General features: G+C 35.6%; 2 protein-coding genes across 2 annotated transcripts in view; both read right to left on the bottom strand.

Moving 5' to 3' along the window:
* Nucleotides 1-4002: 4002 nt before the first annotated feature.
* Nucleotides 4003-32837, bottom strand: LOC140764952 (probable tocopherol cyclase, chloroplastic). Its single transcript, XM_073103828.1, has 10 exons — nucleotides 32495-32837; nucleotides 26701-26945; nucleotides 24101-24180; nucleotides 21523-21599; nucleotides 18974-19143; nucleotides 11552-11649; nucleotides 10671-10778; nucleotides 9812-9928; nucleotides 4444-4593; nucleotides 4003-4345 (listed from the first exon to the last, which is right to left on the bottom strand). The coding sequence occupies exons 1-10, from the start codon at nucleotides 32713-32715 to the stop codon at nucleotides 4172-4174; spliced, it is 1440 nt and encodes a 479-aa protein (XP_072959929.1). The 5' UTR covers nucleotides 32716-32837; the 3' UTR covers nucleotides 4003-4171.
* Nucleotides 32838-51270: 18433 nt separating this feature from the next.
* The window catches only part of LOC140766240 (transcription factor bHLH68), a 4056-nt gene continuing 699 nt past the window's right edge, over nucleotides 51271-54627 (bottom strand). The window contains exons 2-9 of the mRNA XM_073105722.1: nucleotides 54328-54627; nucleotides 53900-53974; nucleotides 53544-53609; nucleotides 53274-53339; nucleotides 52938-52988; nucleotides 52117-52161; nucleotides 51873-51917; nucleotides 51271-51761 (exon numbers count right to left, since the gene is read on the bottom strand). The exon at nucleotides 54328-54627 is cut by the window's right edge and continues 25 nt beyond it. Coding sequence (XP_072961823.1) covers nucleotides 51630-51761; nucleotides 51873-51917; nucleotides 52117-52161; nucleotides 52938-52988; nucleotides 53274-53339; nucleotides 53544-53609; nucleotides 53900-53974; nucleotides 54328-54627 — 780 coding nt within the window. The 3' untranslated portion in view covers nucleotides 51271-51629. The remainder of the gene's footprint in view (nucleotides 51762-51872; nucleotides 51918-52116; nucleotides 52162-52937; nucleotides 52989-53273; nucleotides 53340-53543; nucleotides 53610-53899; nucleotides 53975-54327) is intronic.

Here is a 54627-nt window from a genome sequence, read left to right as displayed (position 1 = left end):
TGCAAGGTCAAATGGATAGGGTTGGAGAATGAGCATCTTTAGGAACCAATTAATACATTATTCTCCTCTCTCTCTCTCTCTCTCTCTCTCTCTCTCTCTCTCTCTCTCTCTCTCTCTCTCTCTCTCTCTCTCTCTCTCTCTCTCTCTACCATCAACCAAAAGTTTTTGCTCAATTTTTTTCTCCTCTTAATCATCTCTTTCCTACCATCTATCTCTCAATTTTTTAAATTTGATAATCATCTTTTAAGAACAATGTTACAACATGTGGAGACCAAGTTTAATGAATGACTAATTTTTTCGATAGACTAGTCTTAAGATTTCCATGCATCTTTCATCTCGTTGAACGATCTGATCCGGTTCACATCAAAAGATAACATAAATTGTTGGTGTGTCCAATTTAATATAAATTTTTTTAATTTCAAGAGAGATGTAAGAACTTAATGATATCTGAAATTAAACCAATACTGAATTTAAACTCGTGTACATTCATATAACATGATCTCCTTGAACCATCTTAGCATTATTCCATTAGCACAAATAAGTGGAAGTGTCTAAGCATGAATAATATTGTTGGTCTGTAATTTATTATCTTTCAATTGTGAAAGGAGATAAATACTAATATAACTATTATGTTTGTTTATACTAGCTTAAGAGAATTTATACTAGTATGAATTATTTTAATATTTAGTTATATACTAATATAATGTGTAATAACCATATTTAGTCTGATACAAAGTTAAAATAATAATTTGGCAAATAATGAGAGTACCATTTATAATGGATGGATAAGGAAAAGAGAGGAGAAGAAGAAAAGAGAGAGAGAATGTGATTGAAATAATAGTTGATTAAAATATTTTTCATGAGTAATATATTAATTAATAAATATAAAATATTAGATAAAAAGACAAGATGTGAGAGAAGTAGATATTATTATATCATAATAAACTTAGGAGGCAACTTTCTAGCTATATCAATATAAGAAGGCTTATATAAGAATAAGCCTATTTGTATTTAACAAGCTAGTGGGGGCTTGAAACTTTTAGATAAAATAAATCTATTAATCAATTATGTTCGCTTATTGAATTATATAAGAATTATTTTAATTTTTATACCAGAAGAAGAGAGATAATATCGATACAAGCAATTATAATGTTTAGTTGTATATTAGCATAATAAGTAATAATGATCTTTGATGTGATATAAAATTAATATTAAAGTAACAAGAAATAGAGAAATTGTATTAGAAAGTGATAATATTTTATATTAAACGACCAATATACTTCTTAGTGGAAAGAAAGAAGTACTAAAATATATATAAAATTTTAAATAATCTTTACTTTGTGCACTTTTTATGAGAAATATAGACCTTTTATCATGCAATATGAACATATTTCTTTAGGTTGTTGACAAGATTCTACATATTTAAATGTAATGCTAACTTATATAGGTAGGTAGTACATGCTTTTTATTATGTAGTGCAGACATATTTTCTTGCACTATAGACAACTATTTTTATATATTTAAATGAAATGTAGACTCATATAATTTGGTCTGGCTTTTTACCATCTAGTGCATTTGCAGACAACTACTTTTGTATATTTTAAATGTAATTTAGACTTATATAGGTAGTGTGGGCTTTTTATATTGGAGAAAAATAAAAGTGGAGATGAATGAAATTAAATGGCTAAACTCTTATAATGGTTAGGCGAAGATAAATCTATCTCTTGAACGAATTTGCTATCAACTTATTATGATTGAAAATTACAAACAATATGTTTTTAGAATACAAGATCGTCACAAATTAAAGTCCAACTCACAAAATTGAATATTAATCTGAACAAGAGTTAATTGTAATAGCAAGTATTAAGGTCTTTAGAATAATCCAAAATAATAGCACCTTCTATTTATAGAAAAAGAAAAGATACCAACTAACATGTTCTTATAGTTAGGTAACTATTTTTGGTAGTTATAAGATCAAAAGATGCTAGTTAAATAATTAGTTATAATCATAATAATGTGTCTTATCAAAACATCCACTCACAAAATTATTATCTTAAAAAATATCATAAAAAAATTAAAATTTCTAACAATCCCCCACTTATTTTAAAATAAATAATAATAACTTTGATTTAAAATATGCTTCCTGTTACACAAAAATATTGATATATAAGTGAAAATACCATATAGTTTGATTTTTCACGTAGTGTAAAATTCTCAAAGTTGTATCAAGATGTTAATAGACATAAAGTTCTTAAATTAATAAAGTTTACGACACAACGAAGAATTCACACATATTTTTATCAAAATCTCAATGTTCTTCCCAATCGCACATTAATGGCCATACGTTGATCTCAATTTCATTAGTATGCTAGACGTTGACCAAACTCTGACAGACGCAATCTAACTTCGTACTCACATAGGTAGAATTTTTTTAGGTGCTCCTATAAATTAAATACATATATTATACAAACTCGTTAAAAGTTTAACTCAACCCCACTTGTTCATTACAAGAACATGGTACTTAATGAATAATTTCCGAGTCTGTCAAAATAGCATGCTACATCATCACCTTTCATATTTGTTTTTCCCATTGAATCTAGAGCATGTAAATCTATGGTTTAGGTAGGGTTGTCATCCTTTGGTGATATTATTCAATTAGTGATTACTTCATTTTCTAGTAGCTATCTCACAGAATTATGTCTAAAATGTATATGTCTTAACTTCTAATTATATGATTTGCTATATGCCCGTGACAAAATGCTTAACTATCACAATGAATCAATCAAGCAATTTGATACCCAGCGGATCCCTTTGAGCCAGTGGCTTAGCTAGAAGTTTTTCCTTTGTTTGTCAGTTGTAGATTAGGAGACAGGATTTGGTCACATTAGCAAATCAATCAAAAAATCTCATAACTACTCAGCCTCTTTACCTATTTTTCTTAAAGATACTAACTTAAACTCTATGGTAAAATAAATTATGCAAGTCTGTTTCTTGAATCTCCAAGAAATAGCAGTACCACTAAGGGTGAAAATCTATCCACTTGTAGACTTAGAATCATCATCTAGACAAAGTGTAATGCATTGCATACATCAAACTTCCAACTCTTGAGTACTCAAGCTGTGATATGCATCATTTTTTATCAATATCATGCAGCAGTGCCTCTTTATTCCTTCTAGTGCATGATTATTTTAGATAAAATATGAATTTATAATCCTGCATTATTTCATAGTACTTATTTATATCCTCTAATTGATGATTATTCTACATACAGTGCGACTTTATAACCCCGTATTATCCTACAATCTCTTTATATCTTCAACCATACTATTATTTGAAGTCAATAGTGGGTGCGAGTGGCTCATGCATCGGGGCAAGTCTATAGTTTGTGGTCTTGATGTCTATCAGCAATTGTATTGCTCATCATCCTTTGAAATCGGAGAGGCGACCAACCAAATGTTCAAGATAGCTGCCTAAATGAATTGGACCACTTTCCTTTGTCCAGGCAGCCTACATGGTTATTCTGCAGCACAGACTTATAACCTTACATTACCTTATAATACATAATTATTTCTTTATAGTACAAATACATAGAGTATTTTAAGTCCACAATTTTAATAAATAATAATATTATTTTAGAAAAATTCTATTTACTACTACTACTCTTCAATAATTACTCAAAGGTATTTTTGTTATTTAATTTAAAACATCACTATTTCCTAATACAATTTTATTATTTTTATATACTTTAATATCAACTTTATGTCACATTAAATATAATTATTACTCATACTAATATTAAATAAAAATATTAGAATAACTTATATTAGTATTAGTTCTCATCCTCTAGTATTAAATATTAAAATAGTTATACCTATTCTACCTTTATTTTTAAGTGAATGGAGATAAGTGATTATTTAGTTACTATAAGAAGGCTTATTCCTAGCCAATTCTTACTCAATAAGAAGTGTACGGAGAAAAGCAAATTTTGGATCGTTGCAGTCCTGAAAATAATTTGCTCATGTCGAGAACTAAAGAAGAAAAGAAGTTATACCTTGCAGAGAGAGTAAAACAACGACCAATTTAAGCCTAAGATCCAATAAAATTGGATATGCATTAATATTACTCATCCTCATGTCAACTTGTTATCTCACTGGATACACCTGTATATCTCCTAAAGACCTGGAGGCCGGAAGAAGGTAACGGGGAAGAAGTTCTCAACGTCAACTGGAACTTGAAGGATACCGCTCAGGACCTCATTTGATGAGGTTTCGCCCTTCCATTCTGAGAACCAGGGCCCGCCGCCGACTTCCAATGCTGCCATGTTGCTTGTTACATCCAGTATCATCTACAAGACAATTGGTTGAGCATCAATACAAGAAAACTAGTGACACTGTTTTAGCTCAAAACAATCCATGCAACTCAAAATATGCATCAGTAATTCACCTTCCCCTTGCTGCCGTCGTATCTCTTCTCCCAAAGTTGCAGCCTGAGATCTCCGAAGCAAGTGTCTTTGCATGCTGTTACAAGGCCGGCTTCTGCGGTGGGAGCTCGTAAGGGAGTGCCAAGTTCATCTGTGGTGGCTTCTAATTCCACCTGATCATAAGCATTGATAGGCAGTATTATCACACAAGAAAAATAAAAAATATAGAGGAATAACCAAATAACTGCCTGTAGTTATCAACTTAGGGTGTGTAACGAAAGAAATGGTCAAGAGTTCCAAGAACCTCTGATGGAACATTCAAAAACCTCAGTTTCCTGGGTTGCAAGTAATCAAGAGGGAGAAGATTCTTTCAATGGAAATCCCTTATGAGAGAAAAGTGGTCCTTCTACATGCAATAAATGCGCTAAATACTAATAATAAGTAGAGAGATGGAAGTACCATCTTACTACCACACATCTTCTACTTGCATAATCATTAACTGATCTAAGATGTGTCACTGTTTTGGCTCCCTCAAACACGGATGCTTGCCTATAGATCACCCATGATAAGCTCCCATCTGAGAATGCTCTATTCAAAGAACCACAGATTGCCTGTAGAGGCCCCATTACAAACTCTTGACCATGCTTGATGCAAAGACTACCTCGCACAGACTTTAGATTGACTCAATCTGAGCAGGCCCTACTGGAAGAACCACAGCTTGCCAGCAGGTTCCCATGACAAACTCTTGGCCATGCTTGATGCGAAGACTGCCTCTCACAGACTTAAGATTGACTCAATCCATGAACAGTGCTTCAACTCATGAGCTACTGGTCTCTAGGATTTCTGTAGAACACATATTCTCTTAAGTTCGTAGGAAAACCTGTCAGCGATGTGATGAGGTTCTAATAGTTTCAAAATTCTAACCCAAGCAGAGAACTGATGTTCAGCTGCTTGACCATAGGTTGAATCATTCAAATCATCAAACTAAAGATAAAACAGGAAACTGCAATTGCTTTTCCCTAATCAATAGATAAACACATCCATTACTGCTAGTAGTAGGAAACACAGAAACTTTAATCGGTTGAATCCTCAAAAAAGAAAAGGAGCTCACAGAAGATGCCTTAAAATGGAAGGGAAGACCAAAATTACATAGGAATTGATTACGAAAGATACCATACAATTTAATTGACAAAAACCTTAGATCAAATAGAGCTGAATAGAGAAATGCTAAGAAATCCGCAAGCGAAGTTAAAATAGAACAGTTCGACTTTCTCTAACAATACAAGTATAAGTATGATTTTTTGAAGACAGGATTGCCATGCCGATCACCGATCAAAATGGTACGTGCCACAGCACATGCCATACTGACACACGGCATGGCAGCATGGCAAAGAACTGAGAGAGAGAGAGAGAGAGAGAGAGAGAGAGAGAGAGAGAGAGAGAGAGAGAGAGAGAGAGAGACTTGTTTTGGAATCCTTCACACTACCATCCATGGCCGCCGGTTTAAAGCTAGGGTTAAAAAAACATAAGGGTGGACCGATGAGAAGGGAGGAAGATGATGGGTTAACTTATTGGATTATGTTTTTAGTAATTGCGGATGTGGATCCTATTATAAGAAATAAAGGATTGTAAGTCATTTCTAAATTATCATAAAGAATCATATTTTAAGTGATAATGGATTCTAACTTATCTTTAAGGATCCTATTTTATGTGATATGGATCCTTTAAATGATAATGAATTCTAACTTATCTTAGATGATCCTCTAGGATCCGAATCAATTTTTTAAGTGATTCAAATCATCTTCTCAACTTTTCTTCTTTATCTGATGAACGAAACAAGAAGAAAAACCCTAGCCATGGCCCTTTCATCTTCATCGGCTTCTCCATGCGGCTGCGGTAGTTCTTGTCGGCTCTACATCTCCTCCAGCTCTCCATGCAACTATGGACTCCCTATGTGAGCTCTTTTGGGGGTGTTGTAGGTAGTCGCTGTGCCACGTGCCGACTTAGCACTGGCACGATAAGTGTTGGCACGACAATCCTTACTCTAAAGGACAAATAAAATACTCTAGAATCAAGATAATCTAAAAATGAAGAACAAAGCTCCAAAAATCTAATAAATCTTGCTCAAATGATTATCATTGACTTGTTTGTGTAATCCACACCTTGACATTTCGTTCCACAGGAGGTGAATCCTTAACAACATTAATCCCAAATAATAACTGATCAAACAATAGAGCTGCTATGGTATTGAGTATTTTGATGAGCCAACAATTGACATAATTAGACGATATAAGCATTTTCAAAGATTGTCAAGGCTCCTAACATAAGGTTAATTAATCCATAAGCCAAGAAACAGATGCTTCCATACTCCCATCGTATCCTTATCAAGTAAGACACTCATCAAATACTTCCAAATATGTATTGGATACTTTCTTAAAATTTTTGAACTTTTAAAAATAAAATAATGTTGTGGATATTTCTTATATACTTTTTGAATATTTTTGAGATTCCTATCAATGAGTTATACCTTTTATTTCTTATTGAATATAGAATGTTTCTCTTTGTAAAAAGCAATGTTTTAAAAGGCGTCCGAAGCATTCGGACAGCCACCCCACTGCATAGCACCTAGGCAGTATGCAGTCATACATGTATGTGACTTAGTAATCTAACATTTTTAATATATAAAAAATTAAATAAAAATTATATATGGTATATAATATATAATAATATAGCAACGATGATCATACCATAGGCACAAATCTTGGCAACCACCGACCGTGCTATAAGAGAGAAAAAGGTTAGGGACTACTTACCTTCACCTTCACCTTCACCTTCACCTTCACCTTCACTGTCGCCGTTGCCGCTCGCCCGAGCTTGCACTCTCGTCGAGTGCCCTAACCTGAGGGAGAGAGGAAGAAAGGGGGGAGAGAGAGATCCAGGATCCGGATTTGCAACTTAAGTTTTTAATCAATAACTGACACTTTCTTTCTTGACATTTCTTCCTCCTATCCTAGGGTTAGGGCTAGGACACCGGACGGAGGTGCGAGCTTAGGCAAGCTCGACGAGGTCGATGGCGAGCGACAAAGCTATTAAGAAAGGTGCCATGCGGCACCCCTCATTCAATGTGTCGACACGCCATTGATACAGCAAATGCTGATTGGCAAAGCCATCCATACAATATAGTATATGATACACTAATAGAGTATAATATATACTATACTAATATATTATAATATAGTATAATATATACAAATTGTCTTCTAAATTGATGAGATAAATTAGAAAATAATATTTGTGAATAGGCAATGTCAAGTTATTATTCATTAATTTTTCTAACAAGAAAATTGTCACACATAACTTAATAGTGACTTGACACCTTTCTCTCCCATCGAGTAAAAATATATTGGTTCCGCCATTGTATGTGTATATATATATATATATGAGTTATGTATCTTTTGCATATGGTAACCTTATTTTTTAAGATTTGTTGTATCGATGTATCTGTATCATACCCATTTTTGTATCCTTGCTTCATAGTCCATAAGAACATGACCTTATTTTTCTAAAAATTGGAAGTGGTCATCTTTCCTTTTTTAGCTTCCCTCTAAATGGTTTAACAAACTATGTGGAGAATGGTAGATATTTCCTCTTTTTTTTGCTTGCCTTTTACACTGAATGTACAAACAGAAGGCTCTTACTGTATCTTTCTATTTCTTCCCATCTTCTCTCTCATCTTCTATCCGTTTTGTTTCTACATGAAGTAAACCCCACCACGACTCTCATAAGATTAGGGTGTACAATTACCTAAGAATAAAAGCTCAATGCTTATAATACTTGGCATACCACTGCCAGGTGGTTATCACTGGTCCATAAATTCAACGAATGATTTGCAAATTAATTCCAACTTCTAATTACATTAGCAAACATAGATCAAAACTCATGTTGTTTGCAAATGAGATCTAGTTATTGTAATTGTATCTTGTGTAGGTACCACCATGTATAAGACAAAGTGCTTATTGCTTACAAAAACATACATTTTAATTACATAAATGAAAGCATTACACACAAAATGTATTGGCTTATATATATGTATCCATTGCTTACATAGATGTATGCATTACACATAAAATATGTGCACTACAAAGGCAAAGTAGCCCTTCTTTGCAAGTAACATGTATTTTGGTCCATTATGTGATATGATTTATTGAAGATGAATTAAGTTCCTATGCATCCCAAAAGATCCATGATATATGGTCAGCATTAACAATATCATCATCATCATCATCATTTCAATTGATATTATATCAAATTAACATAAATTAAGTTAAAAAGTATATCACAATTACAAAGACCTAAAATAAAAGCAAGACAAAAAATAAATAAAAATAATTATGGGATGGTGTGCTAAGAGAATATTCCTTGTCTTAAGTTTGCTTCCATCAACCAAATTTCTTTCTTATTGATAAACTAGCAATCATGCAGACTGAGTATAAAAGATTTTTTGCGCATAATGCTCTTTCTGAATAACAGATCACTAAATGAATGTGAAGAGACACAAACATCATACTTGATAGGATCAAGTGATGTCAAGAAATTTCACGTGCAAAACCCCCAGACGTTTTATCTAAAATCCTCAACCAGTTCAACAGATCAACTGGCCTTTTATGCACAAAATGTGATTCAGCTTTAGAGACTTGCAAGCTGAAACCACAAAAGACAACGCCTCTTGATGTGACTATTTACCCTACACTTGTGGCATGTGTGTGCCTATGATTGTCAGTCATCTAAATGAATTGAGACTTTTCTATATTATGAGGGAGTTAGACAAAGACAAATCATCTGGAAAATAACATTAGTATTTGCGCCTGTTTTACATGGCATAGCAGTTTGTTCAATCAATCAAACTCTGCAAACTAACCTCAGAAATGGAGCCTTAAAACCTCAATTTGATTAACCTCTTCTGACACATCAAATTTTAATTCATTATCAAAAGCAAAGACCATTTATAATCTCTACCAATTTAACTAAGGTCAAGTCGGACAAAAATCTAAGAATTAATTTTAATAAAAAAAATGCAAAAAGTTACCTAATCCAAACTGGATCAACATTCAGACAACCTTGCTATTATCACTAGGACAGTCTATGAAAGATTATTCCAACTATAAGAAATTTGAAAGTTGGATATTAGTGCCATATTAGAGGTCATTTAAGATGAATATCAAACTTATAGTACCTAAATTTGTAAGTTGATAAATAGAAACAATAATGGCAGTAAGGATACCATGATGACTAGATAAACAAGTGCATATATTCACAAAACTAAACAAACACTGGCAATCAGATCTTAGTGAGTTTGCATTCCAAGTCCAAGTAAAGTAATTAGTTAATTACCATATGTCTGTCATTCTCTCCAGAAATCTTCCAGTAACCCCATGGTGCAATTTCCCAGCTTACTTTACCAGTCCAAGGTACAAATTCATAGAAAGTTCCCTCATGATGAACTCCAATCTGCATCACAGTAACCAAAGATTTACTTTCTCACAGAAGCAATCAAAGGTTTGTAAAGCAGAGAAAGTTCAAACACCTTATTAACTGATTTTATCTAGGAAGAAGTTGTTAGCCTCTTTGTTGATTTGATCTACCTCATCTACAAGTACATTGTGCTGTTTTGTCAATGCCATGCTTTGTTGTGTTGAAATGCAATATCTGATATTTTCCCCTCCTATGATTTCTTGAAACATTTACAAGGAGGCCAATTTGATAGTTGTGATAAACTAGAAAAGAACAGTAGTCCACAAAATTTTATTATTTTACTGTTAAAGGAATAAAAAAAGCAACTACATGCCATTAGTTCCAATGATCTTAAACCATTTTGTTCTTTCCTGCTTCCCTCACTCACTTATAATTCATGTAAGCAAGAAAGTCCAACTCTATTCAAAGACTTAAAAAAAGAATTTCGTTCCATCCTCCTTCCATATTGCCAAGTTCCATTTACTCTAACAAACTTGGATTCAGAGCTTATCCGTTGCATCAAGAGCAGTCATACCAAGCAAGATAACCCTGTTAATTGAACCATCTTGGACAGAACTACTATCCTAGTATTCAAAGCTTTTGAACAAGCAAAAAAAATATCTTAATTTGCTGGATTATAACTATTTCATAATTCACGCTCCTATCATTAACCAAGTGCTTAAAGGCCTTACTGAATGCTACCAAATTAAATATAAGGATTGAATGTGCAGTACCATACCAAGGCAGGACTCTCATAGTTCTCAGTCAATCCAGATAGCTTCCTCATGCCACCAGCTGCTGTTAAAGCAACCTCCCCTGGTGTACCTTCAAAAACATTACACTGAACCTGAAACAAGCAGGACAATTTAATCCCGTGAATAAGATTAGGATAGCCAACAGAAGAACTACAATATATTGCAATTTAGAGCAACAATGGTTGTGCCACTGACACGCATTTAACATAATTTTAATAAAAAATTTAAGATATTTAAAAATATTTTTATGTTTTTGGTATGTCAATCTTTAATATTTAATTTAAATATATATATTAAAACCTATATAGTAGTGTTTTATTTTTAGATTATTTTTGTAAATAACATATTTTATTAAAGATAAAACAATAGTCAAATACAAATATTATTAAACATATAATATAATTGAATATATTTATTAAAACTAATATTAATAATTGAACAACCATAATATGATTAAATGCTTCATAATATAATTGAACACATAATAACATTCAACACATTGATTGATAATAATTGATGGAATTAAAAAATAAAAAAAAGGTTTCGCATATCATATCATGTTTATTAAGAAAATAACGAGCGTTGATTTGATAATGATTGACAAAAATAAAACTAAAAATAAAAAAATAGCTCCACATCGACACAGAGACTAACAAGGCACAATAGGCGACAGTGCCGAGCAGCATGCACCCATGCCGCTCGGCATGACGTAACACGCGAGTGTGTATAGAGACTAGAAAGAATAAAGATTGAGCCTACTTAACATGAAACATGTTATATGAGAAGCTTTTTTTTTGTTGCATTAAACATACCTAAGATATTAGAATAAATGCATGATTAGAAAATGAGAAAAGTATTAACATACCCAAAACCATTTTCTTGGAAAGCCTCCGCCCCAATTCTTTTCTGAATAAGAAGGAGCATTTTCGAATTCAAAACGTTCTCCATCCCATTCTATCCATCCTGATAGAACATATGAAGAAAACAAATCAAATTAACATAATATAGATATTTAAAAAATTGAATTTTTTTTTTGGTGTGGGCATGCCAAAAGATTAAGCTATGTAGTACATGATATCCCATATTCTTTCATGACCTAAGAAAAGTGATCCTGTGCCAAGATCCAACTAAACTTGTTTGTTAAAGAAATATTTTATGGCAGCCAAATTTGATATCCAAAATAACATTTATAAAGGAAGCATTGCAAGAGATTAATACCCAAAAAATAGCAGAATGATCATTAACCTTAACAAAATAACCGGTAAGGCAGTAAAACAAAAATTATCACTGCAGATTTAACACCCAAGCATTATTGTAAGCCTGCAACGCACTGAGACCTCATTTACAATACACCAATAAATATCTGAAACTCTGAACAAGCAATGCACATTGGGAATTTGAGACCTTCAATGAGGGATCAGTCAAATGGAAGACGGCAAGAAGGATTTGCAGCAATAGCAAGGACCCATATTAAGTGTGCAATCACACAGTTTAACAGAGAGTCATGTACTGCTCTCAGTTTTCCCAGCTTGAAGGCATTGAAGTGGCATCAATATTTTCCTCCAGGGTGTGGTCTGCAAATGCTTTGAATGCTCTGTTTACCACCATCTTTATTCAGCCTACATCAGGTTTAGGCTTCCCTGAATTTTTGTGTCTTCAATAACTAGATGTGGAGCTTAAAATTCCTAAAGATATATCCTTATTCATACTCATAGAAAACAATAGTTCCGCATACTTTCAAGTATATCAGTGTGTGCTACTAGTGCATACATCAAGTAATTGTTCCTCATGCAGAATTATTTATATACAGAACACCTAAAAGGCTAAAAGTATGCACAAGAAATTGCCTTAAGTAAACTAGTAAAGAGAAACCAAAAGAGACTAGCTAGGATGGCACCATGCAATTCTTGTCAAAGCTGCAACAAGGAATACTCTAGGTCAGAAGAAATATCTACCAAGGATACATCGCCGCACATACACATAGGATCCAATTGTTCCATGTTCTTCAGGAATATCTGTTCTACTAGTGCATACACAAATAATGGTTTCTCATGCAGATTTATTGAAAAAACAAAACAACTAAAAAAATCTACAAAAGTTGTCTCACTAAAGAAAAGACAAAAGAAATATAAGATTCACGTAAGCATGTTTTCTTAGGTTGCAGCAATGATTGTGCAGAAGGCACATGCCATGCCGATCCTCGATTGGCATGGCCCGCTGGTGTGTGTGCTGCCATGCATTGGCACACATTTTTAATAAAATTTATAGTGTGGGTCTTCGGCAAGTTAATCTTTAATTTTTTTATTTAATATATATATATATATATATATATATATATATATATATATTAAAGCCAACATTCGAGTCTTTTATCTTTAAATTATTTTTCTAAACTCACTTATTTTATTAAAGATATAGCAATAACAAATAAAAACATTATTCAATACATAATATTATTGAAAATATTTATTAAACTAATACTAATGATTGAATACTCCATAATATTATTGAAATAGAAAAAAGTAAAAATAAATGGGCTCTGACATATCATGTTTGTCACATGATAAAAAAAAGCTCTTGGAATATTTTAGATTTACCACTAATAGATCTGTATTAGATCAATAAAATACGTTTCAAATCTCATACAACTCGTTATAGTCGGCAGCGGTCAGCACGACATGACTCGGCACGAGGTGTGCTACTAACACACATCGTGCCAAGGGTTGTGCCACTATCAGCACGACCATCATTAGTGGGTTAGGCCTTGTGTAATTTTGGTTTGAGCTGCAAGCTTATGGTTGGGTCCTCGAGCCTAACTCACCTTAGCAACTTGGTAGGTTATAGGTTAGCCCAGTCCACACAGCCCAATCTTTTAGGCTTTATTTTGGTCCAAATTTAATTAGTTTTTATTTTAGAAAAAAGTTATTATTAGAATATAAAATGAATTTATTATTTAATGGATAAAGGTGAAAATTTTTACTAGTACCTATATTATTAAATTGAGCTATTCCACGTGGACCACAAGTGAGTGGATGCACTCAGATTTTTATTCATCTTGTATTTCGTGTCATTATGTTATCATGTTATTATGCTATCTTGTTATTTTTGTGCATTGTTATTCTTTGTACAAATTGCAAATATATTGATCATGAATAGCTAGCAGAACTTAAATTGAGATACATAGGACTAGAGAACAAACCCAGTATAGATCACTCCACGATTTTCTGTAGAGACTCGAGTTTACTTGGAAGCCTAGGAAATAAATCTACTTTAAATTATTACAGTGACTTTTTTAAGTGACTTCAGTGAAAATCTAAGAAATAGAACTATTTTAGATCACTGCAATAACTTTCTTACGCAATTCTGGAGAAATTACGGAACAGTCTCAAATCATATCGAAAAGCTTCCTACAGTGACTAATCTCTCTTAATATTTAGATATGATATATATAATACTAAGTGATACCTCTTGATGACCCTAACTAAATCAACTATAAAAAATAAACTTGAGCATTATATTAAGGGTCACTTTTAGTTGATATGGACTCACAGGCACAGACTCAAAATTAAAAATACAGCATTTATCGAGATTGAAAAGTTCTACATAATGAAATTTGAGCATGTTATTAGCTTGTCACTCGCATTATTATTATTTATGCTTTATTATTCACATAATGAGCATGCTAATTGTTATTATTAATTCTTGATCTTTGATTTTCAAATCATGTTTTACAAATTCTAGTTTTACTGGCTTTTGGGTGGATTTAACCACCGAGCTAAAATTATTAGCTCATAAATTCTCTCAACATTTCAGATGCTAATCATTGTGGCAAATGAATGTGGTGTACCAAAACTCATTTACCTCCACTTAGGATTGGTTTTTTTTCTATACTTGCATTAATTGTTTTAAAAGTAATGGTTGTCTAACTTGAACATCTTAATGTCCTTAAAGAGTTTTTAGTTATTGACTTAAGAATTACTAATTATATTGAGCCTTCATGTGATCAGTCATGATTTTGGTTGTGATAGGCTTTCTCATCCGCCTCCCTCAGAGTTGCTTTCCTTAGTCTACATCTCCACCTATCTCCTTTCAAGCTGAAATTCTAAAATGGAGAAGGGAAAGGATCTCACACTTTTAACTAAAGTGGATCTGAGAAATAAGTTGAGATCTTAACTTATTTTTCACATGGATCGTGAGATAAACCTACTGGTTTGCTAAGAAACTTCTTTCTGCGTAATATGGACTAGGGTTGCAAAATCACCCTAAAATATTGATTTTGAGGGTGCCAGCCCACATGACAATCCCTAATAAAAACACCATGGCATGGGAATTCATGGGAAAGATAGATAAGCAAGGAAGTAAAGGATTGTTAAGATTCTAAAAATTGGGTGATTGCACCAAAAACCAATTGGGTTTCCTTTTTTTGCATCTACACCCAATTCACTTTAATCATTATAGGTTTACCCAACTAATCTTTGGAATAGCAATCCTACCACTAGAAATATCCTTTCGCTACGAGGTAGAGAGAGAATGACATGTCTCACAAAGAATGACATCTTATCAAAGAAAGTAAAAAAAAAGGAAACATTGCTCCAGAGAAAAATAATTAAAGATTTCAAGAAAGAAGGATTTCTTTCAAAAGACGGCGGCAGCTGGACAAGGAGCACAGCTAAGCCACCAGGGTGCTGGTACGTTTAGTCCAACCTTAGACAAAGAGCAGAAAGACCCAAATCGAAATGAATGGAAGATGCCTCTATACTTAGATCAATTTGTTCTAATCTACTTAGAAGAGATCGTTGTCAAGTAAATAGTAAGACCCTTTAAGAATATCTTGGTCTAGGTTCAGAGATACCAGCTCCCATACAATAGAGTCAAAGGACAGCTGTATAGCTAAGCATAGGTCAAAGGGAAGGAGGAGGCAAGCAAATATGTATGAACATAAGACTTCAAGTCGTAGGAAAGAAGATAAGAGTTCTCGAGGAAGTATCATACTTATATTTTTGTAAACAATCTGTCATCTATTTGACAAGAGGGCATGCCCCCGTTGTTTGAAGCCCTAAACCATTTGAAACACTCAAAAGTTGATCGCACTTTCCCTTCCAATGCCACTTAGAGAAAGGTAATTTATGTGATCGCATTTCCCTCAATCCCTTTTATCTATATGTGATTCTTCAAGATTTTTTTCATCAAATCCCACCAGAAGATAATTTTTTCTGTTTTTCATTCTCTTTTAGTATTTCCTTTGTTTTACACTTTCAAAACCAATTTGGGGTGTAAAAATGATGGATCAAACCTAATCTTGCTAGATCTATCATTTGTAAGAGTAATTCAACAAAGATCTAGTATTTTGGTGCTAGATCAATAACAAATAATTTTTAAAATGTAAGAATCAAAGGAGAAATTTGATATCCCCCAAATTCAGAAAATTTGACCGACATATGTCAATTTTATTCAAATTGATGAAAAAATTGGTGTAGGAACATATCCGAAATTAATTATTGAAATATTATCAATTAATAGATGTGTTGAATCATATTTTTACTTAAATATTATTATATCTTTACCAAAATAGATAATTTACAACATCATCTAAGGATAAAATACTCTAATTTGCAAATCGGCACGGCCATGTGCCGTCCGGCACGGCAGTGTGCCGGTCATTGTGCTATGTGAAACCTTTTTTTCATAAATTAATTATTTAGAAGGCTTAGATAAAATTAATAATAATAAAACTAGAGATGATAATGATGATGGTGATGGTGATGGTGATAGTGATAGTGATGGTAATAATGAGACTCAGTTTGGTGATGGTGATAATGGAGATAAGACGTGTGTTCTTCTTACCCAACCTTCTTAGAGAGGTATTCTTTTTACAGAAGACTTAAATCTGTAGGTAGCATGACATCAGTAGAGGTGCACCTATAGGATGATATGAGTTTATCATATTTACCACCATATCAATCACACCCACCAAAGCCAAAATACCATTATTATACTCTAGATTTCCAATCTGCATATGCTTATGGTGTGTATACATGTGCCTGTGCACGTGCTATTCATTCTCGTTCATGATCAATATACATATCATATTATAGAAGAAAATAAAATTTCTATTTGTATAAAGACTATATAAGATGTTTCAACGAGTAATACTATCAGTGAATGAGTTTTGAAAAATATTGACAATACAATATTATCGTGTTATTCTTGTCCCGGCAAATGAAGTATTTGATCCTCCTCGTTATTTTATATTTAACTAGAAATTAATTTTAATTATTAAACTACTATCAATTAACATTATGTGTTCAATTATATTATGAAGTATACAATTATGTTACGGAGTGTTAAATATTTAATATTAGTTTTAATGAATGTCTTCAATCATAGTATGTGTTGAATAATATTTATATTTAATTATTATTTTATTTTTAATAAAATGTTGTTTACAAAAATAATCTAAAGATAGAATATTATAACGTAGGTTTTAAACTTTTAATACATATATTTAAACCAAAAACCAAAAATTGATATATTGAAAATTGAAAAACATTTTTAAATATCTTAAAAAAGTTTTTTAAAAATATTATAAATACATATCAGTGGCATGTAGAGGCGTGTCACTCGCACAACGAGGCATGCCCATGCCGTGCCAATGGTGGATTAGTATGGTACGTGCTACTAGCATGATCATCGTTGACCCAAAATATATACAAATCGTAAAAACCATATCAAAGTGTGCCATTGGCACACTAGGGCATGCCGAGCAAACAACAGGCACAATAATTCCTTGATCCAATTATTTTTTCTTTCTTTCCTAATTTATAACAATTCATTTATTATTTTTTCTCTATCAGATTTTGTTAGTTTATCTGTGGATACCTTAATTGAGATATATGGAATTTGGTAATTATATTGCTGGAATCCAATAATTATATTTCTGACAATCGTAGTAAAATATGATGTAGGGTTTCTTAATTTATGAAATTTGACATTGGTATTTATGGATTACGACGAATCTATTTAATTTGTGGATAACATTTAGTTGTATTCACCATATTCCAAATCTTTTATCTCTTGTGATGGGCTCTATTTGCAAGAGAAGTTGATTAGAGGATTCAGAGAAAGAAGATTAATCTTAACGGCCAAGAGAAAAGGAAAATACTGAAATTTCTCAAAAGCCCCCAACTAGGGTCTCTCATTACTTCCCCATCAAGATTAGTGTTAGTTTTAAACAAGGTTCCGGATACTGGTAGCAGGTCAAGATCGACCACTGGAAAGTTGCTATGTATCAGCTAATATCCGTTGGCCGTTTTGGACGAAACTTTTTTATGAAATTTAAAATTATTATGAAATGTAGAAAATTTCTGAAATTCAGAAAAATATAAAAAGGAAAAAATGGCATCCACATGTTTAAACATTAAGAGGAACAAAAAATGATTATTTCCTACTCTCTCTCTTGGGAACTTGCATCGCTTCACTAACACCTCTCTCTCCAGCAAAGACTTTTTTTTCTTTTGAACTCCCTCCCTCCCCTCTCCATCTCTCCTCTCTCACTGCAGCAAAAAAAATTGATGCAGAATAAAGAGAGAGAAAGGGAGAAAAAGAGGGAGGAGATAGAGGGAGTGCTGCAGAGAGAGGTGAGGGTGAGAGGGGTTGAGAGAGAGAGAGGATGGGGAGCTCATCAGAGAAAGAAGAAAAAATTGCATACCAGAGGCCGCCAAAATTCGAGCTCCACCTCATACTGAAAATAAAATTATGAGGTATCTCCTTACATTTTAATGCAGGGAGGTATTCTTTGTAGTGGTGCAAAATATTCCTAAAACGGGTAGTATGAAATGGTAGTACTTTTATGTTAAAATGAATCTACTACATTTCTTTCATAATTTCATTTTCAACAATGGATCAGAGACCAATAAAGGCATGTCCACGCTGGGGGATACACTGGAGGATGTAGTGTCTCAGTAGGTGCTACAGTTGCAGTTTGTCCAGATGAGTGAACCCAATTAGGGACAAAGACTTGAGTATTCAGTCTGATACTAGGAATTAAATAGGGAAAAAATCGTTCTTGTAAAGGAAAACTAATCAAGTGTTAGAACTATAGTATTTCTGATGCTCCATAATAACAATAAATGAATGTTCATGTGCATTATGCATATTAATTAGTCTATATTTACAGAATAGAGAAGCAACTGTACATATACATAGCTGGATATATCTAGATTTGGATGCTTGAATTGTATCGAACAAGGAGTGTAATAAGGTACTAAAGTAGGAATTTACCAAGTACCTGTTGACAAGCCACCTGCCATACATATCTGCCAATGAGGTTCAAATACAGGAAAAGCTGCAAGCCAGCCTGCTGTCGATTTTTGTTTGGAAGTAACATCCCCCCAGCCATATACAGGCTTTGTACTATACTCCCAGCGTGCTGTTTTCACAGTCTGCACGTATTTTGACCTATCACAGACAGATATTGATCAAATCAAATCTTAAACACTGTCTTTTGGAACACTCAAAACAATGGAAAGCCAAAGAGATGAGTCAATGTCACAGCGCAGAGGCTAATCATAATGTCACTTGTCTGTGATCTTTCTAGCAAAATTATAGGTATCCACTCTTTCTTTCTCTGCACTAAAAAATGTAGTACTAAACAAGTGAGGTTGTATTCATCAAAAGATAAATAAAACTGCTGCTGTTTTTTGTTCACTGTCAATAACCCATTTCCAGTAATATGAAAAAATTGAGTCAAGTAGTCAACTACGTGTTTCAGTCTTTTTTGATATTTGCATTGAGAATGGGAAATTCCAAAGTGCAGGCATTGGATAATCACACAAAACAATGGTGCATGAGTCATCCAGTAATAGAAATACTATCGTGATACATTTAGTTAGAGTCTTTTTTTATTGTATTAGTTATTTGTTTTCATTAAAATAAATTTTCTATAGGTCGCGTTCGAACGCGGCTGGGAACGCGTTCAAACGCATTTGTGAACACCTGCATTAGGTTCGCAAAAATAGAGAACACGATATGCGTGTTCGAATGTGGTCCGGTGCGTTCGAACACTTGCATCGCGTTCGCATCGACAAAGAATGTCTTTTGTGCGTTCGAATGCGATCGGGCACGTACGAACGCGATCGGTAGGAATATTCTAGAATTAGAGTTAATCATTATTATTTTGGCTTGTTGGCTAGCCTCTATAAAAATATGGATGGCAGCCAAAATTATTATGTTATTGAATTATTAATTTTTTGCCTCCTATCTTCTTTCTATCTTATCTACCCTAATCTCCTTTCTCTATCTTCACCAACCTACCACTTCTACCGTTGGCAAGGTCTCTCTTAACTTCTAATCTCCCTCGTCTGTCAAGTTCTCCCTCTTTCTTGGGATCTCGACCACTTCTTCCCCTTCGTCTTTATCACTTAAACAACATTTACTATCCACCCTCATCTCCATTATCGTTCATAACCATAACATCCACTCCATCCGTCACCACCACCATCATCCGCACTAAATCGTAATTTCGTCCCAGTTGCAGTTCGAATCTGCGAAGGGCGTAAATACGAAAAACGTAAATCAAGGAGTTACTGATCAATTCCACTTGGTTTCGTCATTTTTTGATTGCAAGAGGATAATTGGGAATATTTTCCCTCAGTTGCGTGGACTGCTTCCTACAATAAGTCCATATCTCGAAGGAATTGTTCCATAGCTAATCATTGGTATCAGAGCTTATCAATTTGGTACCATATACCCAATCATATCGTAGTAAATCCTATTGGAACACTCTCCCAGAGAAACCAAATCGAAACAAAAGATACTACTGGTAGGTCCAGAAAAACCTAGAATCTCCATTCTTGCCATAATTAGAACTGAAGGGCATGATAGTTAATGCATAGTCTGTAGTTAAAAGTCCACCTTTGTAACTATCTTCCTTGAGAAAATAATTTCTACTATCATCAATGTTACTGATTAGGGTTAAATGCATTTTACCTTCCTGTACTTATGCCCAAAATCACTTTGCCTCCCTGTACTTCAAAAAATCTCAAACTAGTCCCTATATTTATGACTAAAGTGAAACTGTTAGTTTTTCTTTAAACTTAACTGAATGACGTCAAAATAACCAAAATGCCTCTATCGTGTTTGTTAGAGAACATATACAGATTTTGATATAATAAAGTAAATTACCAAAATAATCATGATATTTTATTAAATTTAATAGAAAAGCTAACAGTTTTACTTTAGCCATAAGTACAAAGATTGATTTGAGACTTTGTAAAGTACATGGAGGTAAAGTGATTTTGGGTATAAATACAGAGGGGTAAAATATATTTAACCCTTTAAAATATAAAAACTGTAGTACGATCATCAACATTGCTAGTAGCTTGGGTTGGATCTTGATAAAGTTGCACCGACTAGTAACATTTTATTGTTTCATTGTTGTTACAAGAAGTAGAAAAGATTTTGGAGAAGAAAGAAAGGCACGGTCTGGGCTATCATTATTTGGATTTTTGGGAGTTGTTAATAATCTCTCTCTCTCTCAAGAGTTGGATTTAACTTCCCACGGTGTTTTTATAATAAAGTAGATTGTATGGAATCATTGCCCTTATTAAAATGGATGACAATTATTTTATTCATCTCTTTAAGAATTTTATAATAAGTAGAGCAAAAGCACATTGCTACACGTAGAAAAGAGTGAAAGTTCATATACAGTCAGTCAGATATATGTCGAAAAGGGTGGTACCACAAGCTTAACTTAATATTTCATTATTGTAAATCCTCTAGCAATGATAAAAAGTTAAACATCAAAAGTAAGGTTGATAAAATTGAGATCTGAAGTACCGTCCGTCATCACATATGGCGCCTTGATGCCAAATTGGGGTGACTTGGAAACCTTCTAAAACACGATCACGGAATTCCTAAAATGAACAAAAGCAATTCATGATTCACTAAAGTGGCATTCAATAACAACATGAGTACAAGCATATTTTTTAGTACTACATTGACTATCTATGGAATCAACGCCTAGCTAGATTCCCCATAATTACGTATAAGAAGCAATATATATAGATGTCCATGGAAATACATAAACCCAATATTTTTAATACAACAAAAATTAACAAACTGCAATATTTTTCCTTATTTATTCCTACATATATATGAAATCATTGCTCAGTTTATGATATCAAAGTAATCAAACTATAAAAACTATCTAGCTCAGGTCATCAGCATATTTTGAATGCCCAATACTGTTCATTGTTCACAATTCAAGGAGACTAGACAACCAAAATCCACAAGGAAGGTATCTCATCAAACGGCGGAGAAATACTTTTGCAACAAACGGGAATAGAGAGATAATGCAACAAAACTGAACTTTTTAGCCATCTTAACAAAGAGATGTGAAGTAATTTTCTGGAATTAGTTTGATAATAAATTTTTGATGTGTTTAAGATACTAATTGGAGAATATCAGTCAAAATGACATGATATTTAAATATATGTTGACTATTGTGTACAGACTCTTGTTTTCCCTCACATTAAATGGAGCTGCAGCGAAGTTTGGACGTATAGAGCGAATAAAATGTCCAAATGGAATGAAAAGATAATAGAAAATTGTCAAGGATCAAGGGGCCTGGCAACATAATCATTGTCCTGAACAAGGTTTGAAAAATCAGGATCGGAATCGGAATTGGCCTTCCGAAAAAACAATAGGTATTGGCCGGATTGGCCGACTGTATCGGTCATCCTAATCGAGTCAGACTTTTTTTAATTACGTAAAATTCTAAATATTATTTAAAAATACAGAAAAATTTCTAAAACTTTAGAAAAAATGACAAAATAATAATAACATAATAATTATTCATATATGAACCCTAAAAGTTTTTTTAAAAAAGTACTAACTCAAAAATCAAAACTTCAATGAATATCGAACTATCTCTCGTAAATCTCTGTGATTGTTTTGATCATAATTTACTAATTGATTATCTCTTTAATTATTAATAATTATTATTATTATTATGATTGTTTTTCTCCTTATCAACCATACTCATCTATTTGTGGACTGTACTTGTGTGGTCTACGTTTGTTAATCTTAGTTGTATCACATAATAGATAAATGAAAGAATAAATCATCATCATCTCTGCCTCTAATGTATATAAAGGTACTACTGCTGCCTTCTATATCTATTTCTAAAATTTCTTTCTTGTATCACTTAGCATGAGAGAGAGAGGCATTTATTGCAAGGAGGATAGGAGTGGAGGTCGGACTTGTTAGTGTGTTAGACTAGTAAAAGGATAGGGGCCCACCCATCAATTATGCTGGTGTGTCACAGTAGGAAAAGGATAGGGCCCACCCATTAGTTCTTACTTCTTTTGCTTTTAAATTTCACCTCACCAAAATGGTCCCACCAATTCCGATTTGGATTGGCCGATCCTGGTCGATCCTAATCAAATGACTAAGATCAGGCTTGGATTGAGGTCAGATTTGGCTGATCCTGATCCGGATCGGCCTATCCGACGAACCTTGGTCTTGAATACAGGTAGACTGAATATTACCAAAGATACTCAAAGTTGAAGTTGTCAACAAAGGGAAGAACTTGGGAACAACTGTAGGGTCAATGATGCAACATGCTGTAGAGAGAAGAAGTCACTAAAACAATATTGTTAACAACAAATTTTTAAATAACTTTAATTTAGGGAATTTCTTTGAACCACCCGACCCCAAATAGTTAGGACCAGCAGCTTCCTTTTGTTGTTAATTTTCCACAATTGGACTACTTGTGGGTTGAAGTGCAAGAAGAATAGTTAGGGCTAACTGCACAACTGAAAGGAATTCTTTGTCTTTTATTTTTCTAGCTCGATGGAAATAATAAAATGAGTACGAGAAGATGTCTATACGAAGAGGTTAAGAGTGGCAGCAGTGGGAAGGATATAGAAAAGCTATAGATTTTTGCCAGATGAGTACGAACTTATGAAGTACTCACTCTCCTTTTACCTCTACCTGCACACTTTATCCTACCACTATGTAACAAAACATCTTAATAAATAGAGATCCTGATAACAAAGTCAAACAACTAAATTAGACGTTAACTATGTGTCTTTTTTCTTTCTTCTTTTTCTCTGTATAGGAAAGGTGGACAAGCAGGGCAAGACACTAGGCCACGGGAGCCCTATTATTTTACTACAAATGTGCCAAAGGGATACAATACTCTCGTACAGCTTTAGACCTACATGGCCAGCTTTCAAGGGTGGATATCCTGGTCCTAGGCCCCCAGCAATGTTACAGTGAAGCAGAATAAGCCACATGAAGTAGGTGCTGGTGAACCCATGCAACTAAGAAGAAATATGTTCAACACAAAATAAATAACACTTGAATGATTTATTATATTTTTATGCACACAATAAGAAGCCAAAGCAACAACCTGTGGAGGGACCTCCTTACTTGGAGGAGTGGAGTCGCTTGCAGCTATGAAGGTGTTTCCCAATATCAGTTCATGCCTGCCTATGCAAACTCAAATTCATGAATTAATGAGTTATCATGGTTACTCTATTTAAGTATATGCAACAATAAAAATGGGCAGAAAAAAAGCGATAATTCATTTAAGCTATAAATAAGAGTTAGTTTAGGAACTTCCTTTACCTAGACTTCTTAATTTTTTTATAACACATATTCACTAAAAGAAACCAGTGGTTCAATCTATCAACCATTAATTTGAACCAGTGCTTGCTAATTTAAAAGGCACTCACGGTATGCGAGCGGTCATTCCACCACATAGCCCCTAGACGGTATATAAGCACCTTGGAGGTCTGGCATTTTAATAATATATAAAAAATTAAAAATAATTATATATGATATATAGGCTCATCAATTCGTGCCTCAAATTTGCAAGAATCAGAATAAAGTATATGATATTCTAATACAGTATACCAACTCATTAATCCATGCTTTAGATTGCAAGAACTAAATGTCCCTAATTTCTGCCAACTCATCAATCCATGTTCCAAGCCACCAACGAATCACAGCCTACCATTTTTTCTCATAAATACTAAATCGAAGGCTTCCCAAGGCAATCAAATTCTCTCCTCTCTCCCTCTCCCTCGATTTTCGATGGCGCCTAAGGCAGAGAAGAAGCCAGCAGAGAAAAATCTGATGGAGAAGGAGAATAAGACCGTCACCGAGGAGGCCCCTGCGGTGGAAAAGAAACCCAAGGTGGCGAAGCGTCTCACGTCCAAGGAAGGGGATGAGAAGAAGGGGGCCAAGATGAAGAAGTCCATCAGATGAGAGGAGAGAGAGAGAGATCAATGAGGAAAGGACAAGAATTAAGGCTCAAACAAATTTCTTTTTTTAAACTTACAACCAACCTAAACCATTTTGTAACCCGTTACCTGACTCGACCCATCCACATCCACCATTGCAGCTACCAGGCCTACCAAATGTCAAGGCGGGCCGCCAAGCCTGCTACAGCAGCCCACTCACATATCAAGGCCGCCTTTGTTGGTTGTGGGAAGACCGCCTTTACTGCTTTTCAACACACTAGGTCTGACACATTCTGTATAATAAGGAAGCACAAAAAGAAGCATGAACGTTTGTCTAGAGATAATTTTAAGAATCCATTCATTTCTTTAATGTGTGTTTCTATGAAATAAAGTGTCATAACCAAGATTCTAAGTATCGCTTTCGGAATCGGGATAGGGTGCTTGAGAAAATGATACGTATCGGCTATATTAGTGATATCGGCCTTCCATTTCAAAAAATTCGGAGCTGGGATCAACTAAATCGGCCGTATCAACCGATCTGTTTCAGCGAAATAGATCGGGATTGGTCGATACCTAAATCCATGGCCATAACGATACATATATTATGCCCACAAATGCAAATTATAACTTGGAGGGGTTTAGATTAAAAGTAATTACTTACATGATTTAAAATTAGCCTTAATAGACAATCGATACATTGCTGAAATCATAAAACCAACATGCCTATGCTGTCTGATTAATCATATGGACCTTATGTACAGCCACATACTCTGTGAACTGCTTCTGCCGCCACCCACATACAGGGCATATCAGTGTAGCTGAATGACCATACTTGTATGGCCGCATAATCAAACACTTTGGATCCTTGTCTGATGTTGGGCGCAGTGAAAGGTTTAATTAAACTTCTTCTAATTTCTTCTAATTTCCTCTCATCATTTCCTAACATATTTAACCACTGAGGTCAAACTAATTTAATCTTAAATTTGAGATAGTGATTTAGGGGGAAAAAAGTAAATATATACAGCCACAGCAATTGGCTTCCAAATCAAATGTATGAATTGTGAAGAGTGAGCTCGGGATCAATAGTTTTACCTCTACTGTAAGCAATTTGTATCTGACAGGAAATGTTTTAGACCAGCAGGAGATCAAGTTCTTAAATCAAGCTCGCATTTCTGTTGTTTTATAGCTGTATTAATAAAATGAACATCGATGCAGAATAATGCCTTTCATTTTATCTATGTCATAGGATTAAATATTGATCTTATGCTAGAAACTTATGGTCTTCCAAAGAAATGCCAAAAGAAAGTAGCGTGATGTTGATATTATGAAAATTTAATGATCTAAAGTACTTTGACATGCTAAATTTCTTCTGCTAGTTGATTACCCAACAAACCATGAAAGTCATGAAATCACAAGAACATCTGATGAATAGTGTAGCATTCCAACAAACAATATCATCAACACTTCATAACAGAATAATTACTAGCTCTCATGTCATGCTTATTCAAGTTAGTACATTTCCTCCCAGGAAAGATTAACTTAGTATTTTCAGTAAATTTAATGCAACCTCAATATTCTCAAATGTCAGACATAAAAAATTAAAGTTTAACCATGATAACAGATCATGACTAATCTTGATTCACTCTGTTTATTTGCATAATTTGTTAACTTTATCCTTGAACAGGAAGAAAGGATTTTGAGTATTCTAAGTGAACAAATGCAATGAGCATTATCAAAAAATAGATGTCTACGAGAAAAGTCTTACTTCCCCAGAAGTTCTTAGACTCCTCTGTGAATTGGCAGATATACTTATCATCAGCACCAAGAATTTGAGCACCAACCCCAGTAAACCGGTGGCCATGGATAGTCTTGTCCAGCATACTCATCCCAGTTTGAAATACTGGGTTCTCCACAGAGTACATAAAGCAGAAGCTTTCCCTGCACTTAGGGATTGATACCTTGAAATACCATCCTTCAAAAAAAGGCCGAGCAGTCCCATCAAAGTGGTACCTGCCACAAGAACACCAATCAGCTCATTATTTCAACTCCGGCCATCATCTTTTCCTCATGAAATAGTATAAGAGTAAAGATTCTTCTTTCAAGTTTCAACCAACAATATAAGATCATCTTGAATCAAACATTCTTCTTTCAAGTTTCGACCAATACCTTAGGATCATCAACTAGCTGAATTGAGAAGTATACTTTCTATCAACATGTGTGATAACAGTATCTACTAGTAATTCATAGACAGTGAGACAGCAACATATTATTCATTCATGCAAAATTAGCACTCAAATAGAGACTAAGGCTGAGTTTTTGACAAAATAACACTCATAATAGGCATGACATCTATTTACAGGCTTCCTATTCCACATGAGCATGCCATATTTTCCTGGACAAAAAAACTGAAGTTTTAAGCATTTTCAACTAGATGGTGCAATTAGCTGACTCTGGCCTTCGGCATCATCATAAAAGGCTTCACTCTGATGCAATGTTCCAAGGAGTAATGCAAGCATCCGCTCTACAGATAAGTTCCCTTGTATCACCGAGCATAAATAGCATACCCGTAGGGCCAAGGCACAGAAAAGTGATGTAGCATAATTATCAAAACCAGACAGACTAGATAGTCAGATTGGTAAACCAGTGAAGCAACCACCAGCCAGTTTGATTTAGTTATAGGACCGGAAATACAAATCACATGTTAAAACCTGACTAACCCAACGATTCAACTAGCAAACCATACAACTTAGACGGGTATTTGCGAACCGATCAGGTTGCTTATTTTTTCAAAATTAGCTGGTTGTCATTACTACTCTATTATTCTATTTTCTATGGGCAATTTAGACCTAACAATAAAAGTAATTATATTTTTTTAAAATTTATAGTAATTAATAGAAGAAAATGCAATTTATTGCTTTAATGGATATTAAAATTATTTAGAACTATAAAATATTATTTAAACATTTAAAATATTCTTAAAAAACTAGTTGTCTGACCAGATGACCCACTAGTTAAACCAATAACAAATGAATTATGTGATGTAGTATCAAATGTTTCCTAGTTCTAAAAGGCTTCCTCATGTTGAGGTTCCCTAATTCTCATAATATTCCTATTCTCAAAGGTTTCCTTAAACTATAGGATTCATAATCTCAATAGGTTTCCTATTTAAAATGTCTTACCTAATTATCTAGTTTTCTAATAGTTGTTAGTTTCCTATTTGAAATGTCATACATTTTGACAGAGAAACACATTATTTTTAATAAATTGATCCTTAGTTCTATTTTACTTCTTCTCTTTTCTCTTTTCTCTTTCTCTCTTCTACTTTTGTGAAAGTGATCACAAAATTTCATCCTCGGTTGTGCCAAATTTGTATCAGAGAGGTCTTCATCCTAGTGACATCTTGCTGCCGTCGACATTTTTCTGAGTCGCAACAGACTCGTGGAGATGCTAACCTAGAGCACATAATATTCAATGGCTTCCAACGAAGCTAGCCACAACTCAAACAATGCAACAACAATTCGGGTTGTAGACATGACTAAATTCTTCAACTTTTAACACTCGGCAGATGATTGCAGGTAGCAATTGCACAACTAGTAACCAATAGAACCAACATCGAGCCTCCATTATAAAATGCGTTGTGTAGGAGACCCAACCCGCACCCTTATTGTCCAGCCTATGATGAAAATTCTAGCAACGACAAATAGAAAATATCTTTCTTGTACGTAATCTAAGAAGGACAGGGAGAACACATCGTGTTCCACAAGAACACAATCAGGATTTCGCATTAAAGTAGATCTTCAATCTTTTAATGGTTATTTACATATTGAAGATTTGGTTGACTGGGTTTCAAAAGTTGAACACTTCTTCGATTAAATGGAGATCAATGAGGAAAAGAAAATTAAACTAGTGGCATACAAGCTAAAAGGAGAAGGTTCTGCATGGAGGGATCCAACGATGGGCGTGCCACAAGCACGAACTGTGTTGACCAGTGCCACTACACTTGCCGACTGTTCCCTAAGAGAGAGAGAAGAAAAAGGTAAATGACTATTTACCTTCACCGTCGTCGTCGCCCGAGTTCACACCCCCATTGGGTGCCCTAGCCCGAGGGGGAGAGAGAGAGAGGGTCGATTTAAAAACTTAAGTTACATTTCTCTCTCTCCCTCCCTCCTTTTCTTCCTCCCTCCCTTGGGCTAGGGCACCCGACTGGGGTGCGAACTCGAGTGACGGTGACAACGACTCAACAAGCAGTGAGCGGCGATCGGCGACAGCAAGCTCGACGATGAGGTCGATAACGAGTGGCAAAGCTACTAGGAGGGGTGCCGTGCAGCACCCCTCGTGCCACGTGCCGGTACGTTGCCGGCACGGCCATCTATGGTAGGATCAACTATAGATGACTAGTGCGTGACAAAACAAGCCACTAATTAAATGTTAGCATGGATGAAGCAATTATTGCATGCCTATTTCCTTCTGGTTGACTATGATCAATAGTTTTTCCAAGTTCCAATAAGGAAACCATTCCGTTTGTGACTATACCATAGAATTTTGTTGATTCTCTACACTAAATGATTTATTTGAGATAAAAACTCAAGTTTAGAGAGATTTCTCGAAGGACTTTCCAACAATTTATGATCAAATCATGCTTCAATAGGTGGAGAATCAAGTTGATCAATCAAGCAAACCCTACAATATATTCTCTTCTACGACAACTTCAATGGATCCGTCATCGAATTACATATGTATTCCATTTCATGATTCAATTACTCGATCTAGCTCACTGAGAAATCCAATAGTGCAATCAAATATTACCTTTCAACCAACTATGTCAACGAACTTGAAACAACATTGGGTGGAACAACACTTATGTCTCTACAAATCCTATAAAGTGTTATCAATGTAGAGAAGTAGGACATCATTCAAATAAATGCACCAAGCAACAAACAATCAATCAATCTCACTGTCAAAAATGTATTGATCAAAGAAGAGCAATATGAAGATGATCAAGAGGAAGAGGATGAGGCTCATATAACAAACATATGAGGACGAAGGAGTTTCTTTGGTGGTTTGAAAATTGTTGTATGTCCAAAGCAAGATCCACCTAAGCAACGACATAATATTTTCAGGACGAGATACATTGCCAGTCAACAGGATTGTGACCTTATCATATATAAGCGTAGCAGTGAAAATCAAGGATTCTAGTTTCGGCCGATCCCGATCTAGGCCGAAACCACCTGGTTTCGGCCTATATCAGCTGCTGCAGGCGACTGCAGCAGACAGCTACCTGCTGTAGGCGGCTGCAGCAGCCGACTGTCTGCTATTGCTGTCAGCAGCAGCTAGAGAGAGAGGGAGAGAGAGAGAAAGAGGAAGAGAGAGTGATGGAGAGAAAGGGAGACAGGAGAGAGGGAAAAAGGAAGAGAGTGAGAGAGAGGGAAAGAAAAAAAAAAGAGGATATGAGAGAGAGGGAAAAAGGAAGAGAGTGAGGGAGAGGGAAAGATAAAAGAAAAAAGAGGGTATGAGAGAGAGGGAAAAAGGAAGAGAGTGAGGGAGAGGGAAAGATACAAAAAAAAGAGGGTGAGAAAGAGAGAGAGAGAGAAAAAAAGATTAAAAAAAAGGAGTGTGGAAGAAAATGAATACTTTAGACTTATAGTTAGAGGGATAGGAAAGAAGAGATGGAGAAAAAGAGATTTTTACTTTTTAGGCTTTATATGTGAGTAATTATTATTTCTTATTTTCTTATAATTTTTTCTAAATTTTTAGAAATTTCTCAACATTTTTAATAATATTTAGAATTTTATTTAATTAAAATAGTCCGATCCGATACAGGCGGCCGATACGGCCGATATGACCGATATAGCCAATACGTATCATTTTTTCGGACGGCCGATCCCGATCCCGATACCGATTTTTGGAACCTTGGTGAAAATATTGTCTCACAAATAGCAGTTAACAAATTGAACCTATCCACCCAAGATCATCCAAACTCTTATTCTAGAGGATGGATCAACAGTGTTGGCAAGATAAAAGTAACGAAATAATGTCTTATCAATTTCACCATCGGTCAGCCATACAAGGATCAAGTTCTCTGTGATGTGGTTAACATATATGTTTTGTTATATACTCCTTGGTCGCTCTTGACAATATGCCGCCAATTCTATACGTAGGTCGTTATAATACATCTACTTTCTATAAAGATAGGATGAAAATTATTCTCACCCATATGCACAAAGAGGAACACATATCAACCGCACAACTTTTCTTTTAGTCAATGGCGTAGAGCATAAGTCATGAGAAACAGTAGAAGTCTTGGCAATGATAGAAAGAAGGTCCAATATCGACACTAGAACCACTTGAGATAAATTTATTACTAAATGAATTTTCTTAAATACCTGATAAGCTTTCTAAAGGTTTGCCTACTGAGCGAGACAAATAACATCATATTGATCTTATTGTTGGCATGAATTCACCAAATCTATGAAAAAAATGGTATATAATCCTTGCCCAAGCTAAGTTTGCATACAATAACATGAAGAACATATCAAAAAAAAAATCACCATTTGAGATTGTCTTTGTTGTCTTTGGACAATCACTAAATCATCCAATGGATCTTGTTCCTTTACTAGCAATTGCAGATAAACATCACAGACTGAAAATTTTCAAAGAAGGTGACTTTGTCGCAGGGCATATCCAAAAAGAACAAGTTCTAGTAGGAAGCTAAAAGAAATTGAATCCTAAAAAAATTGGACCCTTCTGCATTTTGCATAATATTAACGATAATGCTTACATGATTGACCTCCCAGATAACTACAAAATTTCAAAGACATTCAATGTCCAAGACATGTTCAAGTAACATCCTTCTGAAGCAAGTCCATTATTTGATTCGAGGATGAGTCCTTTTAGGCATGGCGGACTGATGTAGTATCAACTATCAAGCATTTCCAAGTTCTAGAATTATGCCTAATCTTAAGGTTTCTTACTTCTTATAGGAGTCTTATTCTCAAGGATTTCCTGATTCTATAAGATTCCTAATCTCAACATGTTTTCTATGTAGGTTTGATATTTCAATGTCTTTAATTTAGTTTTCTATTAGTTGATAGTTTCCTATTTAGATTGAATTCCTAGTAGATTTAGGAGTTTTATTTGTTTTAAGATTGTTCTCTATTTAAGGAGAGGTGGCGTATGATGGAGAACACATTTTTTATGGAAATTATCATTGGTTCTAATTTACTACTCCTCTGTTCTCTTCTCTCTTCCACTTTTGTGAGAGTGATCACAAGATTTCTTTCTTGGCTGCGCCATTTAGCCACATAACAAGTACATGAGTAAGATAACCCGTTGCCACTCGTTATTACTAGTGATAAGCAAGATTTCATCTCACTAGCAATGTAAGCATTTGGGTATGAAATTATAATGTTAATACTTCTATTCTAGTTTCCCGAAAACTATTTATCTCATGACAAGGATTTTTCTTTTTCAAGCATCAGCTCAGTTGAAAGTACAAAGCTGTGATGTTACAATGTCCTACACAAATAACTAAACGAAAATCAACAAAAAGATTAATTCACCCGCTATGAGGAGTTCGGAGCGGCCGATCCCTCGGAGTGGGCATGTAAACCGGCGTCGCAGGCGAAGACCGCGCGACCACCTCTCCCGACCCCGACACCGAGACCTCCGCCGTGATCGGGGACGGCCGCCGCCATCTTAGAGCGGACGGCGAGAATCGCGGCTTCACATCGGGGAAGGGGATCGAGCGGAGGAGAGAGGAAGCTGCGGCGGAGAGGTCCATGGGGGGAGGATTGATCGCATTAAGATGAAGAAGGAAAAGAGAAGGTTTTGTTGGATTATAAACGGAAAGCGATGGGAGATAGGAAGAGGATGAAATGGAAAGAAGTGGAGGAGGGTTTGGGGAAGCGGGGGAGGAACAGGTGGCTGTGGTTGAGCGACACGTGGGTACTCTTAAGGCGGAGGTTTTAGTTTTTCTCAGTATGTATTTTTGGAGTTTAAACCAAAATATTACTGCACTACAAAATATTCTCTAAAATACAATACTATTCAAACTATTTTTTAAACTAGTATATAGTGAAATCACTATATCAGACAGTAATTTTTTGTCATTTTCTTCTATAAAGTCATTTATATAGAAACAAATCGCTTTCTCGAGGAGCAATTGATATAAAAACAATAGTGAAGAATTCGTTGTCTAAGATAATAATTTTTCTAATAGTTTTTTATTGTATTGAAAACAACTAAAAACCGTTGATAATATTTTGGTCAAAAACTCTGTGTTTTGCGCCAAAAAAATTTATTTTTTCACAGCTCTCCCCTAATCTATATATTTATCCTATATCAAAAACCTACTTAGTTTTTATTCTAGGGAGTTAGGTTTATTTTCAGTTTCCGAATTTTACGACACTGATATGTCGATAATCTTACCTACTCAAGTATGGCTACCCAATTGAAGAGACTACAATTAATGGCTTTTAATAAAAAAAAAGTCATTTGTTCATATTATTCATTATTTGAAAAATAAAATAGCTTTTTGCTTCGGGATATCAGCGATAGCCATCCTATGGTTTTCGCTTCATCTATCGTGTGATTCCCCAAAATCTCGTCTAGGTTTTCTCGAACACCTAACTTTAGAATTTGAATAGGGATTCAAACTCGCAAAAATGAGGAGAGTTCAAATCCCAAAGCAGCTTGTTTTGATCCGCAATCGGATTCTGAACAAATTTGGATATATTGTAGTTCTAGAAGAAAACTTTCCCGTAAATATAATATTTGGGATTTGGATAATAAATCGAGAGATATCGTCAGATTAGTAGTCGGAGATTGGGATGGACGGAACTGTAGAATTAGTTTTAGAACTAATTTAGGGGATTAGTGGATGGAGACATGGACTCCTAGGTATAGGACGGAGATAGTAGGTCGATGGTGATGTAGTGTCATCGGAAATGATGATGGTGGTGGAAAATTATGGTGGGTGATGGTGAAGGTGGGTGGTTGTAGTTGGTAAATAAGGTGACAAGTTAGGAAGATGGGTCGCTCCTCAAGGCGTGGGGGACATGGCTAGACAAAAGGGAAAGTAGTAGTAACAATGATGAATCTAGGTGGTGCCAGGGTTGTCGTGGGCGCATCTAGTCGAACAACGAAGAATGAGGAAGATGACATTAGAGATTTGATTATTCCAAGATGATTTGACTTAGGTGCACATCACAACATATATAGTAGCTACTTAGTCGGCTCATGTCAGTCTAACTTGACTGAGTTAGAGTCCAACTAACCCAAAACAAAGAGCACTAAGTAAACAACTAGTCTACATGGTCTAAAATGAAATACGACTCAATAAGCAAATAACAATGTTGAAAATAAATAATGATAACTCACGAACTAAAATGTGAAGCCTTTAATCTTCACCTTGGGTGTTGAATCCAACGACTCCAAGGCAGCCACGTTTTTGTTTGAATCTAACTTCATAGCTCACCATGCTTCTCCACCTTATTCTCAAATTGTGAAGTCTAAAGAGCAATCCATGATGCTAGTCTTAGACTCTCAAGTAGCCTCATCAGATGGTTTGCTAAGCAACTTAACAAGTATCTCTATCTTCAATCTCCCTTCACGTCTTCGATGTCTCCTAGCCATCACATGAACTGACTCAGTCATTTCATTGTCATCCTCTAGCTCAGGCAAAGTATCTTCAACAATTTGATCGGTAGTCATTCTCACCATCAACAGCAAGACATGGAACATAGGGTGCACACATGTTTCTTCCAGTAGCTCCAAACAATATGCAACAGGCCATATCCTCTCCAACACCTTGAAAGGACCCAAAAAATAATGCAACAACTTTTAGTTTCACATCGACCGTAAGGTCACTCGGCAATAAGGTTGTACTCAAACATAAACCTTATCACCGACATCATACTCTTGCTCACGATGTCCTCGATCATGCATTTGCTTATGATGGTTATAGGTTATCATCATGTGTACTCATAACAAGCGTAATATATTATGTGTGTCCAAGAGTGACATCTAGATGCCACTGTGCTAAGCGGTGTTGTACAACCACTCGATCTATGATAAAACTTCAACCAGTGCCTCAAATGATCTCCCACAAAACAACGAAGATATTGTTCAATGGTTCTTGGCATGCCATGGTGTTCCAACTAGTTTCAACGTCTCTAATGTTGACTATTGGCATGTCTCACACCCTTGAACATGAATCTGTACATCCTTTCGCATTCCAGACTATATGTCCACAAGAGACCCTCATAGCTGCCTCCTAGGTGTTGTGGAAATGGTCAAGCACCTGAGACCGTAAGGAAGCAATCGTGGGCACTTGAATGTGGCCCATGATCTAATAGGATGTCGTCTTGGTCCTCCAACTCTAAATGACCCTTCGAATTTACTACTGTCTCTCATAAAAGACACTTAATGTTTAGGCCAACCATACCTACTCCTCTCGGTTCCTTGAGGAAGGGGAAAATAGGGCTCGAATAGGCAATAAGTTTAACCCTATTAGTTTGGTGCAATAGCACCTCCACTACCCGATTTTCTATGCCCTTCTTGTATTATAGATCATAGTCGTACCCCCTAAAACTTTCATCGCCCACTACTGTTGCACTGGTGTGCGTATCCTTTGACTCATGAAGTGGGGAAAGCTCCTCTAGTTGGTTCAAATGGTGAAGCAATGCCCGATCAAATATGGCCTCAATTTGGTAACGGCATGGATAATGACCAACATTTCTCTCTCGTATGTCTTTGCTACGATCTTCCAAAAAAAACTTTGCTCATGAATACTTTAAACCAACCTCCTTGCATAAGAACAACACTTATTCCAAGTCTTGATACATTGCATGTAATCACAAAGCCCTTGGTCAAGTCTGGTAGTGCCAATATTGATGTTGACGCCATTGTTGATTTCAATTCTTAATATACAATAGTGACTTGATTGCTTCACTCAAATGCATCCTTCTTCAATAGCACCGTGAGGGGTGATTCGGATGAAGCTATTTTTTCGTATCCAGCAAAGAATCTTCAGTAATAGCTCGCCAACCCAAGGAATCCTAAAGCTCGCGCACGATCTTCGGGAGTGGCCAACTGAGCTTATATGCAATTTTGCTCAAGTCGGCCACTACTCTTCATTTGAGATCATATGGCCATAATATTTCACCTTCTCATATCCCCATAAGCAGCGGATTTGTCTCTAAAATTTTCAACACTTTGCGAAGATGTTGTAAATGATTTTCAAAACTCCAACTGTACACCAAATATCGTCAAAAAGGACTAAGACAAATCGACATACTAGAGATCTAAAAATATCATTCATCAATCCTGGAAAAGTCACTGGAGCATTGGTTAAACCGAATAGCATAAAAAAAATTCATTGTGTCTGTTATGCATGCAAAATGTCGTTTGTGAACATCTGCAGAATTAATCCGTATTTGGTGGTATCTGACATGCAAGTCCAATTCGCTAAAGTATGTCACTCTTGCTAACTCATACAAGAGCTCTTCTATCATAGGTATTGGATACTAATCCTTGACGGTGATGAAGTTCAAGGCTCGATAATCCACACAAAATTGTCATTTGTTGTCTTTCTTTTGCACCAACAAGATGGGAGCCTTCACATCCGATTAGATCTCTCTCCATAGCCCTGATATAAAAGAACTCCGTAGTAGCGCATTCGACTATGTCGGGTTGCATGTAGTAGTGATTTTATTGAGCTCCTCTTGGTAAGCACCAACAGTAGATCAGTACACCCGTTAGTGGATTAGGTAGCTCCTCTTCTTGCGTCCTCAGCATCAGTAGAGTAGGCAATAAGGGCTCGATCTGTGCGAGCGGTGTCTCCACCATTGGAAAAGCAAGAGGAGGGCTAGAAGTAGTTGTTTTCACTGCTAGGGTGTCGACAAGTAACGTCATCATCCTCTCTTGCAATGCCCTAGCTGCCTCCTAATCTGCATGCATCTCCTCTAGCATGCACAAGAGCAGTTGGTCCTATGGGCCTTGCCTTGTATCGGTCCCGTGGTCCGTCCCAACAACGGGCTACTTTGATCTGCTAAGGTCACCTATGGAGGTCTCTAATTGATCTCTACCATGGTCTAGACTTCCCGCAACCAAATTTGAATCAATAGGGGCAAAATCATCTGCTAGCCTTTTTGACCTTGTGTTCACATTAACGGTGTTTCAAGGTGGTCTAAGGTTCGACTTGCTCCAATACCACTATAAGAACACCTTAACTTCGGGATCCAAATATGGATTCAGACTCACAAAAATAAGGAAAGTCAAAATACTGTAGTGGCTTGTTCTAATGCACAATCAATTCTAAAAGATTATGGCAAAACTTTCTTGAGATATTCTAGAAGATCAACATATTGGAACTTTGTGAGATTTGTATATTGTAACTCTTCAAGAGAGCTTTCTAACGAATCCAATATTTTAATATTTGGATGGTTAGATCAGGAGATATTGGGAGGCCGGGATGGACAGAACTACAAGATTAGTTTCAAAACTAATTTTAGGGATTTGTGGATAGAAGCACGAACTCCTAGGTATAGGATGGGGATGATATGCCAGCAATGCATGGAGGCACCAAAAATGATGATGGTGGTGGAAAGTTAAGGTGGGAGATGGTGAAGGTGGGTGGTTGTAGTTGGTAGAGAATGTGACGGCTTCGGACGGTGGGCCACTCCTTGAGTGTGGGGGGCACAGCTAGATGAAGGGGAAGTAGCGGTAGCGGTGATGGCTCGAGGTGGTGCTAACCACAATATATATAGTGGCTACATAATTGACTCGTGTCAATCTAACTTGATTAAGTTAGAGTCTGACTAACCCAAAGCAATGAGCAATGAGCAAATAACTAGTCCAAAGAGTCTAAAATGAAATACAACTCAATAAGCAAATAACAATGCTAAAAATATAAAAGGATAACTCATTGGCTAAAATACGAAGCCTCTTATCTCGACCTTGGGTGCTGAATCCAAGGTCGAGAAGTAGGGGTGGCAATTGTGTTGGGTTAGTCGGGTTCGGGTTTGGGTCCGGTCATATTCGAGTCGGGTCAAGATAGTACAAACATGAGAATGACTCATTTATATTAACCTATTTACAAAACGAGATTAACCAATTTACAAGATTACTATAAAAACTTAATACAACAAGATTTAGAATATATACATCATATTCTAATCAAACTAACAAAAAATATATAGCACATAACACTAATCTAGCAGAATATTGACAATATTTAGTAACAAATCTACATTGGCTTCTAGCTGTGGAGGTGTTGTCGAAGATGGCGAAGCGGTGGAGAAGATCAAGGTGTCGGCGACAGCGAGGTTCTGGGAGTGGACCTCCATGGCGACGTAGTCTCATCTCTAGCTCCCATGGCAATGAGGCAAGAACACCTCAAGGCTAAGCTCCATTAGGTACTTGACGTCGGAGGAGTTGTAGTACATATGAGAGTTGCTTCTGCCGACAAGCATACACCCGTCGCGAAGCAGCACCGCCGAAGAGTGGTAAAGCTAGCGAGTTGTCGCCATGCTTGCATGTCGATAGGTGAGGGTGACGACGTCGTCGTCTAGCAATATTACTTGGTGGCATGAGGAGATCCAATGGCGTTAGGTGCTTGGGCAGCATGAAGAGATCCGGCGACGTGCGGAGATTTAGGCGGCGTGAGAGGATCGGGCGATGTGATCAGGCATGGGTAAAGGGCTAAGGCAACGACAACACAGTTGTAGTCTTGGCCTCTTGAGGAGTGGGGACTTAGGTCTTACAGTTAGAACTTATATATATATTGTGGGTTGGCAGGTTAACCCAACTCGACCCGTATACTTAGACGAGTTAAACATGTTAAGCTGGTCAGTGATATAAACCCAAACACAACCTAATTAATATCTGGTTTATCGTGTCGGATTATCGGGTTGGGTTAATTTTACCACTCCTATCTCCAAGGTAACCATAGCTTGGTCTAAATCTAATCGTCATAGTTTAATTAGGTTTCTATTTTTTAATTAATAATACTAGGACTAATAGTTTATACATTTTAGGGAATATTACTAAACTTGAGAAGATATGAATAGTTGTAATGTTTCTTTCATAATTAAATTACCAAAGTGTTAGTTGTAATTTTGGTTTCACAATTTATTGATAAGATTCTTTCTTGTTATTTTGGTCTCGCAACTTATTTTGGTCTTGCAACTTATTATTTTGGTTTCGTAGTTTATTGACACCATTTGTAATTATTATTTGCATTTTAATAACCAAATGAGACGTATATTTAATGTGTTATACACATATTCCTGCTAGTTGTTTAAAATCTTATGTTCTTGTGATTTGTGCTGATATTTTTCAATTAATATAATTGCAAAGACCAGAAAGAGAGATTTCACTAATTGTAGTGAAGATAAAAGGCGTAAATTAAAGGAACAAAAGGTATGAATTGAAAGAACAACCAACTTAGACCCTTTTATCAAAGAGGAAGAGAAACTCTGATGATTAATTTCGAACCAATCAAACCCCTCCATCAAGAAGAAGATTAATAAGGTCACAAAGAGATGTTTAAATTGTGAGAAATATCGGGTCTTTAAATTGTGCTTGATTACTTTCCGTTGCTATACAAATAAAACAAAAGAGATGTTTAATTTTGTTCATGATCAACATATGGAGATTGCTTTCAAAATATCTTTCAAGTTTTTATTTGACTTTCCTTATGCCACACATGACACACTACTCCTTCAAGAGGTAATTAAAGGGTGAAGGAGTGAGTCAATATTTGTTTATGAAAAATTTAAACTCCAATTAAAGGCAGTGAAAACTACTATAATTTTTGGATTACCTTTGAACGGTGAAAAGGTAGTCTTCGATATGAGCAATCCGAAGGGTAGAAAAGTGAATGACAAATTGTATAATATTATTTAATAAAAGATACTTTATTCGTAGAACGGTAATAACTAGAAAGCAAATAGAGATTGTGTTGGAGAAATTATCACCCTTGGACGATGAAGAGAGCGTCATTGATTTTATTAAAGTATATATTTTGTTAGTTTTTAGTATTGTTTTATTTTAGCATTGTAATTATGTTTGCCCCTTGGAGCTTATTCCTTATATTAAAAACCTTCATTATATTTATAAATATAATTAGGGATTGGATGTCCATGAGTTCCTCTTCCATTCCTTTTGATTGATAGTTGAGAAGGTCAACAAGAAGGTGACGGGAAGTATAGCAAATGAAGTGTACTTGACCGGATATATCATTGTATTGATAGCAATCATGATTATGTTGATGATTAGATTATAATTTTTTTACTTTGATTTTTTAACTATCTTAACTTTCCTCATCACATATTTGGTTCCTAGAGCATTGCCAAATTTTGAAACTCAAGCTCCCTAATATGACTACCAGAACATTTTGATGGGCTGGTGTTATGAAGTTCTAGAAGGTAGTCTAATTTTAAAGTTATTTATTACATAGTTATTTAATTTTGTGTATGACATACTTATATAACCACTATCTTTTCCACTCATTCACCTCACTAAAGAGGAAAAACAAATGGTTAAAGGATCGGTTAATAGCTTAGATGAAATTCTATTAAGAATAAAATTTATACATGTTAAGAAAAGAAAAAGACTCATCTAGGCATATATTAAATTGCATATTGATTTGTTTGTATTAGATTATCAATAAGTTAATACATATGCAAAATTTATTTTCTTTAAGAGGAATCAAAGTTAGGAATATTGTTGAGTAACTCAAAGCCAAGTTTTACAAACTCATAGAAGGGCATTCCGACGAAAATAGAATATGATGTAAAGTTGAAGTACTTTCTTCCTATGGAGATCACAAAATTTTTACTTAATGGATAATGATGTTTGTATGAATGTTTAAAGTGTGCTTATTGTATGCTAGATTGATTAGCATGTTATACGCTAAATTTGATTCCTTATGATGTTGACGACCTATTTATTATTGATATGGAGCATTAGTGGAAGAAAAAATTTATGGTTAAATATATTTTACAACCTTATATTTATGCCTAAAATCACTTTATCTCATGTACTTTAAAAAGTCTCAAACCAATCCCTATACTTATGACTAAAATGGAATTTTAGTTTTTCTATCAAATTTAACTTAGCGTCATAGCTATTTTGGTCATCTATGGGCATTATCTTAAAATTTTGCATATCTTGTCTAACAAATATGATGAGGTTTATTTTGATTATTTTGATACTGTTCAGTTAAGTTTAACGAGAAATCTAACAATATTATTTTAATCATAAGTATATAGATTAGTTTATGACTTTTTGAAGTACAAGAGGGTAAAGTGATTTTGAGCATAAGTATAGGATGGTAAACTATATTTAATCAAAAAATTTATATATGTAACAATAGGATAGGATAACATTATTTACATAGAATTCTACTTCCATAACTTGATCTTGTAGTTGAAGAGTTTGTAAATTAATATATCCTATATTCTGATATCTTGGAAGCTAATGTGACTAGATTTACTGTAGAATAATTATTTGATGATCAATAGTTCCCAAGTGCAAATAATTTTTTAAATAACTTAGATTGTGCACTATCAAACATAGATTTTAGTACTGACCAGTTAGGAAATAAGTGAACATCATTTACACATAATGCATTAGTAAGCAATATCTATGAAAGATTAAAGCTTGAAAGTTCCTAGAGTCCTAACATTTTGGATAATAACTTTATGTGGAAGAACATGCATGTAAGAGGACAATTTAAGGAAAAGATCACAAGCAATGCTCAGTTTATTCATGGCAAATGATGTGCGAATAGATCTTATCTTATGAAAGGCACTTTCGGATTATGGATTATAATATGTATCAGAGTACTATGTTTTGTTTCTACGAATTTCATTACATACATGTGGAATTAGCTATTTACCTGCCAAATCTATAATGTAATTTTGGATTTTGTTATTTATCTCTAAGTTAATTAAAATGTTCACCTAAGTTAAGAACTATGTTTACATTTTTAATATCAGGTATATTGTAAAATTGACCCAAAACAACATGAAAGAGAGATAATACTATATGGGTATAGGACTACAGGCTGATAGCATTGTGTAAAGTCGCCTATAAGGTAATCGCCAAGATGCTCGTGGCAAGATTCAAAGGCCTCCTTCCTAAATTGGTTGGTTTGGAGCATGCAACATTCATAGCTAGCCAGAGCATCATTGATAACACTTAGGCAGTGTAGGAGGTTGCTCATTTGATAACCTACGACATAGGTAACTCGTTGGCAATGATAGTAAAGATGAATAAAGGCTATGATTGGGTAAGTTAGAAGGCAGTGATGGGCATGCTCATGCACACGGGATTTTCGACAGTGTGGTGTACCTAGATTTGGGTCTGCATAATGTCACTGATGTCTACAATTCTTGTCAACAAAAAAACATCCAAGTATCATGCCACACCATGGACTCTGATAAGAGGATCTTCTCTTGTTGTACCTCTTCATCCTAGTATCTCAACTCCTCTTGGGGTTACTAAACGACAAAAACAACCATTGAGAACTTGATAGTGAAGGTATTGTATCCTAGATATAGAATTTCTTAAGAGTCTAAGCACTGCACGGGCCATCAAAACCAATGAGGATTGCTTGTTGTCCTGCCTAAAATGCTACTCGGGTCTCTCCACTAGAAAGTGAACTTTACGAAGTTTTTCCTCCCAGACTAGTTGGGGCTAGATTGTTCAAAGATGCTGCTGAAAATGCTTGGGCTATGAGAGACAGTCATGCCTTTCGTTTACTAAAGAATTTTCATCTCGGGTTAGAGAGTTAAAATCAAGGAACAAAAGTATTTGATCGTTAAGGTCAAAAAGAAGTTAGTGGGTTGGAAGCAGGATTTCCTCTCCTTGGCTGGCAGGCCCATCTTGGTTGAATGCCACTCTCATGGCCATCCCTACCTACTAACTTGGCAGCACAACTGTCTTGGATAAAGGAGATAGAAGGGGACTCCACTTGGTAAAGTGGGATGCACTAACCAAGCTTAGGGAACATGGTGGCCTAGTGATTCACTGACTTGACTTTGCCAAGTAAATGGTGCTAATGAACCCTAGGTGAGAATACTTCATGCCAAGTAGGGAAGCTTAGATCCTTGGGCAACCAAGATCCATACATCTGCATCTTTGTTGTGGTGAACCATCAATGTTATGGTGGCCAAGCTTAAGAGGGATGCATGAAGCTCATAGGCAATGGGTGCACTACCAAAGCAAAGACAGAGCTATAGTTATCATCTATGTCATGAAGCAAATAGTCGTGGATCAACCACCAGGTGCTCCTAGATGACCAGCTTATGGTTGATGACCTCCTCAAAGGGACAATGTGGACTATGGAGAGGCTTGTCAAGGATGCAGTATCAAGCTTGCCTTCAACATCTTAGCGCTTCACAAGGTGATGCTACTACCGTCAATACTTGGACATGGTGGTTGCACCCAATAGAGGAATACCACTAAGTCTATATACAAGTATCTCCTCCATCCAGACTTAGAACAATGGCTAGAATAGAAGATATTGTGACGACCCCCGATGGTGCCAATGATATTGACATTCTATTAGAAGCTACTCTTGAACAGGTTGCCATCGAAGAACTATCTCATTTGCATGCACGTGGTGCTGGAGGATACCTACATTTTTGCTATCTACATGGCGAAATAGTGCTCCGTAAGTTTTTTACATGCAGCTCTACATTGATGGTGTGGCACAAGTTAACCCCATCTATTAGGGATGTGGGGCCTATGATTTATCCAGAGTGGCTCATCAAGTTGCGGAGTTTGGACCAATGTGGAAATAATAGAATCAAGGCCATAATTGCTTCCACGTTATGGCTCATCTAGAAGCAACAAAACGCAATTGCATTTGGAGGAGAAACAAATGCACTAAGGAAAGTTGCTTGCATAGCGGCCTAGTTGATCTAGAACTATGCAAAGGAAGCTAAGAAGCCAATGCAGTAGATGATAGGACAAGTGTGAAATGGATTGTATCAAAAGCAGGATGGGTGAAGCTGAACTCTGATAAAGCCTACTTAATGAGGTATACCAAGATGGTGTAGGAGCAGCTCTAAGGAACGAGAAGAGGATACTTGTGCAAGCTTCATGGGAGCCTTGCCCCAATGTGTCCTTTCCTCTTCACAAAAATCTAGGCAACCCCCTCGAGCTTAAGCCTAGTTGAAAGGATTGCAAGCTGATTATGGAGATCGAATCCCTCCCTATCGAGCTCCTTTGTCGAGGTGGACCATGCTTATCTCCAATTTAGCTCGCACTTCATGTTTTATCCCTGCTATCATTGTTGGCCAGCATGCCATTAGTATGTGGTGGGCTAGGCTGGGTGCAGCCTTGCTTAGCTTGGGCTTGACCTGGGTGCAGCCTAGCCTTATGGTCTATTGGGTTGGGCTGTTGTTAGCGCAGCATAAGTTGCTTTGGGCTGAGTGCATCCTAACCAATGGTGCGATGGGTTACTCTACGATCCAGCTGATGTTGGTTGTGGGTACACTGTAGCTAAATCCCTATTACGATCCGACCACGTGGGTTAAGCTGAGTCTATTGATCTTTTAATTATTTCATAATGTAAGCATTTTAGGCAAGTCTAATTTAGTTATGTAAACTATTAAGGCAAGTCAAAATAACTTATGATAGTCCTTAAGGTAAGTCTAGTTAAGGCAAGTCCAAATAAGTCATGATAGCCCTTAAGGCAAATCTAGTTAAATCAAGTAAGCCTTTAAGACAAATACAATTAAGTCATGTAAACTTTTAAGGCAAGTCCTAATTCGAGTTGTGTCAGCCTTTAGAGTTACTCCTAGTAGAACTCATTATAACCGACCTCTACATATAAAGGGTTTAGACTCCTTTGTTAAGCATCCAAGAATCCAAGCATTGAGAATTAATTGAGTTTAGTTATTTTTTATTACTTATTTATCGTTTTATCGTAGCCGTTAGATCGTTTTTACCTTTCCAAGAGTAGATCATAATCGTAGAACTTTCAAAGCCCAAACCCTAGCCACCATCTTCCTTAAGTAGCCACCCTACCTTACGGATGTCCACCATCACCATTAGCTGTCCGCCACCCTCCGACGGTAGCCGCAACATTGGATATTTACTGTTCTATTCTATTCTGACCTATCTTTACTATTTCATTTTTAACTTTTCATCCTGATATTAGATTTAGGTAAAACTAAAGTCATTCGAACCCTAACTCATGAGGCTACCACAACATAAATTTTCATAATTTTTTTTACATCCAAATCATTCTAGATCTGGTTCGTAACATTAGTATCAGAGTCGGCATTCCTCATACAATTGTGAACACATGATCCAAACCTAACCCAAGGGAGATTGCGGTCATAGAGGACCAAAAAATCATCTACATCCCTATGGAGGTTTCTTTTGCAAAAATAAAAGAAAAGAAAAGGAGAGAGACAAGTAAACTAATCCACTCCTATTTTACACCATTGGTGTATGTTGTTACTTTTAGATAGTGTAGGAGGCAAATTGTAACAACCCAATCCAAAAAAAAATAAAAATTTCATGGGCACGACGCGACCGGCCACACTGTGGCCGGCCTCGTGCCCATGCCAGCTACTCATGCAGCTTGGTGGGGCGCCACGCGCCTGCGGCCGCTGCCGCAGCCAACCGGCTGCGGCCAGCTGGCCGCGGTGGGCCCCGGCGCCGCCACTACTCCTCCTCTACCGCCTTCCCTCTCTCTCTTTAAATCTCTCTCTCTCTCTCTCTCTCTCTCTCTCTCTCTCTCTCTCTATCTCTCTCTCTCTCTCGCCGAGGCCGGTCGTCGCCGTCGCCACCTCCACGAGCGCTGGTGAGCTCCTCTCTCTCTCTCTCTCTCTCTCTTTCTTGCCCGAGGGTGGGCTCGTCAGAGCCGAGCCACCGGCGAGAGGCCGACGCTGGCTGGCCAGCAGCGGCCGGTGCCCTCCCCGCCGGCCCGGGTCCGCAATCGCCTCCCTCACCTCCTCTCTTTCTTCTCTTTCTCTTATGTTCTTCTTCTGCTTCTTCCTCTTCTTCTTCTTCTTCTTCCTCTTCTTCTTCTTCTTCTTTCTTTCCTTCTTTCTTTCTTTCTTTTTCTCCTTCTTCCTCAGCTCCTTCTCTTTCTTTCTGCACAGTGTTGGGCTCGGCCCAACACTGATGGCAGATGTGATTAATTTATTAATTAATTAGTTTATTTATGTTATTTATTTAGGTATTTTTCTTCTTAATTAATGCAAATAGATTATTTAGACATGAACTATTTTAATAATATTATATATCCTTCAATATAATTTTATTAATGATAATTTTTATAATTAATGATTAATTAGGTATAAATATATGTAATACTTATATTTATTTATTTATTTACATATCTATTAGATTAATAGATAGATTTGTAAATTATAATTATTAGATTTATATTCTAATATTCTTATGATCTACATTTTAAGTAATTCTATTAATTTATTATACATTATTATTTTGTAACAAATAAGATAATGACTACATAGTCCCTAATTAATCAAGATATAATTTAATTATAAGTAGGTTTTTATCTATATTTATATTTTATTTATAATTAAAATCTAGCCAATCATAAAAATAAGTAGAAATTCTAAAATCTAATAAATCATCATATTTTACTCGAACAGATTATAATGGGATAAACAACTAACTTTATGTTACTTAAACATTTTCAGATCCCGAACCCCTTATTTGAGACCCCGTTGTCCTTGCTAGCGAGAAGTGTCACACGGTTGATGGGCGGATGTAAGGGATACGTGGTTTGTATCTTCTGATCAGTGTGAGTAGTCTTATCCCCTAGATCCCTTTCTCAAATTAGGTTATATTATATATTATGATTTTATCTAGAGATGATTACAGTCGAGCATATTTTTATCATGCATATAATTAGGCTGATCTTGGATATGAGTATGATGATGATAAATAGAGATGATGAGATATGATTATACTATGGTGAGGTTATGTCTAGTTGATCTGTAGCATGGGTATGCATATAATAGATTAGCATGAGTATGCATGTGTTGACTATATAGTTGGAGACTACATTGCATCATTTTTCTCTTGATTCCTATTCCACCTAAATTCCTGTTATGCATTGACTTGTTATCGTACTGGATATATACATATGATCTATCATTTAGAAGGAAAGCATGAAATGTGATTGATAGGATAGTTGATAGAAATCGTGAGGATACCCGAGTGAGCGCGAGGGTTAGGGCGTGCCTGGAGATGACTGATCGCTCGACATAGTCGCGATCCTGTTGGCCTTACGTCTGAGGTCGTTAGTCTGTGTGCGTAGCAGACATTCGGACACATGCCGTTCGCCAGGGCATATGTGGCGAGTTATCCTCACGAGGTTTCTATCAACTATGTGGGTGCCCAGTCTGGATGGATGTTGATACCCTAGCAGGTGGCAGGGTATGGTTATATTAGAGATACTCTTGCGGGTGGCGGAGTATGCTCTGAGCCTTTGGACATGATGTTGAGATCGGATACCGGGTGTTGACTGTGCACAGTGGTCTAGTATGATGATATTATACCGAGATGTCGGTGATGATCGTGAATGTTGAGAAATGCATATGATTTCATTTTTATTTGACATACCTGATTATTGAGTGATCAATATACATCATATATGGTTGCATTTGGTATCATAGCATGGTCATGGTCGGCATGCATCATGTGTCATATTTGATAAAGAGTTATGATGATCATATGACATGGAGATTTGTTTATTCATTGTCGAGGATTGTATACTTTTATCAGTATGACATATTATCTACTTTTCATTTATGTATTATTGAGGATACATTCATATACTCATTCATGACATGATGTTTCTTTCTGATTCATATTATCCAGTATATGATTTACTCTCTGTTTGGCATCACTGATTCGGGGTAAGGTCTATTCACTGAGCCTTTTGCTCATGACTCTCTTTATTTCTTTTCTAACCCCTCAGATTTGTGATACGTGATAGCGACCTGAGATATCTTGGGAAGATATTTTAGAGTGATGATGAGGTGAGCTATTGATGCGAGACTGTATAGAAGATAGTTTAACCAGACATTGAGTTGTATCGTTGTTTGTTATATTTGTACCTTATTGTATCAGACGATGATTTGTATAATATAGGTCGAATCATAGTGTACTCTTGTATTAGTTATTTTAGTTGTATCTTGATGGTTTGTTGTGGCCTGTGTGGGTCCTGCCAGATTATGTAGCGGTCTAGTGTATATTATTGTGGACTTTGATATTCATATGTTAACAGGTTTATTTGGTTAAGAGTATGATTTATTTGGTGATGGATTATATGATCATGGATAGATTAACAGGTTTTATTTGATGATGTCATGGTTATATGTGCACAGGAGAGTATCCGTGCGTGACGGGCCCCGCCCGACTTGTTGCGTGCGTCGCGCGTGCCGTGCGGCCGCGTGGGCGTGCACGTACCGTGCCGGGCGGTGGCGTTACACAAATAGGATAAATTATTATTATTATTATTATTATTATTATTATTATTATTATTATTATTATTATTATTATTATTATTATACTATGATTCAGATGAGATAAGCAATCATATTTCAAGAAAATGTAATTTAGGTTAATGAAGAGTTAGAAAATAATAGCGGGGGTTATTGAGATTTGAACTCATGACCCCCAAAAAAGTAGCCCTCACTTATGTTATATAAGCTTTTGGATTAACTATTTAATTAACCGTTATTATAATACATTTTAGAATTCAAATTAATTAAAAAAATTTAGAACTCAAAATGTTGCAAGTGTTTTAAAATTAATCTTTGTAACAGCCCAATGACTATTTGTAATTGTTATGTGTTGTTTAGGGGGTTACAGTGTTTAGAAAATTAAAAAAAAAAACTCTAATACCTATATATACCCTCCCCTGTGAAAAAAAACACAATATTTTAAGTCAAAATGCAAACCTTTATCTACTTCTCTCTTAATTTTTTTTTCTTAAATATTTTAATTAAATCGGAGGAGCACTGTTTTCAAATAGAAGTGTCAAAGGGTGTGTGCTAATTAATGGGCTACATAACATAAGATTCTAAATTATACTTCAGGAAAAAGAAAGGCGAGAAATCATATACAAAGGCATCAATTTTCTTTAGGATAGATCCTTTTCGGCACGTCTCATAAGCCACCTTTACATATTTATTCTTTATTTTTCTAACACAAAATCTCGAGTTATTGCATGTTTAAATCAAAGTTAAAAATAAATATATAAAATTAACAATACTTGCAAAACCCCCTTCCTCACTAGAATACCATGTATACCAAGCTCCTTTCTTCCCTGACCCTTCATGTTATGTAGGGTACCTCCCGAAGCATTTTCCTTTTCTGAATGCTGGAGGCTTCCTCGTTGTTTCCGTAGCAGACTTTTTCACTCCATTTCAGTAGATTAATGTAAAGCTAATTCGAGGAAATTATTCGGAGTAGATCTGAAGCTCAAATAAAAGAGCTTCAGATCTTTGGAGTACGTACGTACGTACGTGGTATATTATATGTATAACTTCACTCCCTTTTAAATTCAATGCAATCTATCCAATGAAGTGGCCATGGTTGCACCTTACATATGTGTGTGTGTGTGTAAATATTACGACCTATATCTGTGAAGCATGCATGAGATAGATGAGATCTAGCATTAGCTTCACAAGATACAAAGAGGACTTCTTTTTTACTCCATGCTACTTTTAGTCAGAATTCACATGGTAGCTATGCCAAAAAGGATATCAAACTTGGAGCTATAAAACATTAAGTGTGATCCCGTCTATACTATGCCTACTTGATGGTTGCCCTAGCTAGGTTTGATGAAGAGGCAGCATCTAGCTAGCTACTAGACATTCTTAATTTGTTTGTTAGTGGTGGTGTCCAATCTAGATATCAACTAAACTACATAATTTTACATATTAAGATTTTATTTCTACTAATATAATTAACAAATTGTGCATCAATAGAATATTATTCAGAATTTTATGATTGAATTTTACCATAAGTTATGAGATGTTTGATGAAGCATATCAAAATAGAAGATTAATTTTGAAATGATCTTAATCTATAATGTTGGTTCACAAGAAGAAGATATATATATATATATATATATATGAAATTTTGATGATATGATTCTAACCACCAAGAATGTAGTTATAACTACAAAGTTCAAAACTTTTGGTTTATAGGCATTTTAAGGGTGGTTCTAGCCATTTTGGGAACAAAAATGACTTAGAATGAATTTTCATGATGGGGGCATTCATATTCACAATGCAGATGTGATTTTTCATACTCCATTTTGCAAACTTTTGGAAGTTTAGTTTTGGGCTATTATTGGAGAAGGTATATACGAATTTAGATCTAACCTTCAATTATTTTGGACTATTAAAGCTTTTACCTTAAAGTGTTGAAGAGATCAAGATTATGGCCTAACATCTATAATTGAAAAAAAGGGGGAGGATTCGAGGCAAAAGGTGTTGAGTCATTTTCTATGCATCCCATCTTCAATGCATCTTCAAAAACTTTAGAAACTGGGACAGAAGCATTAACCTTAAAGGTTACTAAGGTTTAGAATCAATCATGAAAAGTAGTATATCATAGGCTTGAGAGAAGGCTCGAGCAAGGAAGACCTTACAATCTTATAACTATTGTATAGTTTTAGTGATTAATTTAATTTTGGATAGGATTCGTAAATCATTATCCTAGGTTTATGAGGTTTTTTAAGTAATGTGTTTGTTGATAGAATCTCTACACTTTATTTTTTTTGCATTATTATATAGATAATATGTTGTATATTCGATCACCTAGGATATTTTATATATATATATATATATATATATATATATATATATATATTTATATATGTAGACGAACTATTTTATTGCAGGGAAAGTATACATCTTTATGAGTTCTGTAACTATCTATTTCATTTTATAACAAAAACCAAAACATAGGGAATCCATAAGTTGTGGTTTTAATTTGTCTTTAATCATATGTTCCTGTAATTTTATGTATATATATGCATATGCATGCATAGGTGTATATATATATATATAATTTCCTTCTAGCTGTACGTTATGTTATTGTCTATCGTAATTTGATCATTTTATCAAATGAACCATAAACTTACGTATCTTTATCTTGGAATTATGTGATCACATCTTTAGTTGTTCCATAAATCTCTCTTTCTCTCTCTCATTATTATCGTTAGCAAAGTTCCTCTTTTAGTGGCTGATAACTCCAAAGAGATGTTCGCAGGATTCTACGTACCCTTACTATTCTACTACTTTTTAAGAAAGCAAGGTAACCTTTAATTCTGATCAGTATATATTCAAGACCGGTGTCTGTTAACCTTTCTTGATAGCTGGACGTAACCCTTGTTTCCTTGTTTCTAGTTACATCCTGATGACATATAAGAGTACAGCAACGAATATTAAAATTTTCATATACATCATAGAGTTCCAAAGATCTAACCAAGGAGGTGCCATATTGAAGCATATATAAGAGTCCTGCAGTGCAGCTAACCATCCTCATCTTAATTTTGCACAGATGCTGCGCAAAGATATGATCAGTGCATAGCATCAAGAGCAATCAACCTTCAGTTTAGCAGAGTGACTGCTCATGATGTTATGCCACTTTGTAAATTAAGACACATACCACCTCTCAAAACCCTCCGCCGAAATTAGGAGCCCAGTAGTCTGCACCATTTTCACTTCCAACATGCAAAGTGTAGGACACTGGAACAAGGCACAATCCTCTACTCCTCAAATCCTTCTTTGGTTCATCATCTACCACCTGATGTTAGTAGCAAGTCAATTAAGTCAAAAATGAACTTGTTAGCTATGATTCACATATACTCATGGCCACAAATCGTTCGAGTAATTGCTTTGAAGCTACGCGAAATACCTGCTCAGGTGGTCCCTTTTTCTTCATGGAATTATCATTTAACAACTGCCCAAGAGAATCATGTAATATAGATATCAGCAACACATGGGTATTCTTTAATGAGAGTAAAAGCTGTAAAGCTAAAGGTTTTGTTCTTTTAATGCTTTTTTTTTTTGTCGTAAAAAGAAGCTCTATACAAATATGATTCCTTTTACAGGGGTCATCTTGCTTTTCCTGGGGTGGGTATGGATCCAATGAAGCATACCTGACCAGGGTCTTCTGGGAAAATACAATTCCTCTCTCCTTGCCCCTATAAATAAAGAAAACGTTTTCTACAAATCAGTAGAGTACAAGCATGCAGAGTTTGATAAATATATATAATAATTTGCAACGCAAATCTTTCAGGATATGGTATACTTTAGACAAAAATCATATGCCTAGACACTTCACTATGCTTGCTGTTGGAGACAATTATAATAATTAAATATGATTGACCCTTACAATGGTAATGTGGCAGTAATATACCGTGCAAATCTAAAAAATATATGATATTTCAGAAGGTTCTTTCGAATTTTTACTGAAATTACGTGCTGAAATGCAGAAATATGTTGACGACTTGATGACCATACAAGCTAAGAGTATATTTACCAAAATAAAGTTTATGTACTGAACAACGGTTACATATATACTGCACTCAACTGTAAAAAAAACTATCGAGTAATGGTTTTGTGAATTATCAAAAGGACAACAGCAATTCGGAGGAGAAAGTAGAAGAAATCATGAAAAGGATTACAGTCTTCCTTCTTTTCAGAAGACTAGCAGAACCTTCCATAACAAACAATTAGAGCAGAAATCTACAGTAGTCTTCTCAGACCGGTGAGAGCACGCTCATGCACACGTTTACTTGTGCTTGGGTGTCTACATATGTAGGTAGGTGCTTGTATGCCTACATATGTCGGTGTGTGAAAGAAAAACATAGAGATATAAGAAAGATGAAGGACTAGTAATAGGAACAGTAGTAGCATTGGAAATTGTGGGGGAGAATGGAGATGGAGGTGGGTGGGGCTGGTGTTTCAAGTTACTCACAGTATGCTTGGTGTTCACAGATCCACTGCCCAAGTACGGGGAGCTCAGAGCCTGCATAAGATAAAAGGATAAGTTTGAATGTGTGTGAGAAATAGTCGCACATATTCTCTGAAACACATGGCATTAGAAGACACCAATGACTAAAAGATGCTACATAAAACAACACTGCTTTTTTGCACCAGCTTTAACTGCGTGCTCTTATAACCACCCCTTCTTTTTTGTTTCATTTGCTCCCCATCCTTTCAAAGAGAGAGAGACTGAGAGAGAGAGACTGAGAGAGAGAGAGAGAGAGAGAGAGAGAGAGAGAGAGAGAGAGAGAGAGAGAGAGAGAGAGACCTCAATTTGGCTCTGGAGGAATCTTATGTAGCCAATGGCTTCTAGCAGTACAGACGCAGTGTCAGTCTGGAAAAGAAGCCATGTCAGATCTCCTTTATTTGAATACCAAAGCAGGAAGGGATGGGCTAAAACTATAGATCTACAAAGTACACGACTCGTAGTAGAGATTTATATTAGTAAAGGGAATTGGCAGTACTAGTGTATATAGATACTATGGTAGAGTAATGTATGCTCACATAATTAATACTAGAGGATATATAGTGGTAATACCTTTCCGAATGGAGAAACAAGCTGGTGAAGAGCATTTATTCTATCCCCTAGCTTCTCCTTCCTCACCTGAAACAAAATACTAGCATCATTGAATTGCTATATTCTTCTTCTTCTTATAATGATAAAAAAACAATCATTTTAGGTCATAAAAGCATGAAAGCATTCTTCATATTATTTATATAATTTCAGAAACTGGGTTAGCATGTAACTATATAAGAGAGTAGAGGGAGAGAGAGAGAGAGAGAGAGAGAGAGAGAGAGAGAGAGAGAGATTCCCGATCAAAGTCATATCAAAAGAAGAGAGGAGATTAACCTTGAAAGTAGATTGTGCATATTAAAAGAAGAGAGGAAATTAACCTTGAAAGTAGATTGTGCTGAGGAGCCTTGAATCCTGGCCTTCTTGAAAGCTGAACCAGTTGCTGTGCTCATGCACTGGATAAAGATAAAAGATAAAGTAAGAATTAAGGGCCCCTCTCTATATATATGATCTATGAACCCTAATTAACTCAAGAGAACCATCAACATTTCTTGAGCTCCTCGGTTGTAGAAGACATTACCCTTATCAAGATATCACATAAACAATAACTAAATGGAAATCCTCAACCAAGAAATAAAATATAGCACGAAAGTATAATAAGGATATGAAGATCGATGACGAAAACACACGTATAATTTTTTTAACCAATCAAAGAAAGAAAATAAACAATTATAACAGAGAGCAAAGAGAAATTAAAGAAAGAAAAAGGGTTGGTATTAGATCATGAAAGCAAGTCAAGTTTTCCAACCTCAGATGAATTGTCTGGTTGGCTATGCCTTCCTTCTGGCTTCTTGTTTGAGAAGTCCAACATGTTGCTGCTGAAGCTGCTTGATGTGATACAAGACCTAGGAGAAGTAGCTGATAGAAGTCGACCCCATGGAGATTTTGGTACCTGGATCTCTTCATTCCCATGGATATAGACATACCCAGTACTCTCATAATTCTCTTGCTTTGGACAACAAATATTATGTGCACTACCTGTTGGGTATACAACTTGATCCTCCCAAGCCTCTATCTTTTTAGGTTGAAAAGTATTGGAGCTATATCT

This window comes from Typha angustifolia, chromosome 8, assembly GCF_048772165.1.
Source record: "Typha angustifolia cultivar Huaian chromosome 8, ASM4877216v1, whole genome shotgun sequence".
In the NCBI taxonomy this organism is placed as follows: Eukaryota; Viridiplantae; Streptophyta; class Magnoliopsida; order Poales; family Typhaceae; genus Typha; species Typha angustifolia.
This window is presented reverse-complemented; position numbering and strand designations above follow the sequence as displayed.

Excerpts from the sequence above, each read along its gene's own strand:
- LOC140764952 (XM_073103828.1), bottom strand. The coding sequence starts at position 32,715 with ATGGACCTCTCCGCCGCAGCTTCCTCTCTCCTCCGCTCGATCCCCTTC. Across the intron at positions 21,600-24,100 it reads GTAAGGAGGTCCCTCCACAG|GAATTCCGTGATCGTGTTTT; the intron begins GTTGTTGCTTTG and ends TGTTCATTTTAG. Across the intron at positions 10,779-11,551 it reads TTCCAAGAAAATGGTTTTGG|GTTCAGTGTAATGTTTTTGA; the intron begins GTATGTTAATAC and ends TGCTTGTTTCAG.